This window comes from Pseudophryne corroboree, chromosome 5 (assembly GCF_028390025.1).
Source record: "Pseudophryne corroboree isolate aPseCor3 chromosome 5, aPseCor3.hap2, whole genome shotgun sequence".
NCBI classification, from domain to species: Eukaryota; Metazoa; Chordata; class Amphibia; order Anura; family Myobatrachidae; genus Pseudophryne; species Pseudophryne corroboree.
In genome coordinates, this window is record NC_086448.1 from 318,393,804 (window position 1) to 318,465,892 (window position 72,089).

Here is a 72,089-nt window from a genome sequence, read left to right on the forward strand (position 1 = left end):
TGACAAGGAGGATTCTGATGGTGAGGTGGTTTGTTTAAGTTAGGCACCCGGGGAGACACCTGTTGTCCATGGGAGGAATATGGCCATTGACATGACTGGTCAAAATACAAAAAAAATCAGCTCTTCGGTGTGGAATTATTTCAACACAAATGCGGACAACAGGTATCAAGCAGTGTGTTGTCTTTGTCAAGCTGTAATAAGTAGGGGTAAGGACGTTAACCACCTCGGAACATCTTCCCTTATACGTCACCTGCAGCGCATTCATCATAGGTCAGTAACAAGTTCAAAAACTTTGGATGACAGCGGAAGCAGTCCACTGACCACTAAATCCCTTCCTCTTGTAACCAAGCTCCTGCAAACCACACCACCAACTCCCTCAGTGTCAATTTCCTCCTTACCCAGGAAAGCCAATAGTCCTGCAGGCCATGTCACTGGCAAGTCTGACGAGTCCTCTCCTGCCTGGGATTCCTCCGATGCATCCTTGAGTGTAACGCCTACTGCTGCTGGCGCTGCTGTTGTAGCTGCTGGGAGTCGATCGTCATCCCAGAGGGGAAGTCAGAAGACCACTTGTACTACTTCCAGTAAGCAATTGACTGTCCAACAGTCCTTTGCGAGGAAGATGAAATATCACAGCAGTCATCCTGCTGCAAAGCAGATAACTCAGGCCTTGGCAGCCTGGGCGGTGAGAAATGTGGTTCCGGTATCCACCGTTAATTCAGACGCAACCAGAGACTTGATTGAGGTACTGTGTCCCCGGTACCAAATACCATCTAGGTTCCATTTCTCTAGGCAGGCGATACCGAAAATGTACACAGACAGACTGACAGTAGACGACATGTCAGTAATCGTTGGCTGGTCCTTCAGTCCGTACCAGATGTCAGCACTCGCTCCAGACTGCCTTGCATCACTGCCAGCGGGTGGGCTCGGAATTCTTAGCCTTTTCCTCGCAGCCCCAGTTGCGGGAGAATGTGAAGGAGGAGCTGTTGGCGGGTCACGTTCCGTTTGACTTGACAAGTGTCTCACCAGCAGGTCTTTGAACATGTAAAGACTTGTGTCTGCCGGAAAGAGAGATACAACGTAGGCTTTAAACCTAGGATCGGGCACGGTGGCCAAAATGTAGTGCTCTGATTTCAACAGATTGACTACCCGTGAATCCAGGTTAAGCGAATTAAGGGCTCCATTCACAAGTCCCACATGCCTAGCGGAATCGCTCCGTTTTAGCTCCTCCTTCAATCTCTCCAGCTGCTTCTGCAAAAGCCTGATGAGGGGAATGACCTGACTCAGGCTGGCAGTGTCTGAACTGACTTCACGTGTGGCAAGTTCAAAGGGTTGCAGAACCTTGCACAACGTTGAAATCATTCTCCACTGCACTTGAGTCAGGTGCATTCCCACTCCTTTGCCTATATCGTAGGCAGATGTACAGACTTGAATGGCCTTTTGCTGCTCCTCCATCCTCTGACGCATATAGAGGGTTGAATTCCACCTCGTTACCACCTCTTGCTTCAGCTGATGGCGGGGCAGGTTCAGGAGTGTTTGCTGGTGCTCCAGTCTTCGGCACGCGGTGGCTGAATGCCGAAAGTGGCCCGCAATTCTTCGGGCCACCGACAGCATCTCTTGCACGCCCCTGTCGTTTTTTAAATAATTCTGCACCACCAAATTCAATATATGTGCAAAACATGGGACGTGCTGGAATTTGCCAAGATGCAGGGTCAGACTGGCCCACAGGGGTACCAGGGAAACCACCGGTAGGCCCCCCTGCCTGAGTGCCCACTCCTTCCTCTAGGGATCAGGTTCCAGACTGTGCACTTGTATTATACATGGTAGATATGTTGCATTACACTGCACTAGACTATTGTGTATTTCAAGCCTCTGTGGAGGCTGGCCACACCCCCTTTGTAGGCTGACCACACCCCTAAGTATGGGTCCCTATCACTGCATCCCCCCGGTGGGCCCTTCATGCCCCAGTCCGACACTGCCCAGATGTAATGCACGCACAATATTGCTGGCGTTGTCCGATGTCACAAATCCCCAGGAGAGTCCAATTGGGGTAAGCCATTCTGCGATGATGTTCCTCAGTTTCCGTAAGAGGTTGTCAGCTGTGTGCCTCTTATGGAAAGCGGTGATACAAAGCGTAGCCTGCCTAGGAACGAGTTGGCGTTTGCGAGATGCTTCTACTGGTGCCGTCGCTGCTGTTCTTGCTGCGGGAGGCAATACATCTACCCAGTCGGCTGTCACAGTCATATAGTCCTGAGTCTGCCCTGCTCCACTTGTCCTCATGTCCGTGGTTAAGTGGACATTGGGTACAACTGCATTTTTTAGGACACTGGTGACTCTTTTTCTGAGGTCTGTGTACATTTTCGGTATTGCCTGCCTAGAGAAATGGAACCTAGATGGTATTTGGTACCGGGGACACAGTATCTCAATCAAGTCTGTAGTTGCCTGTGAATTAACGGTGGATACCGGAAACACGTTTCTCTCAGCCAGGCTGCCAAGGCCTGAGTTATCCGCTTTGCAGCAGGATGACTGCTGTGATATTTCATCTTCCTCGCAAAGGACTGTTGGACAGTCAATTGCTTACTGGAAGTAGCACAAGTGGTCTTCCGACTTCCCCTCTCGGATGACGATCGACTCCCAGCAGCAACAACAGCAGCGCCAGCAGCAGTAGGCGTTACACTCAAGGATGCATCGGAGGAATCCCAGGCAGGAGAGGACTCATCAGACTTGCCAGTGACATGGTCTGCAGGACTATTGGCGTTCCTGTCTAAGGAGGAAATTGACACTGCGGGAGTTAGTGGTGTGGTTTGCAGGAGCTTGGGTACAAGAGGAAGGGGTTTAGTTGTCAGTGGACTGCTTCCGCTGTCACCCAAAGTTTTTGAACTTGTCAATGACTTCTGATGAATGCGCTCCAGGTGACGTATAAGGGAGGATGTTCCTAGGTGGTTAACATCCTTACCCCTACTTATTACAGCTTGACAAAGGCAACACACAGCTTGACACCTGTTGTCCACATTTCTGTTAAAATAATTCCACACCGAAGAGGTGATTTTTTTTGTAATTTGACCAGGCATGTCAATGGCCATATTCATCCCATGGACAACAGGTGTCTCCCCGGGTGCCAGACTTAAACAAACCACCTCACCATCAGAATCCTCCTTGTCAATTTCCTCCTCAGTGCCAGCAACACCCATATCCTCATCCTGGTGTACTTCAACAGTGACATCTTCAATTTGACTATCAGGAACTGGACTGTGGGTGCTCCTTCCAGCACTTGCAGGGGGCGTGCAAATGGTGGAAGGCGCCACCTCTTCCCGTCCAGTGTTGGGAAGGTCAGGCATCGCAACCGACACAATTGGACTCTCCTTGGGGAAATGTGATTTAGAAGAACGCACAGTTCTTTGCTGTGCTTTTGCCATCTTAACTCTTTTCAGTTTTCTAGCGGGAGGATGAGTGCTTCCATCCTCATGTGAAGCTGAACCACTAGCCATGAACATAGGTCAGGGCCTCAGCCGTTCCTTGCCACTCCGTGTCGTAAATGGCATATTGGCAAGTTTACGCTTCTCCTCAGACACTTTTAATTTAGATTTTTGGGTCATTTTACTGAACTTTAGTTTTTTTGATTTTACATGCTCTCTACTATGACATTGGGCATCGGCCTTGGCAGACGACGTTGATGGCATTTCATCGTCTCGGCCATGACTAGTGGCAGCAGCTTCAGCACTAGGTGGAAGTGGATCTTGATATTTCCCTGTTTTACCCTCCACATTTTTGTTCTCCATTTTTTAATGTGTGGAATTATATGCCAGTAATGGCCTACTGTACTGTACTATATATGTATACTGTTGGTCACCAAAATGCTGCACTGTAATACTATATATACTGCTCACAAAAATGCAGCACAGATATGGAATGGATACTTGCAGTGACACAGAGCTGCAAGATACAGCAATGGCCTACTGTACTGTACTACTATAATTATATACTGGTGGTCCCCAGTCCCCACAATTGCAGCACACTGAGCACATATATTTGCAGCACACTGAGCACAGATATGGAGCGGTTTCAGGCAGAGAATGTTGATATTTTCAGCACAGTGAGCACAGATATTTGCAGCACACTAAGCACAGATATTTGCAGCACACTGAGCACAGATTACGGAGCTTTTCAGGGAGAGAACGCAGCCACGTCCTCTCCGATCACTCTCCAATGCACGAGTGAAAATGGCAGCGACGCGCGGCTCTTTATATAGAATACGAATCTCGCGAGAATCCGGCAGCGGGATGATGACGTTCGGGCGCGTTCGGGTTAACCGAGCAAGGCGGGAAGATCCGAGGCTGCCTCGGAACCATGTTAAATAGGTGAAGTTTGGGGGGGTTCGGATCTCGAGGAACCGAACCCGCTCATCTCTAATATATATATATATACTGTATATATACATATATTACAAACAATAGATCGTGAAGAAAAATGTGCAATGTTTAGGTGATGTTTTGACAGAGAAAAGAGGTATCTCTAAGCATACTTACACATAAACTCATCCACTCTAAAGACAACTGTGTTTAGACTGCAACCAGCAGGTTAACTTATAATCATTCAGGAAAGCAAGTTATCAATGCAAAGAATGTGCATCTCTGCTTTACTGCACAAAGCTTCGATTAAGGGAGATAGACATACACATGAAAGCACAAAGCTGGTAAATCATGCACGAAAGATGAATTGAAAGGGACACTGAGTGGACATACTCTTTGCATCCGTAAGATTTATGTGATAGTAACTCAACCATATATACAGAAGCTTATTCAATAGGAGCAAATATTTTTTTATTTTTGCATACATTTCATAGGACTAATATAAGTAAATCTTGCCGACTCTCTACTCCCCAGGGGCTCAGCTAAAAGTATTGTTTAAGAATCTAATATATGGTTTATTTACTCAATTTCTGCTGAGCACTACAGTTCCTTCAGGCTAGCTTCACCATCCCATTACTCTATTAATGCTCCATTACTGAAATTAGTGCTTCAATCACAAGGGGGAAGGGGACGGTGCTTAAAGGAGAAGGTCTTGCTTAATCCTGTAAGAGATGAAACTATTAAGCAATTTGCTGTTTTTTTCCTTCTGACAATTTTCTAACCATGTTCCTTTACACAAAACGCTGCCGCATAATAAATATAGGTCACACTGTGGGGTTACTAAACACTTATCTGCATTAAACGACACAGTTTCTCTGAAATAACAAATGTCCAACAAGGGTGCTAAAAATGAATGAGGTTTATGTTACTGTATGCATAAAACATGTTAAGTGTATTATTTACTTATGTATAGGTGGGCTTCTTTGTTTCTAATGGAGATGTGACTCTAAGGGAGTGGAATGCGATTTCTGAAAGTAAGGTGTCTATTTACTAAGCCTTGGATGTAGATAAAGTCATTGGACAATTCCAGGTCCGGCTGCTTGATGAGAGGTAGCTGATCTGTACAGCTCCGCTACCATACCGCCCAGCACAGCTATTTATCGGCTCGTAGAGCCTCCAGCACACTCTCCGTGCACCTCACCGTTTGGTGGACCCTTTCCTTGCATGGAAAAATACCTGTCTGTGATGCCGGACACAAAAAGCCACTCCTAGAAAGAGAAAGAACGGCGCCCAGAGCCGGCCCTAGGTATAGGCAAACTAGGCAATTGCCTAGGGCATCTGGTATGCCTAGGGGCATCAGCAGGTTCTGCTGATTAAAATGATATGCGGCATGCCTATATTCTGTGTGTAGCATTTCGTACGCAGATACAGCCACAGGCGCACACAGTATATAGGCATGCCACATATCATTTTAATCAGCAGAAGCTGCTTGTGTATCCTAGCCACATAGCAATGCAAATAAGATGCATTTTCATAAAAAATAGGCACCCGACGTTAGCAGAGCTGCCAGTTGACTCACTCTGGGAACTACATGTGTCATTATGTGTATAAGGGCATTAATAATGTGTAACATATGTGTAAGGGGCACTATGTGTGTCATTATGTGTATAAGGGCACTAATAATGTGCGGCATATGTGTAAGGCAAAATGTGTACACTGTTCTTATTTAAATTACAAGGGTTAGGAAAACAAAAAAAGGACTGCTATGGGTGGGGGGTGATGGTGCTGGGAAAGGGGTGCAGGCTCAGAGGCGGAACTAGCGGTGGTGCTAGGGGGCACCAGCCAAAATCTTGCCTAGGGCATCATATTGGTTAGGGCCGGCTCTGACGGCGCCGCACAGAATTAAAGATGGTGCGGGACGCCGGCTCCAGCTCCTCTCTGCCTGACACCGCTACTCTCCCATGTCAGGGAAATGCCTCCCAGTCTGTGGTCGCAGATCTCTCTGAGGGTGAGTCTTTATCTGACTCCCCCAGTCTTTCCGACACTCACAGACAGCACCTGGACTCCCCAGTCACATCCAGAGACATGGTCAGCACTGTTAGGGCGGCCATCAGCTTCCTGCTAAAAACCCAGACTGCAGATATCAATAAACAAATCTCTCACCTGTCTAAGCGGATGCTTGACATTAAACACAGGCTGGGGGACACGTTTTCAGATGTGGCTGATTTAAAATCCTCTGCCTTCAAGACTGAGAAAGATATCTTATTCTTTATGCTACAAAATAAAATCCAAGACTTAGAGAATTGATCACGCAGATGTAATCTCAGGATCATAGGGCTCCCGGACTCAGTTAAAGGGCAAGATTTATTTGACTTTATTAGTATCACTTTGCCTCAGTTGCTCAACATACAGGATAGATGCTCTGACTTAGTCATAGAAGGAGCTCACAGGCTGGGTCCTCAGCGGCCACAAGAGGGTACTAGACCCAGAGCAGTGATTTTCAAATCCCTAAACTACCTACATAAAGAGCTTTTCTGGACAGCCTCACGCAGGAATAGAAATATTGTCTGGAATGGTTTCAAATGACTGCTATTTAAATACTATTCCGCCGAGCTTACGAAGGCTAGAAAAGATTTCGCACCCCTCTGTTCTCGGTTATTCCAAGAAGGCCACAAGTTCGCTCTGCTATATCCCGCTAGGCTACGCTTATACAATGGTACTTCATACAAAGATTTCCTGTCTGTCCGTGATGCGGAGGCCTACATTCAGGAGCGTGATGGCGACGGAGGTCGCTCCCGCGAGTTGTCTGACTGTGATTGATTACAATACCCTTCTGATTATGTACTCCGTGGGGTGACTGTTCCTATATCGTTATACCATCCTGATGGAACTATGATTGATATAGGTATTTTCTGGTGGTGGATAATGTCCCGGTGATTCTCTGCCTGGACTGCAGTTTGTAATTTCTCCTTATTTAACTTGGTGCTACGAGTTATGGTTTATGTTATTTTGCTATATTACGCTGGGCGTTGCTAGGCTAGGTGCCTGGTACTAGTATCATTAGCATATTTATATGCGTTCTCTACGTTTGTTTGGAAGTTTCTATTTTCGATTTGTTTCTCTGGTTTTACCTTTTCCCCCTCCTGTGCCCCCCCCCCCCTCATCCTGCAGCACCACCTTTATTAACTGTTTGATGTACTCTCTTTTTTTCCATTTCCATTGTTTGAGATTTTCCACCAAAATTATTCCACGGCCGGATGATAACCCTTCTGATGAACCCCTCCCTAAGTTGTTATGTCCTTAAAAATCAGTAGTTGGAACGTGGGTGGCATTAATTCACCCCGAAAGAGGAAAAAAATTCTGCTTTATTTGAACAAACTTCATATAGACGTTCTCTGTATACAGGAAACCCACTTAGTGCCTTCTGAAGTTTTAAAACTCAATCAATTGAAAATGAAAGTTTTGGCTTCGGCCTCTTACAATTCAAAAAAGCGTGCAGTTGCCATTTTGGCCAGGGCCTCTCTCCCTATATCAGCCTCTGATGTTATTGCCGATCCCCAGGGACGGTATGTGTTCTGAACTCTCACTATTGGTACATATACGTTTAAATGTATGAATGTTTATGCCCCAAATACGTATTCCAAAGAGTTTTATACTCACATACCGACATTACTTATGCCTAATATCAATATTTCCACAATTCTTTGTGGAGATCTGAATTTAGTTTAGCTCCCGAAATTAGATAGACAGTCACTTTCCTCTGCAAACACTAAGCTCCCTAAGTTCGGTGTTCCGGCACTGGCAAAACATTTACAATTACTCGACGTATTATGCATCCAGTAGATTTGAATTATCTGTTGCAACTGGATATATGTCACGTATAGATTATGTCTTGATTTCTACTTTTCTTCTCCCTAAAGTTTCTTGCTCTCTGTTGAGCCTATTGTACTTTCGGACAATGCGGTCACCTGGGTCTCTCTAAGTTTGACTCAGGAGAAAGGTAATTATATCAGTTAGTGGTGTCCCTCTTCGCTAGCTACCTCCACTACACTGATTAATGCTGTACAAAGAGCTTGGAATGATTTTGCGATATTTAATGCCGACACAGGAATTTCTGACATAATACCACTCTGGCAAGCCTCTAAGGCTACAATTAGGCGTGAGATTATTTCCATATCATCTACCCATAAAAAAAGAACTGTCAGAAAAGTTTCTCTCTGCTCAGGCTTTACTTACACAGGCTTTTCAAGTTTATAAGACTACCCCCACTCCTCCCCATAGATTAGCATATACTGAAGCGAGAACTATTTTTGAAGGGCTCATAGCAAAAATGGTAGCTTCATACTCTTTCCAAAGAAATTCAACCTTTCATAAATACGGTAACAAATCCAGTAAACTTCTTTCAAACTTGCTTAGGGGTCAAAGTCCCCCCAGTACAATATGTCCTCTGAAGCAGTGATGGCACCCTCTCTAACTCAAATGCTTCCATAGCAAATACCCTGAAAAGTTTCTATGAAACTTTGTATTCCGCACCATCTTAACCATCTACCCCCTCGGTGTATAGTGACTTTAGGAATAATTTATTACTTCCCCAACTATCAGAAGCTGATGGTATCTCATTGACGTCTGATATCTCTCCTCAAGAGGTTTCCTCAGTGATTTCGTCCCTTAAACAGGGCAAGGCCCCGGGCCCAACGGATTCACCTCTGAATATTATAATCTCTTAGCCCCCAAAAATTGTACCTATCCTTACCTCAGTTTATAACTTGATACTATCCTCGGGAACAATGCCTCCCCATTTTAATACTACTTCTATTCGGGTTTTACCAAAACCTGGCAGGGACCTGTCTGATCCCGAATCCTACAGATCAATTTCTTTATTGAATTTGGACTATAAATTTTTAACGAAAATATTAGCGGAAAGGTTGAAGTTGATACTCCCGTGATTCACTGGGATCAGATGGGTTTCATCAAGGGTAGGAACCCAGTCAACAACATTAGACGAGTACTGTCCGCAGTCAGTGATTCCCAGGGCGCCATGTCGAACACTCCGAGAGCGATACTCTCACTTGATGCTGAAAAAGCCTTCAACATGGTGCACTGGGTTCGCCTTTTCCACACCTTGAGAATATTTGCTTTTCCAGATAAATTCATCTTCTTTATTAAAACTTTATACACGAACCTTTCCTCCCACATACTCTGTAATGACCTTTTATCTGCTCCGTTCCCTCTTCAGAAAGGAACGAGACAAGGATGCCCATTATCCCCACTTTTATTTGTCATAGCCCTTGAACCCCTGGCCACTTCCCTACGTCAATCGCCTTTATATCAGGGAATTGTTATACGTGATATTGATCTCCACGTATTGTTATTTGCGGATGATATGTTGGTATTTTTATCAAAATCCTAATGCCCTAAACAAACGATATCATAGTAATTTCACACCAGCAATTACAATCTCTGGGAGATTGGCATAACCTCCCTCTTTCTATGCTGGGCAGAGTCGAAGTGGTGAAATCAATTCTTCTCCCGATACTTACCTATATTATCCAAATGCTGCCAGTATGATTGTCCAAAACTGATATTAGGTGTATTTCACGTTTGTGTTCCCAATTTATTTGGAGAAAGAAAAACTCCAAATTGCTCAACATGAATTGCGGTTACCAAAATCACATGGTGGGCTGGGTCTTCCAGACCTTGCAAGTTACTCCCACACACTTATCTTCCGGTACGCAATGGACTAGCTGTTCGCATCTAACACTTATACAGACTATACCCTTGACTGCGCATTATTCACTCCATTTTCCCCATGTGCTCTACTACATACCCCCAAAACACATATCCCTAAAGAGATTCTTAATAGTTTAATTTTTAGACACACATATGAAGCATGGTGGACAGTTACAGCTAAATTGGGTCATAACCCTCGCTAGTCTTCATGGATGTCTATTTGGGGTAATCCTATGTTTACTCCCGGTATGGAGAATCCTGCCTTCGGGAGACTTAGACATAAAGGTCTTAAAGCCATTGCACAGGTTTTTGACCCTGGAGGCACTATTATTCCATTCGCTCTCCTTCAACAAATTTCTAATCTTTCAATTAATTGTTATTTTGCTTACTTACAATTACAACATTATATCTCTACTTTACTGCCACAACTGACTCCCAGCCCTTGCCCAGACCATTTATTATCAATATATAAGAAATTCCAATCTCACCGATCTAAAACCAGAGTTACTAAAACCCACTATTGTCCCAGCATGGAAATCCACCACAGAAGCTTGGAAAAAAGATATTCCTTTATTAACACAGGATCTCACACTATTTAAACATTTTCTTAGAGTTTTGTATACAGTACATTGCTCTACTTTACAGAAAATACATGTAAAAGTAGTGTATAGGGCTTATATCTCTCAGGTCCAAAGAAGTCATTTCGATGATGCAGAGTCTGGGAGATGTCCGAAATGTGGCCATTATGCAGCTACTCTTCTACATAATTTGTGGACCTGCGGACGCATAAAAAGATATTGCTACAAAATTATTGGTTTTATAAACACCTCTTTCTCCTTACAAGTATCTTTAGACACTGCTGCATTACTATTTGCAAATTTTGACTCTTGGAAGATCCTTGACACTAAGAGATATCTAATCCCATTTCTTACTGTGTTAGTTACGATTGCTAAGAAAGTTATATTAAACCTATGGTTATCTAAAAACTCACCGTCACTGCGAAAACTCGATTCATTACTCATGATTTATATGATGTTTTTCTGGATTATCAACGAGACACTATTACATTCTTTAAAAAAATGGGGTACATTTATAGATATCAAGCCATTAGCTCAACAGAATCAAATATGTGAAATTTTTTAATCTTGCTTGGAACGGTAATCATATACTGTATTTCTCACTTATTTACTGGCTGATTCTCTTAGATGGAAATGCTGAGGGTATAGAATTTGTTTATTATCTTTCTACATGTCTATGATGGTGCAAGTTCCCTCCCTTCCCTCCCCCCTCCTACCTCTTGTTGCTTTTCTCTATCTTATTTCTATAAAAAGATGAAAAATTTGGTCAATATGGTTGTATATGCGTGATGTTTTGTCTGGAGACAGTCATGTGTCTTTGTGATTTTTATATTATTTTATATGTCATTGTGTCACTGTCTATTCTGAATGTTGGTAACTGTATTCGCATGGACGGTTAATGCTGTTTTCTACTGTTTTAGCAATATTGTTTACCTTTTTACATGTACACCTTGTGACCACTAATAAAGATACTTATTGTAACCCTCTGGTTAAATAATAATAAAATAAGTATAAAAGTGTAATAAATGTATATGTATATAATATATATAGGTAAGACCCCTATGTACACATGAATGGGGAAAATAGATGTATATATGATATGTATATATGGGACTGTAGTGTGCTCGTGGCAAAGACTGGGAACCGGCTTGTGGAGAGAGACTCGCGGGGGAGAACATGCTAGAATCCCCTCGCGGAGATGAGGAAAACACCGCGAGCTGGAAGGAAGGAGGAAGCCGACAGCCGTTGGAAGAGTCTAACGGCCGACCTATTTGGCACTACGGAGGAGAGCCCGGACTGATTGGCAGCACCGGAGGAGGTCGGGACACGGAAGGACCCTAGCCGCGACTATGGGAGAGGAAGCGGAGCGGGGATTACAGGGGCTGTGAACGGCGCCAGCTTGTGGATATAGCTACCCTAAAATACCCTTACCTGATTACCCGGTCATCGGTACGGAGCCTGTGTGACCGCGGTAACATAGCAAATTGCGACAGAGGTGAGAGGGGCCGACGGCAGAAAGTGATAGAGTTCCGGGACAGCAGCATAGAGACAGACCCGGAGAAGCTGTATAACAACAGAGGAGGAGTCGGGGGAGTGACTACGCACTAGATGAGGTGGGATTGCTACTTACACCCATCAATCACATTTCACTCCAATAGCCTTCCCTCCCATGAAATTATACCAATCGTCTCTATCTGGATGGATCACAGGCTCCCTCTAGTGGTAACTCAGTATAAAATAAAAGTTTAAAATATAGAAATAGCTGTAAGATGTATAACAGATGTTGACATATTCTATATGGTTAAAAAATTAAAAGAAACTGAGTGCAGAGTTGAGTCGGGACTGAGTTAGATAATAGGGAGCCAACTAACCCTATGGAACAAGTACTATATCCTTAATTCATAAATAACAAAGGAGGACAAAGAGAGAGGATAGCTTTAAAATTCTGAGTTATCACTTACAAGAAGAACGACAGACTACTCTACTTCCGATTTGAGACCCACTATAACCCGGGAGTATTACCTGGGTATGCACCAACATTTAATCTATCATTTAAGCTAGCCCGAATTAGAGAGAATAGCTGAAGACTGTGACCTTTATATTCATCGCAGGTACCCTAAATCTATATGTGGATTATCAACGTAGTGGAATTAAGGGACTGTATTACTACAGCTTGAAAAATACTCACAGAGGATGGGGCTATAAGTAATAAAAGGGGAATAGACGACTACTACAGAGATTTAAGGAAAAGTCTGTGATTTAAATTAATTTCACCACGATAGTCACATTCGTTCAAGGTAAGGGCCCCAACGAGCTCCTCATTGACTTCAGAGTACCCGGGTCACTCTTAGGTTTTAATTATCTATAATCTAAGATGTAATGTATATGCATTATTTAGTTGGCTGAACATAAATCCAATGTTATTCTATATAATATTCATAGTCATTGTGAATGTAACAAATGATATTGATTAAAGTTGTAATATTAAATTTTACATACTTACCACACATCCTGCTCCTGGTAATTGATGAATGGAGACTTGACAACTAGAAGAGAAAACAGGTAAAATAAGATAAATTGTATATAATTGATACCATACTTCATATAGGTATTCGTTGGGCTTACCCAAGCAGGCCTATATACATTGTGATAAAGCTTGGGTGGAGGCACAACTATTGTAATCCATTAATAATAATACTCCAAACTAGGGTTACATTAATGGAGGCACTGCTGAGATCCCAGTAAACCTCAGTAGGAATAACTACATTAATCAACGTCAATGGAGGGGCTAACTGGAGAAGACTTATGCAAATGGTGTCAGCGGAAGGGAGTAAATCCCAGAAAGTGTATTGGAATAGGAGGAGATTTATCAGATGTTTCGGATGAAACAGTGTTAAGAAAAGTGGGTACCCTGTATGGTGTTATAAGGCCCAATATAATAGACAAGTGGGATGACGAAGTAGGAAAGAAGATTGCTGTCCTGGTTGAAACGGAAAAAGAATTAGACGTGAATTTGATCCCATTAATGATAATGGCCGATGAAGAAACTGGACGAAGATGGTCTATTATTGGTCCCAGTATCCAGGAAGAAGATAACACTAGTGCACCCATCTCGGCGATGATCCCGCCGGAGGGTGTAGATGGAGGAGAAGCTAGTGGCAATGGACATATTACTACTAATGTGAATGGCGGACAGTTCGAGACCATGGTGGATCGGGTGGTTTCCCAACTTGAGAGATGGCATTACGAAGGGAGTTATCGAAGACTAAGGATATTCTCTGGTATCGTACCTGTGCCTACAGGGGAAGAACCTTATGAATCTTGGAAGGAGGCCGCTGTCCAACAAGCAGAGGAATGGCAGTGTCCAGATAAAATAAAGCGACAACGAGTAGTGGAAAGTCTACGTGGCCCTGCTATGGGGATAATACAAGCTGCTAGGAGAAGTAATCTGAATGCCACCTTGGAGACCTACCTCGAAGCTTTGGATTATGCGTACGGCACTTTGGAAGACGTAGGGGACCTTCTATCAAGACTGCATCACACGTTCCAAGAACCTGGCGAGAAACTGAGTGCCTATGTCATACGAATAGATAAGTTATTGTATAAGATTGTGGAAAAAAAAGGAATCACCCGAGAAGTGGATAAAAGTCGCATGAGACAGGTGCTACGAGGCGCGTTGACAAATGATCCTGTAGCACAGAAGTTGAGGTGTTCCGAGAAAAAGGAACCACCTCCTGGATTCAATGAGATACTAAAAGAAATAAAACAAGAAGAAGTGCTAATTGAGATGAGGGAGAAGACGGTAAAGAAGGTTAAGGTGGTACAAACCGTGACTGAGACTTCCCAGTTAGAGGAAAGGATATTAAAATTAATGGAAGAACAGAACAAGAGGATCGAGCAATTTATTGCTACTCAAAACAACAACAATCCACCTCAGAATATTCCCTCTAGTGAGTCAACTCGGGGCGGGGGAAGAAGGGGCAGTTATAATAGCAGGGGTTGTTTTAAGTGGGGAAGGATTGGCCATCGAGCTTTCGAGTGTAACCTAAATCGGAACTCGACCCGTATGTATAGTACTCCATCTCATAACACCGACAGCGAAGACCAAGAACGGGGAAACGGACAAGGGAGGCCCGTGAACCCCCCACTGGTCTCCTAGAGGTTGGTCGCTGCGCGATGGGGAACACATGGTGGAATGGAGTCCTGCCTGAGGGGTTGATGGGACCGGCTCCGATAATGGCTGCTAAAATAAACGGACACCATTGTAAAGTACTGGTCGATAGCGGTTCCCAAGTGTCAATCATATTCGAAGACTGGTACAAGAAACACCTCGCTGATGTACCCTTACAGCCGTTATCTGGATTGGTGATATGGGGTTTGAGCGTAGAGAAATATCCGTATTTAGGATATATAGTGGCCAGTCTAGATATTTATCGAGAGGGAGAGGAAGAGAAGCTGCAAATACCCCTAATCGCGCTGGTTTGTCCAGAAGTCCCAGAGAGTAGGGGTGAGCCCCATATGATTATAGGGACCAACACCAGGATTTACTCTCTTCTTATGGAATGGTTGGAGAAAGAGGAGAAAAGAACCAAAGTGCTGTCTTATTTATGTGAAGGTATAAATGGAATTGATCTGAAGGAGGAGGGTAGCCCGTTTGAGGTCTGTTTCTTGGGAAGTGAGCTCGAGCATGCAGAAAGGTCACGATTAATTTCAGAATTGGAGTCCCGAGGGCCGGTTTTCTCCACAGGAGAGTGGGATTTAGGAAGAGCCAAAGGGATGGAACATTGTATCCGACTCACGGATACTACCCCATTTCGAGAACGTTCTCGGAGAATAGCCCCGGCGGACTTTGAGGACGTAAGGAAACATCTGAAAGGTTTATTGGAAAACCAAGTAATAATGGAATCAAAGAGTCCATACGCCTCACCGATTGTGATAGCACGAAAGAAAAATGGAAATATCCGAATGTGCGTCAATTACCGAACCCTGAACCACCGGACAGTGACCGACCAGTATACGGTGCCCAGAATAGACGAGGCCTTAGATTGCCTACAAGGGAGTGTGTTGTATTCGGTGTTAGATTTGAGAAATGGGTATTATCAAATACCAATGCGGCCTGAAGACAGGGAGAAGACGGCCTTCATTTGTCCGCTAGGATTCTTCGAGTTCCTACAAATGCCCCAAGGAGTAAAAGGAGCACCAGCCACTTTCCAACGTGCTATGGAAAGGATAATCGGGGATATGAATTACCGGGAAGTGATAGTCTATTTAGATGACATTATAGTATTCGGGGCTACTCTCGAAGAACATAATCAACAACTTTTCAAAGTTCTAGATAGATTGATGGAAGGAGGCCTGAAATTGTCAGTAGATAAGTGTCACTTATGTCAGTCAAGGGTTAAATACCTAGGGCATATCGTTAGTGAATATGGAGTATCAACGGACCCAGAAAAAGTACGAGCTGTGATGAACTGGCCTCGACCCACCAAACTGAAGGAGTTACGATCTTTCCTGGGATTCTGCGGATACTACCGTCGATTTGTATCGAATTACTCTGCCCAGGCAAAACCCTTGACTGATCTGACCAAGGGATACCCCAATGCAGGAAAAAGAAAACCCTCGAAACTCACCATGAATGGGAAATATCACCAGCCTAATGAACTTTTTGGTGAGCGATGGACTAATGAGTGTGAAGCGGCATTTGTAATGCTGAAGAAGAGTCTGACACATCCACCCGTTCTAGTGTATGCTGACCCCAGTCTTCCATACGTCCTTCATATAGATGCGTCTACTAGTGGATTAGGGGGAGTGCTATACCAACAACATTCTGAAGGATTACGGCCGGTATCATTTGCTAGTAGAGGTATATCCGAAAGTGAGAAGAGATATCCCGCACACAAATTAGAGTTCCTAGCCTTAAAGTGGTGTGTAGTGGATAAATTCTACGACTATTTGTATGGAGTAAAATTTGAGATACACACTGACAATAACCCCTTAACTTACGTACAGACCACAGCAAAATTGGATGCAACTGGGCACCGGTGGTTAGCGGCGTTGGCACTCTATGATTTCTCTTTGAAATACCGGCCTGGAGTAAGTAATGTGGATGCTGACTCGCTCTCAAGAATACCTGGACAATTGGTGGGAGAAACTGAAAATGAGGAGTGGATCGAAATACCCGCCGGAGAGGTACACGGAGTGTGCCATATTATGCAAATAACTAGTATGGTAGTAAGTGAAGCCATAAGCAACCAGGGAGCAACCGCCGAGGCCTTACCATTATCCTATTGCTGGATTAGTCAAATGGAATTGGAAGATCTACCAAGGGTAAAGAGACATCAGCTTAGACAAGAACAACTACAGGATCCGTGTATAAGATGGGTGATGCCAGGAACTTTAATCAAGAAAGCTGGTAAGATGACAGAGGAGTGGGCATTAGAAATCCAGCTTTTAAAGAGACAAACAAAAAATGTAATTATGAAGCAAGGTATACTCTACCGATGCACTTGGCTACCAGATGGTAGAAAAAGGTACCAACTCGTATTACCCAGAAAATACCGTATTAGGAGTATGAAAACTTTACACGATCAACATGGCCACTTGGGATTCGAGAAGACTTTAAAGTTAATAACCGATAGGTTTTATTGGCCAAATCTATCCAAAGAGGTAGATCAGTACTGTAGGAGTTGTGGAAAGTGCATAGTAAGGAAAGCATTACCGAATCGAGTGGCCCCTTTAGTAAACATCAAAAGCAGCGGTCCCTTGGATTTAGTATGTATGGACTTTCTAACTCTAGAAATGGATCAAGGAAAAAAATGTAACATTCTAGTAGTAACAGACCATTTCACAAGATACTCCCAAGCTTACATAACACCAAATCAGAAAGCTTCCACCGTAGCAAACACCCTTTGGAGTAAATTCTTTATTCATTATGGACTTCCCCATAGACTACACTCGGATCAAGGCAGAGATTTCGAAAGTAACCTGATCAAGGAACTTTGTGTGATGTGTGGAATAAAAAAATCTAGAACTATGCCATATCACCCCCAAGGTGACCCACAACCGGAACGCTTCAACAGAACACTACTCAATATGCTGGGAACACTGAGTCCCCTGAACAAACATCATTGGAGATGTTATATTGACCAGTTGATACATGCTTATAATTGCACACAGAATGAAACTACTGGGTACTCTCCTTATTACCTGATGTTTGGGAGGGAGGCGAAGCTCCCGATAGATGTAAGTCTAGGGGTCTCGTCAGGTGAAAGTTCTTATAAATCTCATGTGAAATATGTCGAAAAATTGAGAGAAGAATTAGCTATAGCTTACCAATTAGCCGAGAAGGCAGCCCGCCAGAGTGGGGAAAAGAACAAAGTCTATTATGATAGGAAGGTGAGAGACCAGGTTTTGTCTCCTGGAGACAGAGTATTGCTGAGACAATTGGGAATGCCAAAAAAATTCAAAATTGCCAACAGATGGAAGGAAGAGCCCTATATAGTAATAGAAAAATTTGAAGATCTACCTGTGTATCGGATACAGTTAGAAAATGGGAAAGGAGCTATATTAACTCATCATAGGCAGAATCTGCTTCACATAGGTAAAGAAGTCCGACTGGAAAATGAAGAAGAAGTGAAGGAAGATACAGACACGTCCTGATTAAAAGAAAGATGGACAAAAGACCAAGGGAGAGGGGAGAGTTGGATGATAATGAAAATAGTGAGGAAGCAGTGGAAGGTCAGGGTTGTTACTACAAGGAACCAGAAGAAACAATTGAAGAGGAGAGTGAACCCGAGAATACCAGTGATGATCAGAACACTGGCTATTTATCCCATATGGGTCCAGAAATTAATTTTCATGATTCTTCAGGAGAAGACTGGAAGTTATTAGAGGAAGAAAGATATGATATACCGGGAGAATTGGAGGATTATCTGTCTTGTAGCAATGATAGAGGGGAGATGGACCATATAGATAGGCCCAAAAGACATAGACAACCCCCTCTCATGATTACTTATGACCAGTTGGGAACTCCAGAGATTATCCCCAGAGTAATCACTCATTATAATATTGAGTCTTATTGGCCTTATTTCTGATAATATATCAGAAAATATATGTTGGTGATCCCATAGTTTAATTTAAATGGAATCACCAGGGGGAGAGTGTAACCCTCTGGTTAAATAATAATAAAATAAGTATAAAAGTGTAATAAATGTATATGTATATAATATATATAGGTAAGACCCCTATGTACACATGAATGGGGAAAATAGATGTATATATGATATGTACACTGCTCAAAAAAATAAAGAGAACACTAAAATAACACATCCTAGATCTGAATGAATGAAATATTCTTATTAAATACTTTGTTCTTTACATAGTTGAATGTGCTGACAACAAAATCACACAAAAATTACCAATGGAAATCAAATTTATTAACCCATGGAGGTCTGGATTTGAAGTCACCCTCAAAATTAAAGTGGAAAAACACACTACAGGCTGATCCAACTTTGATGTAATGTCCTTAAAACAAGTCAAAATGAGGCTCAGTAGTGTGTGTGGCCTCCACATGCCTGTATGACCTCCCTACAACGCCTGGGCATGCTCCTGATGAGGTGGCGGACGGTCTCCTGAGGGATCTCCTCCCAGACCTGGACTAAAGCATCCGCCAACTCCTGGACAGTCTGTGGTGCAACGTGGCATTAGTGGATGGAGCGAGACATGATGTCCCAGATGTGCTCAATTGGATTCAGGTCTGGGGAACGGGCGAGCCAGTCCATAGCATTAATGCCTTCATCTTGCAGGAACTGCTGACACACTCCAGCCACATGAGGTCTAGCATTGTCTTGCATTAGGAGGAACCCAAGGCCAACCGCACCAGCATATGGTCTCACAAGGGGTCTGAGGATCTCATCTTGGTACCTAATGGCAGTCAGGCTACCTCTGGCGAGCACATGGAGGGCTGTGCGGCCCCCCAAAGAAATGCCACCCCACACCATTACTGACCCACTGCCAAACCGGTCATGCTGGAGGATGTTGCAGGCAGCAGAACGTTCTCCTTGGCGTCTCCAGACTCTGTCACGTCTGTCACATGTGCTCAGTGAGAACCTGCTTTCATCTGTGAAGAGCACAGGCCGCCAGTGGCGAATTTGCCAATCTTGGTGTTCTCTGGCAAATGCCAAACGTCCTGCACGGTGTTGGGCTGTAAGCACAACCCCCACCTGTGGACTTCGGGCCCTCATACCACCCTCATGGAGTCTGTTTCTGATCGTTTGAGTAGACACATGCACATTTGTGGCTTGCTGGAGGTCATTTTACAGGGCTCTGGCAGTGCTCCTCCTGTTCCTCCTTGCACAAAGGCGGAGGTAGCGGTCCTGCTGCTGGGTGGGTTGCCCTCCTACAGCCTCCTCCACGTCTCCTGATGTACTGGCCTGTCTCCTGGTAGCGCCTCCATGCTCTGGACACTACGCTGACAGACACAGCAAACCTTCTTGCCACAGCTCGCATTGATGTGCCATCCTGGATGAGCTGCACTACCTGAGCCACTTATGTGGGTTGTAGGGAAGTCATACAGGCACGTGGAGGCCACACACACTACTGAGCCTCATTTTTACTTGTTTTAAGGACATTACATCAAAGTTGGATCAGCCTGCAGTGTGTTTTTCCACTTTAATTTTGTGGGTGACTCCAAATCCAGACCTCCATGGGTTAATAAATTTGACTTCCATTGATAATTTTTGTGTGATTTTGTTGTCAGCACATTCAACTATGTAAAGAACAAAGTATTTAATAAGAATATTTAATTCATTCAGATCTAGGATGTGTTATTTTAGTGTTCCCTTTATTTTTTTGAGCAGTGTATATATGGGACTGTAGTGTGCTCGTGGCAAAGACTGGGAACCGGCTTGTGGAGAGAGACTCGCGGGGGAGAACATGCTAGAATCCCCTTGCGGAGATGAGGAAAACACTGCGAGCTGGAAGGAAGGAGGAAGCCGACAGCCGTTGGAAGAGTCTAACGGCCGACCTATTTGGCACTACGGAGGAGAGCCTGGACTGATTGGCAGCACCGGAGGAGGTCGGGACACGGAAGGACCCTAGCCGCGACTACGGGAGAGGAAGCGGAGCGGGGATTACAGGGGCTGTGAACGGCACCAGCTTGTGGATATAGCTACCCTAAAATACCCTTACCTGATTACCCGGTCATCGGTACGGAGCCTGTGTGACCGCGGTAACATAGCGAATTGCGACAGAGGTGAGAGGGGCCGACGGCAGAAAGTGATAGAGTTCCGGGACAGCAGCATAGAGACAGACCCGGAGAAGCTGTATAACAACAGAGGAGGAGTCGGGGGAGTGACTACGCACTAGATGAGGTGGGATTGCTACTTACACCCATCAATCACATTTCACTCCAATAGCCTTCCCTCCCATGAAATTATACCAATCGTCTCTATCTGGATGGATCACAGGCTCCCTCTAGTGGTAACTCAGTATAAAATAAAAGTTTAAAATATAGAAACAGCTGTAAGATGTATAACAGATGTTGACATATTCTATATGGTTAAAAAATTAAAAGAAACTGAGTGCAGAGTTTAGTCGGGACTGAATTAGATAATAGGGAGCCAACTAACCCTATGGAACAAGTACTATATTCTTAATTCATAAATAACAAAGGAGGACAAAGAGAGAGGATAGCTTTAAAATTCTGAGTTATCACTTACAAGAAGAACGACAGACTACTCTACTTCCGATTTGAGACCCACTATAACCCGGGAGTATTACCTGGGTATGCACCAACATTTAATCTATCATTTAAGCTAGCCCGAATTAGAGAGAATAGCTGAAGACTGTGACCTTTATATTCATCGCAGCTACCCTAAATCTATATGTGGATTATCAACGTAGTGGAATTAAGGGACTGTATTACTACAGCTTGAAAAATACTCACAGAGGATGGGGCTATAAGTAAGAAAAGGGGAATAGACGACTACTACAGAGATTTAAGGAAAAGTCTGTGATTTAAATTCATTTCACCACGATAGTCACATTCGTTCAAGGTAAGGGCCCCAACGAGCTCCTCATTGACTTCAGAGTACCCGGGTCACTCTTAGGTTTTAATTATCTATAATCTAAGATGTAATGTATATGCATTATTTAGTTGGCTGAACATAAATCCAATATTATTCTATATAATATTCATAGTCATTGTGAATGCAACAAATGATATTGATTAAAGTTGTAATATTAAATTTTACATACTTACCACACATCCTGCTCCTGGTAATTGATGAATGGAGACTTGACAACTAGAAGAGAAAACAGGTAAAATAAGATAAATTGTATATAATTGATACCATACTTCATATAGGTATTCGTTGGGCTTACCCAAGCAGGCCTATATACATTGTGATAAAGCTTGGGTGGAGGCACAACTATAGTAATCCATTAATAATAATACTCCAAACTAGGGTTACATTAATGCCGTAGTGCCAAATAGGTCGGCCGTTAGACTCTTCCAACGGCTGTCGGCTTCCTCCTTCCTTCCAGCTCGCGGTGTTTTCCTCATCTCCGCGAGGGGATTCTAGCATGTTCTCCCCCGCGAGTCTCTCTCCACAAGCCGGTTCCCAGTCTTTGCCACGAGCACACTACAGTCCTATATATACATATCATATATACATCTATTTTCCCCATTCATGTGTACATAGGGGTCTTACCTATATATATTATATACATATACATTTATTACACTTTTATACTTATTTTATTATTATTTAACCAGAGGGTTACACTATAAAAAAAAAAAAGTCGTTGGAGTACCACCCAATCGGCTCCTAACTGTCATTTTTCAAACACAGCCTGTTGCATGGCAGTGAGGAGCCGATTGGCTGGTACTCCAGCGACTTTATCTCCATCCAAGGCTTAGTAAATAAACCCCTATGTTTCCCTCTAGGTACAGGATGGGTGGGCATTTCTCCCTGAACCTTTTCCCTTGTCAGTTCTGAGTCCCATTGAGCTGGATAGATGGAGCACCCAGATAAATTGTCAGTGTGGGAGAGTGTTCGGTGAAATGGTATCAGATTAGATTGCTATGGCAGCTGGTTACCAGTGTACTGTTTTAAATGCACACTTCCAGTTGATGACTGTTTGATTCATTCCAGGGACTTTTCCAGACAGGGGTAATGCTCAAACTTTGGTAAATGCAATGATGCATGGTAAACGGTGGAGGAATCACGTTGAGAGGACTTACTAAGCGGAGAAATTCCATTATGTATTGTGTTCTTCTTTAACAATTTTGCTGTTGAGGATGAGACTGTTACATCATGCTGTAAAGTTATGTAGATTGAGGATCATGATGTTGCTCTAAGTTATGGCCAGCACAATTCATATGATTCACTGAAAAAAAGAAAAAGTATGAAAAACATTGGCATCAAATAATATACCTACAGTTTACAGCATCAAAGGTATTTTGGAATGCCACCACTATGAGTAGTTCTAATTGTAACAACACACAGTTAATCCTCCTGGCAGTTGCTTGATGCTAGAATCTGATATTAAAATATAGTCACACCAGTTCCTGTTCTTTCCAAGACTTTTTGAGGCAGGTATCGTAGTTCTTTCAGGAAATGTAATTTTCATAGGAAAATAATGTAAGAAGTTAATTCAGGAAGGATCCCGTCGTTAAAAATTGACACCCCTCTTCATTAGCATCCCCTACTACCTACTGTTTCATTCTGTATAGAGTAGAAATCCCAGCAATCACTACACATGGAGTAAAGTTCAGGACCGAAACTAGGATTTTCACTCGGGGCAAGGCCGTAATTTGGCACACCCATTCCCCCCCCCCCAAAAAAAAATATATATATATAAATAAATAAATGAAATAAATAATTTAAAAAAGAAGTCAGACTAAAATGATCAGATTATCAAAAATTTTGAAAAAAAGGGGATGCTATTGGACAATATTCCCCTATGTGCCCCAAATGCCTTAAGTGGCACATGCCCCCCGCCCCAGCAGTGTGTTCTACTACATGCCACCCTGTGTGTCCCCATACATTGCACTATATCATAACACTTCAGCACTGCACTACATTCCCCTATCCTCTGCACTACATCACTATACTACATCCCCAACACGCTGAACTACGGTGGTCATTCCGAGTTGTTCGCTCGGTAAATTTCTTCGCATCGCAGCGATTTTCTGCTTATTGCGCATGCGCAATGTTCGCACTGCGACTGCGCCAAGTAAATTTGCTATGCAGTTAGGAATTTTACTCACGGCATTACAAGGTTTTTTCTTCGTTCTGGTGATCGTAATGTGATTGACAGGAAGTGGGTGTTTCTGGGCGGAAACTGGCCGTTTTATGGGAGTGTGTGAAAAAACGCTACCGTTTCTGGGAAAAACGCGGGAGTGGCTGGAGAAACGGAGGAGTGTCTGGGCGAACGCTGGGTATGTCTGTGACGTCAAACCAGGAACAACAAGCACTGAACTGATCGCAGTGGCAGAGTAAGTCTCGAGCTACTCAGAAACTGCACAGAGAAGTCTTTTCGCAATATTGCGAATCTTTCGTACGCAATTTTGATAAGCTAAGATTCACTCCCAGTAGGCGGCGGCTTAGCGTGTGCAAAGCTGCTAAAAGCAGCTTGCGAGCGAACAACTCGGAATGAGGGCCTACATCACTACACTACATGCCCCTATACACTGCACTATGTACCCTGGACAGGATGTACTCAGATAAAAATGTGGTAAAACCCCCATTTTGGGGGATTTTACCATATTTTCAAATGTACTAAGACCCGGCCACCCACTTATCTCCGCGGAGGGTATCGCCATATTTTTTATGGCGAAACCCTATAGAAGCCTATGGGCTGCTTTCCGCAACCCGCCTCACTCACCACTAACGCCAACCCCCATTTCACCTGCTCCAGGATCCCCCGCCTCCTCCACCCCTGCATTACAGCCTTGTCTCCTTCCGGCTGCAGGGAGGAGGAGCTCAGGGACTCCCAGCACACGTCACCTCCCGATGCTGGGAGGTGACAGAGGCTTCCGCAAATCCTCTCCTCGGGACCATCAGTGATCGCAGGGCATCCCTGGCATCGTATTGCGATACTAATCGCATATGTTAGTACATATGCGATTAGCATAGTTGCGATGACTGGCGATGACCTGTGATCACTGATAGTACATCCCGCCCCCTATATGCTACACTACATCACTACACTACATCCCCTTATATGCTACACCGCCCCTATATACTGCAACACATTACTACACTACATACCCTATATGGTACACTACATCACTACACTACATCCCCTAACATGCTACACCACATCAGTGCACTATGGGGGTCATTCCGAGTTGATTGTAGCTGTGCTAAATTTAGCACAGCTACGATCATGAACTCAGACATGCGGTGGGGGCACCCAGCACAGGGCTAGTCCGCCCCACATGTCAGTGCCCCCCCCCCCCCCCTGCAGAAGTGCAAAGGCATCGCACAGCGGCGATGCCTTTGCACTTCAAGAGTTGCTCCCGGCCAGCACAGCTTTAGCGTGCTGGCCGGGAGCTACTCTTCGCTCCCCGGCCCGCAGTGGCTGCGTGTGACGTCACGCAGCTGCTGCGGGACATTCCCCGCACGGTCCGGCCATGCCTGTGTTGGCCGGACCTCGCCCACGAAATAACGGCCAAACGCCGCCGTTTCGCCCCCTCCCACCCATCGACCGCCTCTGCCTGTCAATCAGGCAGCGGCAATCGTAGCACAGCGATGGGCGGCCAGTGCGTCGGCGCATGCGCAGTTCTGACCCGATCGCTATGCTGCGAAAAACTGCAGCGTGCGATCGGGACAGAATGACCCCCTACATGCCCCTTTATACTGCAATACTTCAATACACTACATACCCTATATAGTACACTACATCACTACACTACATCCCCCTATAAGCTACACCAAATACCCATCTGGGAGGCAAAGCAGAGGTTGATGCTGCTAACTGGGAGCACAGTGCGGATAATAAAGTCTGTCTTTAAACTCACCACAAAGCTGCTGTAGTGATACTCAGTGAGAGTTGGAGGCTGTCAAGTGGATAGTTAGCAAAGTGAACCTTTGATTTTTGTAACATCGGTGACTGCACATGTTAACAAGCAAAAGCCCGTGTACTTTCAATAGTGTGTAACCAGCTGCTTGTTATCGGTTGGTGCTGGGCAGGCAGTCGGGATCATAGCCTACTGAAAAACACAGCACCAACAGCTCGCTTCTATAGCTTTCACAGTGCACCGCACGCTAGTCACAGCGCTGCATGGCAAAGAAGAAAGTTTAAGACAGTAGCCAGCATAGGAGAGATCCCAGGTGCTGGAGCTTACCCGCACAGCGTCGGAGCCAGCTGCGGGCAGACAGGAGGGTCAGAGACACTGCCCCGGGAGCCGTCTGCTGTCTCACTGGATCAGCACAGCACTGATAGTAAAAAACAAAAATCCTGCTTCTCCGTAACTCCTTGCACCCGAGGCGCGTGCACCCTTAGCCCCCACCACCTAGTTGCGGCCCTGAGAATGTGGTTATACACTAGTGCAGTGGTTCTCAAACTCGGTCCTCAGGACCCCATGCGATTCACGTTTTCCATGTCATCCAGCAGCTGCACTTTGTATCACCAACTGTCACATTTTAAAAATCTACAGATGACCTGCAAAACATGAACCATGTGGGGTCCTGAGGACCGAGTATGAGAACCTGTGTACTAGTGTCTCCGAGTCGCATACGTTGCCCTTGAACTGCCCGGCAGCTTTCCGAGCAGCAGGATCGTATATGATACATTGTGTGCAGTCCTTTTGCATACGATGTATCATATACGATCCCTTTCAAGGCTGCCGAAGCCTGCTGCCTCTTTGCGTTGCGTTGAAATCGGGTAAAATCGCATTAATGTATGGGCACCTTAAGAGGTTAACAATGGGAATGCTCCCCATATCCCATCCAACCCTCCCAAGCTCATGGTACATGTCAATAAGATACCTGCTCATGGAGGGAACATGACAGCGTGGTAATTTGGGCATGATTAAAGGGAGGGGGACAGGTCAGGAAATTGTTGGTTTTCGTAAGGGATACTGGGTGTCATATCCTTCCAAGTGAACCTGTGGGGTAAGAAGAACACAAGCTAAGGGGTTGATGATCTGACTGACGAATAATTGCTGAACTGATTTTTAATATGAAAACAGGGATGCCTATTTATCAATGAGTTTTAGCTATTTAAAGCTTATTGTATATGATAAACGGTGCTTCAGCCAATGAGCTCCTGTCATATGTTTCAATAATGACAGTTGGTAGCTGATTGGCTGGAAAAACATTTATCATACACAACGCATTTCAAATAGCTAAAACTCATTGATAAATGGGCCTCATGGTATATTATAATGTTCATTTTTACATATAATAAATGTCTTGTCTTGAGCGTGTGATCCATGAATCTTCATTTACCAGGGTTTTCCTTAGTGAGCTTTAGCTCTAACATTGTGGTACCACTGTACCTCACACTAAATAATGTCACATACTGTATATCAAATATATATTAATAACTAGCTGAATACCCTACGGAATTTAAAGAATACTGACAATCTTTGTCAGGCCGCACCTCTGGGCTTCCCCGGATTGATGCTGTGGAAATACTGGTGCTGAGGAGAAAAATCCGCCACCTTCTCTGCTCCATCCCACCTCTGATGCTGCCCTGCTCAGTGCTGTAAATGCTGGGACGACAGGCCAAGCTCTGCCCGCTGTTAAATATGTAAGGTTTGCAGGCTGAGTCTATTTCAAAGGGCCATAGGTCTCCTTGCTTAGCTTCTCACTCTCCTTAGGGCTCCTCCTTTCAGATAAAAAGGTAAAGATTTTTGCACAACACTTAAGGTCACTGGGAGAGCTGTTGGTACCCTTTACACCGCGGCTTCACCCACGTGGAAATCTTAACGCAATAAGACTATTTTCATTGTGCCCATATTCAAGTTTAAGTTCACTACCCATTTTCATCCCCCATGCTGATGGCGGCTGAACTTGGACTGAAATGGCATCAGAAGTGTCACTATTCATCTCAGTGACCCCGAAAACTATGGCATTTTACATGTCACCCCCTTCCCACTCCCACCCCTAGGGGTGTTAGGGGTGTTTTACCCACACAGTATTTTTTTCCAGATTGTAAGTCATATGTGTACAAAGTTTGGTGTCAATTGCTCCAGGCATTCCAGAGTTATGCTGGAACATAACTCACATACATGCACACATACATCCATTTTTATGATCATTCCATGAAAATGGTCTTTTTATGTAACGCTTGTTACCAGTTTTCATGACAAGCTTTGTATCAAAATTAAAGCATATCATGTGCCACACAAACAACATTTACTCTTCACAAAATATTCAAAGCACATGCTTAAAAAAATATATTTCACATGAAATATACTTCAAAATGTAACATTTGTAACCATGGAATTACCCATTATATAGATAAGTGGGAATTATGGCCCTCATTCCGAGTTGTTCGCTCGCAAGGCGAATGTAGCAGAGTTACACACGCTAAGCCGCCGCCTACTGGGAGTGAATCTTAGCTTCTTAAAATTGCGACCGACGTACGCGCAATATTGCGATTACAAACGAGTTAGCAGTTTCAGAGTAGCTCCAGACTTACTCTGCCTGTGCGATCATTTCAGTGCTTGTCGTTCCTGGTTGACGTCACAAACACACCCAGCGTTCGCCCAGGCACTCCCACCGTTTCCCCGGCCACTCCTGCGTTTTTTCCGGAAACGGTAGCGTTTTCAGCCACACGCCCCTGAAACGCCGTGTATCCGCCCAGTAACACCCATTTCCTGTCAATCACATTACGATCGCCGGAGCGAAGAAAAAGCCGTGAGTAAAAATACTTTCTTCATAGTAAAGTTACTTGGCGCAGTCGCAGTGCGAACATTGCGCATGCGTACTAAGCGGATTTTCACTGCGATGCGATGAAAAATACCGAGCGAACAACTCGGAATGAGGGCCCATGTTTCTCATACTGAAGTAGTAAATCCTAATAAAGCATATGGAGGCCATATCCGGACATTTGGCTAAAAGCCATAATATAATTCCTAAGTGACTCAGTAAATATGGACATATTCTGTAAGAACACAGACCAGAGCAGGGGTACCACCACACTGAACTTAACACAAGCACATCTATATTTTTTAGGGCCTGGAAATCAAAGTGGTGAAGTAACTGAGCTGATCTGTAGCTCACACAGGCACCTTCAAGCTCCACTGAACAAAGCTGTACCTCTTCTGGAGAGAAGCAGCAAACTTTTGGCATCTCTAGTAAGCTTGCCTTCATTTTTCCACCACCTGCTTGGAGCCCCCCTTCACTTGACACCTTCTCCCAAGGTAAACTGTCCTCTCCTTTTCTACTATGTTGCCCCAGGGCAACAAATCTGTGGTGGCACGCACCAATAAAAATTGAGGCCACCCACCCAACCTATTTGTCAGCCCTAGGGACCTCCCTTCCTCTCTCATGTGTGGTTCCAGGTGGGTGGGGGGTGACAGGCACAGAGGGCCACACTATCTCACCTTCTCTGGAGCTTGTGCACTTCCAGCCTCTCTGCAGCAGCGCCAGCACGACCCTCAATGCTGATGATGGGACTTCTGCATTCCTCAGCCTGTAGTGATAGACACCTGAACTCTCCGCCCCCGCCTTAGCCATTAACTTTTCACTGCCTAACGTGTGGCTGCCTGAACTCGGCGGCGTGGCATCTGCTCAGCAGCAGTGTGGGGGCCCCCAATGTGTGGGGGGCCCTGGACGACTGCCCCATCCGCCCTGTTTATAATCCGGCCCTGCCTGTTAACACACAAAAACACAGATTATGTACATAATTAAATATTGCATAACCTTTCAAACAATCACCCCAACCCCCCCCCCCTCCCCCCACACACACACAAAAAAATTAAATCCAAAAACCCTAATTACAAGTAAAATGTCTAGTATGATTTCGCATTCTACTAAATAATGAAAGATTTGACTTCCAGTCTTATACATATACTCCATTGTTGTTCTATACAATTGCTACAATTGCATTCGAAATTATTATCCCATATGTGTTACATAGACAAATGCGTATAACAATAACAATAAACGACCATAATGTTTGCACAGAGATGATTACGCTATGTTGTGTTACTCAGTGGCGTGCGGTGAGGTCAGTGGCTAGTGAGGCACTGCAGCCATAATGTCCGCCAAATCCTGCCGATAACCCCTACCACCGCCGAGCCAATGCCTGCTACTGCCTCTGAGCCGGTACCCGCTGCCACCGCCAATGGCTTACAAACTCGCCCACCATCAACTGACCCAGCCCTCCGCCACTAATTTCTATCTCAGTCCGATGCCGCCAATGCCCGCTGCCTGCTCATCATACTTGTGATATAGTGTACATTTTTATAGAAAAAAAAATAAAATTAGTGTTTGGGACTGGGAAGGGAGTGGGAGGAGGACATGAATGCAATTTTGTTGTCCAGGGCTTCCATTAACTTAATGGAGAAGGGTCTGAATGGGTTAAAAAAAATGCGTGGGGTCCCCCCTCCTTATTATAACCAGCCTCGGGCTCTTTGAGCCAGTCCTGGTTGTGTAAATACTGGGAAAAAAATTGGACAGGGGTTCCCCGTATTTAGACAACCAGCACCGGGCTCTTAGTCCGGTCCTGGTTCCAAAAATATGGGGGACAAAAGATGTAGGGGTCCCCCGTATTTTTAAAACCAGCACCGGGCTCCACTAGCCAGAGAGATAATGCCACAGCCGGGGGGCACTTTTATATTGGTCCCTGCGGCCGTGGCATTACCCCCCCAACTAGTCACCTCTGGCCGGGGTACCCTGGAGGAGTGGGGACCCCTTAAATCAAGGGGTCCCCCCCTCCAGGCACCCATGGGCCAGGGGTGAAGCCCGAGGCTGTCCCCAGCACCCCTGGGCGGTGGGAGCCGGGCTGATAGCCATGTGTGTAAAAAAAGAGTATTGTTTTTTGTTGTGGAACTACAAGGCCCAGCAAGCCTCTCCCGCTTGCTGGTACTTGGAGAACCTCAATTACCAGCAGGCGGGGAAATAATGGGCTCGCTGGTACCTGTAGTTCTACAACAACAAAAATACCCAAATAAAAACACAAACACACACCGTGACAGTAAAATTTTATTAAAACACACTTACACACTCACACATACTTACCTACATCCCACGCCGGTCACGTCCACTTGTCCAGTAGAATCCAATAAGGTACCTGTAAAAATGAGAGAGATTACTTACCTACATCCCACGCCGATCACGTCCACTTGTCCAGTAGAATCCAAAGGGGTACCTGTAAAAATGAACATTATACTTACATATGATCCACAGGAGGGGGAAAGAGAGAGAGAGCGAGAGAGAGAGAGAGAGAGAGAGAGAGAGAAAAAAAAAGACACGGAACTAACCTGCTGCTGCTGGAGCCGGCGGAGGAGGACAGCCGCACAAGCCACTGCTGCTGCCTGTCAGATGATCGGGAGCCGGGAGGACGGGGGGAGAGCTGCACACTCCGCAGGACTGCCGCCGCCGCTGGTAAGGTGAGCGGGAGCCGGAGGACGGGAAGGGGGGGGGGGGGGGAGCCGCAGACACACTGCCCACCACTACTCCCGGCTATCATTAACGCCGGGACCCGCCGCCTCCAGCGCCGCATGTGGGTGATTGGACAAGCGGATCCAGCCCTGGATCCGCTGTCCAATCACAGGTGCCTCGCTGACATGGGGGTGGTGTCCCTGTCAGCGAGGCACTTGGAACAGTGCCGCTTTCCCTAAGTTTTTTCATGGGCTTTTACAGACCAGTGCTAGTCTCCGCCCCCCGCACTGTCCCGTTTACATTATCCCCTGGAGGCACCTGCTGTCAGTGCCTCCCAAACTGCTTTAAAGCAGTAAAATGATTAGGATTCAATAAAGAAGATACTTATGACACAGAATATGTGTCATAAGTATCTTCTTTTTATTATTTTAATAATTAATCACAGGGGAGGCACTGCCTCCCCTGCCTCCCCTGACTGCACGTCCCTGGTGCTACTAAACCTTGCACTGAGCTATAATTTTTGAATAACAGTCTCAATAAAAGTAAACATATGAAATATTACATAATAAACTACCTTTTGTAGTGTCATATAAGGGTACTGTTATGCCCTCAGTTGGCAACCCCCTCCAGTGCAAATGATGTCACAAAACAGGAGACCGGGAACAGGAAGCTGGGTGCTGGGCTACTTGACCTTTTGAAACAAGATGTTTTTATTACATCAACTTTTATAGAAACATTTGCAGACCTACTTATTGTTAATCAAATATTTGTTATTTAATACTGCTACATTTTTGGAGTAAAGAAAAGGTTTTACATTAATCAATACTTTGTTATTATCTTGCATACCCTGGACGTTATTTATGATAGTTGTGTAATGCAAACATATTGGTCTTGATATCTACAAGCAGTCTCAAATGATCTCAGATTGAGAATTAATTATTTTTGGAAATGCAAATTTGTCTCACACTCAACTATTGTGGGGGATACCTCTTCCATGTGTTAACTGTAAAGTGTAAAGTGTACTATCGGGGTGATTTAGACCTGATCACTGGGCTTCTAACTTTGCTGTCCTGCGTTCAGATAGTCGCTGCCTCCAGGGAGAGTGTAAATTTGCCGTGCAAGTGTGCGATCCTATGTGTACGCCGAGCTTCAAAAATCCACTGTGTGCAGTCTCTGCGCAGCCCAGGACTTACTCCTACAGTGCGATCACAACATGCTGATCGAGGCCGCAGCTGACGTCAGACACCCTCCCTGTAAACGCTTGGGCACACCTGTGTTTTCCCTGACACTCCCAATAAACAGTCAGTTACCACCCAAAAACGGCTTTCTCCTGTCAATCACCTTGCAAACGCCCATGTGATCGGATTTTTCACACCACCCCGTTGCAGATCAGTGATATCCTATGTTGCTGTCCGACACGCATGCGCATTGCGGTGCATACGCATGCGCAGTTACTGCTTGATCGCCCGCTGTGCGAAAATGCACAGCAGCGATCAGGTCTGAATCGCCCCCTATTTCTGCATATTGTATTGCTCTGTGGGGGTCATTCTGACCTTATTGCACGCAGCTGTTTTTCGTAGCGCAGCGATCAGGTCACAGGTGCACCGTACAGGTACAAAGCGGATCATTGCAGTGCGATGAATTTAACAAAGAATCCATTCGCACAGCCGATCGCAAGGAGATTGACAGGTAGAGGGCGATTGTGGGTGGCAACTGACCGTTTTCAGGGAGTGTTTGGAAAAACGTAGGCGTGTCCAAGCGTTTGCAGGGTGGGTGTCTGACGTCAAATCGGGGACAGGACTGGCTGAAGTGATCGCAAGGGCTGAGTAAGTTCTGAGCTGCACAAACTATTTTTGTACCGCTCGGCTGCACATGCGATCGCACACTTGCACAGCAAATATACACTCCCCAGTGGGCGGCGACTATGCGTTCGCACGGCTGCAAAAAGTAGCTAGCAAGCGATCAATTCAGAATGGCCCCCTGTATCTACGACCACCCATGCTCTCCCAGAATGCTCCATTTGCATTGTATTTGCATTGTATTCTAAAAATAAAATGTTTCTTAAATGCAATATTTTACATATAATGGCCCTGTGCTATGGAAAATAACTTGCATACTATGCCACCAGATACATTATATCTCATTTGATGTAACAGAATATTGACTAAGGGTCTAATTCAGTTTCAGTTGCAAAACTACAAATCGGGTGATTATTGGCAGACTGCGCATGCACTGCAAACGCATTGTGCGTGCACGAAGGCTAATTTGCTATCGCAATTTAGTGAAATGCAATCACATTTTGATTGTCAGGTAGTGACCGTTTGTGAGTGTTTACATGGCATTTGTGGGGTGTGGTTGGAAAAACGTAGGTGGATCATGGCCATTTCCAGGGCGTGTATCTGACATCAGTTGCAATGGATTGCGACAAAAAACATGGCGTGACTGCATTCTCATTATTTTGAGTATCCCAGGGTCAACCGCAATTGTCGATGGTGCTCGATTTCTGCGTATGCATCGCAATTCTGCGATTGCATACGCAATTTTGTGATTGCATTGGTAGGCGTCTTTAACCTGGGCGGCTCTTCACATGCGATTTTTAGCAGAAGCAGGATTGAGAAAATTGCAATTTCTGTCTCAATAGCGATCCAAGCTGCATTAGGCCCTAAGTATGCATAATTAATACCAGAAGATACAAACTAACACATCTGCATTACACAATGACTCATTACATGTGAGAATTTACAACCTCAAGATACAGATTGTACTAACTACGCAATGTTTACAACAGAAATTACTATTAATATGTTAGTGTTACATGTTACATTGCCCTCATTAGCATAATCACCCAATAAATATACACGTCAAGAATTATTTTGTCACATTGTCATACTTATAATTGGTTCTGTTATGTCGGCTCCATTTGTACATGTCAGATTTAACTAAAAAGTAATTCATCAACAGTTGTGACCTTTGCAGATATCATGACAATTGGAACATTTTGACTTTTCAAAGACAAATTGCACAAATATACAGTACTGCATGTTAGATAAGTGAATGGTGAGTAAAGCAGCCAGTGGGTGGTAATTTGGTACCACATCCCTGCGATCCAGTTAAATTGGCCAAAGTGCTTAGCAATTGGATTTCTGTATGTAAGGGCATACATATATATATATATACATATATATATATATATATATATCTACAGATACCAGGACTCCTTAAATCACTCATTAGCAGCTGTCTGTATGGTGCCTTCATTCTAAAGCTAGGTGCACACTACTATATAATACATTGTGCAATAGTGGTGCACATCCAATGGGATGATTCAATGCCCGGGGCATTGTAGTTAAATGCAGCATGTTACGATACATTGTGTTGTCGTACAGCGGATCTTAGTGTGTACGACAGCGTATGCGATGTATTGTTACATTATTATTATACTTTATATTGCGTCAAGGGATCCGCAGCACCCAATTCCAGAGTACATAAATGAATAATCAAAACAGGAAAACAATGATTTAGACTTGAAGACAATATAGGATACATACAGGCTAAGTGAACACAGCTACATCTACAGACAACACTGACCTAAGTATCACATGGCAGAAAACCACGGGACTTTGTACCGTTGAAGATGGTTGAAGTAAGATAAGGATAAGCACATGAGGGAAGGGGGCCCTACTCATGAGAGCTTGCATTCTAAAGGGGAGGGGCAGACAGACAGGAGTGACACAGATGGAGTAGACAGTGAGCATGGAACAGAGGGTTAGGATGAGATAAGGCTGGGTTTAGTGAAGAAGTGTGTTTTGAGAGCCCGTTTGAAGTTTTCTAGAGAGGTAGTGAGTCTGAGGGGGAGAGGTAGAGAATTCCATAGAAAGTGGGTGAGGGCTTTGTAAGTAAGTGTGAGAAACTTGAATTGGATTCTGAAAGGGAAGCCAGTGAAGGGATTGTAGGAGAGGGGAGGTGGACATAGTGCGTTTGATAAAGATGAGCCGGGCTGCAGCATTAAGGACAGATTGGAGTGGAGAGAGGCATTTGTCAGGTATGACAGTCAGGAGAAGATTGTAGTAGTCCAGTCTGGAAATGACCAGTGAGTAGATAAGGGTCTTAGTAGCATCCTGGGTGAGAAAGGGTCTGATCCTGGGAATATTTTTTAGATGAAATTGGCAGGTTTGTGAGAGGTGCTGAATGTGTAGGTTGGAGAGGGAGAAGTCAAGGATTACCTCAAGACAGCACACTTCGGGGCTAGAGGGGATAGTTGTGCTATCAATAGATAATGAAATAGTGGGAGGTGAGGTTGTGCGGGACTTCCAAAAAGAGAAAGCAGAGAGACAGTTGGAGATACGAGTGAGGATAGCGGGGGAGTGGTCGGGGAAGAAAGGTATATTATGTTGGAGGTCAAAAACACTAATGAGTTAACCTTAAGAGGATGTACGGAGAGAGAAAAGTAGAGGACCAAGAAAAGAGCCTTAGGGGACACTTGCAGTTAGTAGAAGTATGTGCGTGTGTGTGTGTGGGGGGGGGAAGCGGGAGTCATGAGAGGAGACAGAGAAGGAACAGTCAGTGAGGTAGGAGGACAGCCAGGAGAATGCAGTATCACGCAGACCAAAAAAGTGAAGGATTTGCCAAAGGAGGGTGTGGTCCACAGTGTCAAAAGCAGCAGAGAGGTCTCTTAGAATTGGAAGCATGGAGGTCATTGCAGACTTTTGTGAGGGTGGTTTCAATGGAGTGGATAGGACGGAAGCCAGACTGGAATGGGTCAAGCAGTGATTAGGAGGAAAGAAAGGCAGTAAGGTGGTTGTAGACAATACGCTCAAGGAGTTTGGAGGCAACAGGGAGGAGAGAGATAGAGGTAGTTGGAGAGGGTGTTTGGATCAAGGGTAGGTTTTTTAAGAATAGGGGAGATGAGTGCATGCTTGAAGACAGAAAGGGCAAAGCCTGATGAGAGGGAGAGATGGAGAAGGTGGACAAGATGGGAACAGGCAGAAGGAGAGAGGTAGCGGAGGAAACGGGAGGGATTAGGGTCAAGTGGGGAGGTGGTGGGAGGGAGGAACAGATGAGGGCCATGACTTCCTTACCAGATACATGGGCAAAAGATGTCAGAGTTGGTGAGAGGGATGGGGAGGGGTGGTAATGATTAGGAGGTGGCTGGTTGCTGATGGTCTGGTGGGATGTGATGTCCTGACATATGGGGTGGAATTCAAATAATATATCACGCCCAATCTCCTGTCTAAAATTATCCCCGTTATCATGCATATCGCGCCCATAGTAATCAGGTTTAGCCGTGTAAAGGGTTGGGTGCTTCGCTACTCCAAGGGCAGCAAGCTGAAATAATGATACCATGCCCCCGAGGGCAGAAACAGAATGGGTGTAGAAAGGGGTGAAAATAATTGAATCCCGCCCATGGAGTCAATTTTGGATGTGAAGTAAGTGGCAGTACTCATGTACTGCTCAGCAGTACATGAGCAATTTTGCAAATATCTGGTGAATTTGGTGTGCTAGGGTTGAGGTATTAATCTGCAAGGGTGAATAGTGGTCGATGAAGCAACAGAAGAGCAGAAGTAAGGGATGCATTATATAGCAAAGTGGCTTGTTCAGGGCATGAGGGAGAGAATAGGAGAGAGAAGGGAGTCGAACAAGGAGGATAGGGATTTGGTGTCAATAGCCTCAATGTTACGCTTAGTGATGGTAATCTTTTGAGATAGAGATGGAGAAGCATTAAGAGATAAGTTAAAAGAGAGCAGGTGGTGGTCAGAGAGGGGGAAAGCGAAGTTGGAGAAATCAGAAATATCACAACGGTAGGTGAAGACCAGATCAAGTGAGATTCCATTCACATGAGAGGTTGATGAGGTCCACTTGGAGAGACCAAGCGAAGATGTGTGGTTAAGCAGTTTGGAAGCAGGGGATTTTGTGAGGATATCGATAAGGATGTTGAAACACCTAGGATAATGGAGGGAATATCAGAAGAGAAGAAGTGAGGAAGCCATGAAGCAAACTTGTTGAGGAATTTAAAGCATAACTGCTTCGCTGGGTTATACCATTGGAAACAATGGCAGGCTGGGCTGGGGGGATGTTCTCTGCATTATATGGATGTCACTGATGCTCTCTGTATTATATGGTGGTCGACATAATGTTCTCTGCATTATATGGTGGTCATTGATACTCTCTCTATAGTATGGTGGTCAATGTGATACTCTGTGGTGGGCAAGGTAATGTAGTACAGGCAGTGAAACTTATTACTTAAAAGTGAAGACTGCCTAGAACACAGAATAACTTCACCAAGTACTGCCACCTTAATGTAATTGGATTTGCCCTAATCCTACAAACATTTAAGTCGATGTCTGTATTCAAACAAGCAATGGGTGACTATTATCTTCTTGGGGAGGGGAGGCTGAGCTGTGTCTTTGGTGACAGATAGCCTAGCTTCATACCTGGCACTAGGCACACCCACTCCGGTAGAGTGCTGTGGAGTGAGGTTTCTCTAGAAGTTATGGGAGCTTCTTTAAAAATTTGCTATAGGCCCTGCAAAGTTCTAGTTATGCCCCTGGCCAGGGAGGATCCTTTGTCTGGCTCCCATCCATCAGACATACAGAGCCATGTCAAGGGCCGTATTTCACTATGAAGGGGTCACTTGCTTGTGTTTGTCCCCCAGGCTGAAAGTTGCCAGCAAGCCCCTGGTCAGAAAGGTGTGAACCCAACTGTAGTACTCCAAACTGACCTGAACAAATAAACAAAAAAAACTGCACCAGTAAATTATGCTACAGCATGTTTTTATAAATGAGTGGTGTGTAGGGTGGCCAATCCCGAGATCAGGATTGGCGGGATCCCGGGATTTGGTCCTAAAATTGGCCAGGATTCAATACTGGGATTGGAGCTCCAATCCTGGGGATTTGGGGATTAGATAGCCACTTTTTCACTGCATGGCAGCGCAGAGCTTCCTCAGGAGGCTCAGACGCTGCCCAGCTCCCTCCTCCTGGCTCCCCCTGCCCCCAGCTGTGCACACTGTGAAGCGTGCCGTAAAGTCAGAGGTCACACTGCGCAGCCTGATGCCTGCGCTGCCCAGATCGCCCTTCACCGCCCACAGCAAGTGAACCTGTCCGCACTTCCAGAGGATTGTGTGTAGTTCTGTGGGCTGAGCGGGTCTGGGAAGGGGTTGGGGGCACTGAAGATTTTAATTTAAAAATCTTCAACCCAATACTGGGATTGATAATTTTTCAATCCCGATACCTGGGATTGAAAAAAAGCCCTAGGATTGGCCCCCCTAGTGATGTGTGTATAAATCTGCACCTATTTTAGCTATGGCCTTGACTATTGTCAGAACTTGTGACTATGGACCTGATTCTGAGTTGGGAATAAAGCAAGAAAGCGCAAGTAAGTATGCACTTGGGCAAGCCATGTTGCCTTGATGGTGTGTCAGATTTAAAATGTGCAGTGAGATGTAAATTTGAGGGAGGCATGTCCAAACTGAAATATAAACTGTAGTGTAAAAATACAGCTGTCCGGCATCTGTGGGCTACATGCAAAAGCAGCCAGTATTTCTCTGACATGCAAAAAAAATTAAAAGTAATAATAATAATAATAATTTGTACCCCTTGCATTGCAACATTGTTTTACAGTTACTTGCTCTTTCTTATGGGCCCTACACACATGCCGATATCACTGCACGATATGAACGATCTCGTTCATTAATGAACGAGATAACGTTCATATCGTGCAGTGTGGAGGCACCAGCGATGAACGATGCGCGGCCCCGCGCTCGTTCATCGCTGGTGCTATGTCGGCTGTGCATGCAGGCCAATATGGACGAGATCGTCCATATTTCCCTGCAAATCTACGGAGCCGGATGACGGGGGGAGTGAAGAAACTTCACTCCCCCCGTCACTGCCCCCCCCCCCCCGCGCCGCCGGGTCGCCCGTTGCCCGTATCGGCGGTCGGGCAGCTCGGCTGCACAGCACATCGCCGAGTGTGTAGGGCCTATTACTTTATTACCAACTCTAAATCAGGCCCATTGACAGCAGCCTATGGTATTGCGTGTTAATGTTTTACCAGTTTGAACTTGATTGAAATAACAGGTTTAAAAAAAAATGTAATCATGTTAAAAAATGAACTTATATCCTTGTATCCCTGTAATTGTTATAAAAATAATATAGATATACTAAGGGGGATATCTAATTAGCCCAATTTTTTTTTCTTTCACATTTTATCACCATCAATTTTTTTTTTTAGCACCAGTATCCAATTACATTGTGAGACGATGGCCCTAGTCAATGTACTGGGCTACCTGCAGGACAACAAATATATATTCTTATCTGTTGGCAATATACATTTTGAGGATAGAAGGGTGGGGTGGGCAGATAAGACGGTGGGCGTCCCCAGTTGGAGGAAGTGAAAAATATTACTCGGAGTCTCCCTCTTTGCAGTGCAAAGGCCATGCAGCCTATTCCTACAGTGCATGTCTCCACCTTTTTCTTGGTGGTTCCGCCTCCTCACAAAGCACCCCAGTTGCACCTGTATAGATGAGGAAAGTTAATCAGTATAATCTGGTAAAATATGAGGCGGTAGGAGTCAATGCAGTAACAGAGTTAAGATGAAGGGGTTATGCTTTAACTGGAGTTAATTCAGATGGATTGCTCTTTTGATTAGAGTGAGAGAGGTTAATAAATATAAATGAAATTAACTGATGATGTGGGTGCTAATTATTTATGCCAATGATTAAGGTAATAATTATAAAGGGATTTATTTTGCTGAATAGTAATTTTACAGCACAGCAGTTCACGATTTTTGATGCTGAGTCAATTAATGAGGGTATGAGTGTAAATGTATGAGTCAATATTGGCTTTATAAATTTTAACCATGAATACATACCGTAATCAAGTAAAGGTCACAGCACAACGTTGTTATAATGTAGTATAAGCTATTAGCAGTATATTGATAAACAATAGGTATATAACAGTGCATAACATATATACTGTGTGTATATACTGTATATATATATATATATATATATATATATATACACACATATTTATTTATATATATCTTCGATAGGTTGGCACTCTCTATTCTTTTGTAAACCAACTGCCTGGGGTGCAACTCCAATGCATTCAGTCAGAAATCCATGAACATAAATTTTCCAGAAAGGAACTCACCAGGGTCTTTATAGCATAACCAAATGGTATTTATTTACTCACAAAGTGGAAGCCGTTATGGCGGTCAATGTTTTGGCCAGTAATCGTAATCTTCCTCAGGACACAATCCCACAGAAGAGGCAGGTTTACCTACCCAAATGCCTAGACCCTCCTAAAATACCCCTCGAAATTAGTGTTATGGTGGCTGGAAGTGAAGCCCAATACGCTGAAAACATCAAACTATTCTCCCAAAACTCATCTACCTATTCTGTAGACCATAAGCAATTAAACAGCTACTTATTGGCTGTGTCATTGGCTCACAAAAGCAGCTCCCACAGTGCGTTCGCGGGTCCTGGACTTCCGGTCTGCATTCCACCATGACCGGAAGCCAGGGCGCGTGCGTTCCATCCCCTAGGCAAGTGTGTATCAGCGGGTGTAGACGCGAATCCCAAACTTCCGGTCTGCGTTCCACAGCGATGGGAGTTCTATTTAAGATGGGATGTTGCCCATTCAACCTATCAGATTCTACTTCTGTTATCTAGCACCTTCTAGAAGATAATACCTGGAATCTGTTTGGTTGCTATGGGCAACATCCCATCTTAAATATAACTCCCATATTAGTAAATTTATCCCAGATTGAAGTACTTGGACACTGGACACATCTACCCATATCTGTTCCACTTACAAAAGCCAAGCTGTATCGCACATCACAACCTTTTATCCTCCTTGAGATTATGGGTGGTTTCTCCCCAGAAATGTATACATCCATACATTGATGCTGTACTTTATTAGTGGTAGGGGACAGTATTGATCCATTTACAGATGTGTCCTCTTCTGTTATGGCTGCAATGTGTTTGCATCACAGCACACAGGTCACGGCATAGCAGAGCAGGTGCATATGCATGCTCCCGCTATTCATACACTATAATGGGAGATAGTGGTCATGTGCATTTATTTTAGTGATGAGCGTATTCGGTTTTACTCCGTTTTACTCGGTTCTCAAAACGGCATCTTATTGGCTCACGGATGTCACGTGTTTTGGATAGCCAATAAGATGCCGTTTTGAGAACCGAGTAAAACCGAGTAAAACCGAATCCGCTCATCACTAATTTATTTCAATGGGATATTTCAGTGGGATACACCTGTTGTAGTGGGATACACAAAGTTGTAGTGGGATACACCTGTCTGATTATAACTGATTAACAACATATTAAATCCATCTATTTACCTATTCTCAAAGCCACTGTGTTATGACTTAAGCCTAATAACAATCTGTGCATGTCAGTCTTAACAGAAGCAATTGGAACAGTCAAAATGTTCTCTTCACATCCTATTAAAAACACCATATGCACTATAGTGACTATCAGTGCGGGACAAGGGTCACATGAATTTTTAACATTACCCCACTAAAGTTACTATGGTACTGCATGGTGGTTTCAAAACCGAATTCTGTATTGCATGGTGGTCTAAAACCTGCACTATATGGTGGTCTACAAAATTAACTGTATTGTGTGGCTGTCTCAAAAAATGCACTTTACATTGTATAGTGGTCTCACAATTTAGCTATGTATTGTATGGTATTCACAAAAACGCTGTTTTGTTTGGTGTCTAAAAAATGATCTGTATTGTATGGCGGTCTCAAAAATTCTCTCTGTGTTTTGTCACAAATATGCATGGAGGTCTTATGAGGAAACATTTCATTATTTATGAGGCATATAAAAGGAGGAGGTAACATTCAGCGATCTAGGGGCACGGATATAAAATGATACCCCCAACCTAAAAACGTTCTGATGCCCCTAAGTACATTTATTGCTTTTATAAATAGTGGTGCCTAAATATTTTATCTTATAGCAATTATATTCATTATAAAAACATTGCTTTGCAAGTGTTGGGGTTCAAATTATGGAAATGCCAGGGAGTACCCAGGTGGAAAAAGATTGAGAACCACTGATCTACTGTATACAAAAACAACATTGATTCACCTACTCTATACTTCTATTGGGACGCCATCTCTCCTTTCCAACTCTTCCTGTGCAATCTGCAGTTCCCATGCCATGTAGCCATCTTGATCTGTAATCCTATGTGCCTATGGGAAAAGCTACAGTAGGTGCACTTACTCAAATCAAGTTGCTGTTAAACTGCTGGCTGACAATTTGAGCTTTGCTTTAGAAGATTCACAGAATATGTTGCATAGGGGAGTTATTTTCTCCTAGCTGTGAGATGAAGATGATGGAGCTTCAGGCAGACTAGATGGGCCAAGAGGTTCTTATCTGCCGTCAAATTCTGTGTTTCGAACTATAAATCCGACTTATATATTAAAAGGGGTGTGGATCATAGGGTCGACCACACTTAGGTCGACAGTCATTAGGTCAACCACTATTGGTCGACAGTGACTAGGTCGACAAAGTCACTAGGTTGACATGGAAAAAGGTTGACATAAGGTTTAAAAAAAAAATGTGTCATTTTCTGCGTAAAGTGCCCGGGAACCCCAATAAGTGCACCGTGTCCCCTCGCATGGCTTGCTTCGATCACCATTCTTCGGGCATTCCCAATCGTAGTCTATGTGGATCGTAAAGTATGAAAAAGTAAAAAAAATTAAAAAATTTAAAAAAACGTCATGTCAACCTTTTTCCATGTCGACCAACAATGGTCGACCTAATTACTGTCAACCTAATTGTGGTCAACCTAAAGACCGGATACCATTAAAAGGAGGAAGTTCAGTAAATAGCAGCAGAAAGCACTGGTGCTTTGCTTTTCCCTCAGTGTATTGCTCTAATGCACAGGTTCTCAAACTCGGTCCTCAGGACCCCACACAGTGCATGTTTTGTAGGTCTCCTCACAGAATTACAAGTGAAATCATTTGCTCCACCTGTGGACCTTTTAAAATGTGTCAGTGAATAATGAATACATCTGTGCACCTGCTGGGTTACCTGCAAAACATGCACTGTGTGGGGTCCTGAGGACCGAGTTTGAGAACCACTGCTCTAATGAAACAGTCCCTGAGAGCCATCAATTTGCCAAACACATGCTATTAATTACCTAGAAAACATGGTGTTTTTGCAATGGGAACAGACCAACAGTTATTTGATGCAAATTATTGCTCCTGGCCGTCAGTTCTGGTTGTGCAATAAAATAGAACTTCAAAAAGATGAGAGAGGTATTTCAATAAAATCCCCCTATGAATTCATCCAAACACTGAACATCTCAGAGGTTTACAAGACTGAGAGCTAAGTGTTCAGATGTGATTGAAACAGTTATTCTCCTCGGCAGAACAACCAATCCAGTGACTGTTTTTATGTTCTGTGCTCTGTAATAATAGCTAAGCAGTAAGCACTTCAGTAGAGCGCCTGATATTTTTGGGGTCACTTGTTAACTTTATTGCAAAATAACCTTTTTATTTTGTGCTCTCTGTAACCAGAGGTTCAAAAGTAACAAAAGTTACTGTATTATAGCAAAACAATGACAATTATCTGGTACTTGTAAAATCTTGTAATTTATATACATTATCTGTCATTATTTATTTGAATGTCTACTTAATGACAGTGTGTTTTGAAGGCTGTCGTTCTGCTTGCTAACCTAGCTATGTGATAATGGAGAATTTGCTAGTGTGTCATGGTTTTATGGCCTCTGACTGTTAGAAGTTAGGATATGTTTGTTGCTCAAGAAAATCGAAAGAGGCATAAGGAGGTATCCAATTAGGTGAGATCCGTTTTCAGCGGATCGAAAAAGACGGATATTGGAATTTTTGACCAATGGTCATTATCGCTCTATCAAATTAGGGTCCCCGATCACATGTGCTATCACGGCTCCGGCAGGCCACTGAGGCACCCGAAGCATAATCAGCTATAAGTGCTGGCATTGTGGGGAGGAGTGCGTCGCATCAAGGCCAATTGGATGGCCCCAGGCGATACAATTACCCACGGTCATTGACCATGGGTAATTGGATTCCTCCCACCGATAGACTGCCTAACATCTTGCGAGTTGAAAAACATAAATAAGCAGCAGTAGAAATTAATACGTACAATATATTTAAATAATAACAATTTGATTTCCTGGAAGATTAAGGAAATATGTTCCTCAAAATTTGCTGAGCTTCTTTCTTTGATATGATTTCTATAATTCTCAGTATCTATTCTTAGTTTGTATACCATATATTTATGTGCAGCGGGATGTAGTTAATATCCTGGCACTCAGAATTTCGACAGTAGGTTTAGGATTAGGCACTAGGAAGATGGTTAGGGTTAGGCTGCGGGAGGGGACGGTTACTGCTAGGCTGCTTGAGGGGTGGGTTAAGGTTAAAATGCGGGAGGGGTGGGTTAGACTGTCCGAGGGGTGGGATAGGATTAGGGTTAAAATACTCACCGGGATTCATTGGTATTTGAACATCGGTATGCCGCTGTTGGCATTCTGCCCGTCGGAATCCTGTGCGCCAGGATATCGATACCAACCCTGTACATAATGTCATTATATTATTATTATTATTATTATGTCCAGTGGTCATAGCATTTTGCCTACATGTCACAGTCAGTCTTAGCCGCAGCAAACATTCGGTAGCACTTAATGGCTTTCAGGGATCACAGAGGAGGCACCAGCATTCTTACAGATTGCTGAATATTGTGAGAAGGAGTAACGCTGGACAGCCAAGGTGCAAATTATCCCCATGGGCAGGAGAAAAGGAAGCAGCTAGTCACCGAGTGTTGACTTTGCTGCTGCTATTAGTTAGAAGATGCTGGATACTGCTGGTCATGATATGATGATGTTACCAGCTAAAGGGTGCCACTGATCACATTGGTTTTGTTATTAGCCAGATCGGTACTGCATAAAAAGATACTGCATTACATATTGGCCAAATACAGTATGTTTGTGATAAAAGGGGGATAGTTTACTAGCTGCTTAGCTAAACGTGTCCTTGCTATAGAGTGTGATAGAATGAAATTATGACCATGTGCACTGGTTAGGTTAGGATGGATAGGTGTAGAGTCTTATGTCTGTATGCAGTGCTTTGAACTTAACACATTAATATTCCATGTTCCAAGAGTAAATTATATCTAAAATTTTTGTTCAGATGTTGCCAAGTGTGCCATGTACTTACTGGAGTTTTCTCCAATAGGAGTGTGTAGATGACGATTCAGGTTTGCTGAAATTAGTTTTTTTTTTTTTGCACAGCCCTTGACCTCAAACTGTATGACTTAAGCAACTGTTAAAATGTAATGTCTAAGTAACCCAGCAAACCGTCATCAAATTATCACTTTCAAAACAGGGCAAGGAAGTCTTTCAGTACAGCAGCAGCCAAGATTATTAATGTCTCCATCTAACAATGTGTCTGAGCACAGCTTAGGGAACGCTCCACTTTGGCACTTTCATGTTATTTGAAAGAAGGAGGAAGGGGGGGAGCAAGACAGAGGAGAAAGTGAGAGAGAGTAATGCTCCTATATTTTCACAGTTCAAACCAGAACCTACTGCTGTAATGTGAGAGTCCTGAATCAGGCGCCAACAGGATAAGGCTGTAGACAGTGGGGCCAAAAACACTGATATTTGCCAGCACCTGCAGATAGGAGGCAAATAATTGGAACATGTAGGAAAGAAAAAAAAAAAAGTTGTCAGATGTTAGTATTTTGTAACTGTCTCTGGCAAAGGTTCCCGCAAGGAATTTAATCAGCAGAGTTGTTTAAACTCAGCTTTGAAGACAACCCAGAGCTGCTAGTAATGAACTTCATATCTGCAACTCCTGTTTACTGACGACATTCAATTTGTTAATTCTGCAGCTGGTGTTAGTGGTTAGATACAGAGGTGACAATTGTTTTCATTTATTTATTTCATTTATATTGTCGATATTACATCTTCGTAAGTCATTCCTGTAGGATCGACTTGTTAATCATGAGCTGTGGGAGAATATACAGAAATGCATTCTTAAATAGATACTGCCCTCTAATTGTAACACACGACTTAAGGGGAGAAAAGTAAACATAACTTACATATACAGTAACACTTTGTTATTATTTGATTTTACAGGATATTTTATAGAACGTTATATAGTAATAGTAAGGGAGCAGTAAAGCATGTTTAAAGTAGAGATGTGCGGGTTCGGATTTACTCGGCTCCTAACGCCAGGATTAACGTGAGTTCGGATTTATCTGGATTTTTCTTATTGGCTATACAAAACATGTGACAGTTTGATAGCCAATAAGATGCTGTTTTGAGATCCGGGTAAAAATCCAAGTAAATCCAGGTAAATCCGAACCTGCACATCTCTAGTTTAAACTGGAATTATCACAGATGCACGAATGCTACTGCTATAGGAATAACAAATAGGGGATAGTCTCATCTCCTCTGTCTCTTTACAGTAACAGTTGGGTTATTTCAGACTAAGGGGCAGATTTATTAAGTTCGGTGAAGTGATAAATTGGAAGGTGATAAAGGACCAGCCAGTCAGCTCCTAACTGTCATTTTTCAAACCCAGCCTGTAACTTGGAAGTTAGGATCTGATTGGCTGGTCCTTTATCACCTTCCACTTTATCACTTCACCGAGCTTAATAATGCTGCATTCACACCGCAAATGCCGGGTCCTACCCGGTAAGACAAACGTGTACTTACCGGGTGGGATCCGGCATTTGCGCTCCGTTGCAGGCTTCCCGACCCGGCAATATACCGGGTCGGTTGCCATGACAACGGAGGCCGCAGCAGCAGCAGGGGCGGGGGTGGAGGCGGCGTCGGGAGATGAGCTCATCTCCAGCGCCGCCTCTCCCTATCTTGTGAATGGGAACCGTGTCGCATCGACATGGCTCCCATTCACACCGCACCTGACCCGGTAATCAACCCGGGTAAAACCCTTCTTTTTTACCGGGTTGATTTACCGGGTCAGGCGACCCGCTAAATCGCCCAGTGAGCTTTCACATCGCACACTGACCCGGTTCGACACGGCAATATGCCGTGTCGGTACCGGGTTATTTGTGCGATGTGAAAGGGGTATAAATCTACCCCTCAGGGCTATATTTAAGAAGCAACAGCTTTTGTAAGCCGCCTCTTCTCAGCGGATTGAAGCTGAAAATGTAAAACACCACTCACTTTCAGGGGGAGACGTATCAATCCAATCAGCTTCTGTCATTTATCTAGCACAGTCTTTGACATGACAGTTAGGAGCTGATTGGTTGCTTTGGGCAACTTTTCCACTTTATCTCTCTCAGCATAAAGCACACCAGACTTTACACTGAATGTGAGTGGTGCTTTACATTTTCAGCTCCAACCCGCTGAAAAGCAGTGGCTTACAAAAGCAGCCGCTTCATACCTAGCCCAATGTCTCAACTGGGAGATGTACTAAGCCTTAAAAAGTGATAAAGTGGAGAGTGATAAAGTGCCTGCCAATCAGCTCCTAACTGCCATGTCACAGGCAGTGTTTGCAAAATGACAGATAGGAGCTGATTGGCTGATACTTTATCACTCTCCACTTTATCACTTTGTAAGGCTTAGTACATGCGGCCCTAATAGAGATGTCGCTAATGATCAGGCCATGATTGATTCTATAGTGTCTAAAAGGATTGGGTAATAGTTTCCTACTGGTTACTACTTACTATTGACCCCAGCTCAGTTGGGACTGTGGCCATCTACTGTAGGTGGTCATCCCATCGGACTGGATTATAAATATCCACAGTACACAAGATTTTTACATATGTCGAAAATAAAAATGATATTAGTAATGAAACATGGTGGTTGCATTAATTAAATTCAGTATATACAGTAGCTGTACACATCATGTAATAATGGCATTCTGTAATTGAGAATAGTACTCAACTTATTATACCTAAGCACAGTGATAGAGACTGACATATGGTATACAATTAACTGTCTAATTTTCTATACTTTTGAGTTTGACTAGGCAAATGTGGCCCACCAGCAATGTATCAATGAGTCTTTAACCTTGTTATTTTATCTACTCGTTCTTTATTTGCGGTGAAATAACTTGCATGCACCTCTTTCTGCTTTCTCACTCTACATTTAGATTTTGTTGAAACCAGCTGGATAATATAATGGTCTGTATATGCGCCATTTCCTGTATCCTTTTACAGTACACCAGCAGAAGCAGCAAGCAAGATCATTTTTGTCAATGGGGGTCATTCCGAGTTGTTCGCTCGTTGCCGATTTTCGCTATACTGCGATCAGTCGCTTACTGTGCATGCTCAAGGTTCGCAGAGCGCATGCGCTTAGTTATTTTACACAAAAGTTAGGTATTTTTCTCACGGCATAACTAAGCTTTTTCATCGTTCTGCTGATCGGTGAGTGATTGACAGGAAGTGGGTGTTTCTGGGCGGAAACTGACCGGTTTCTGGGAGTGTGCGGAAAAACGCAGGCGTTTCAGGGAAAGACGCGGGAGTGGCTGGAGAAACGGGGGAGTGTCTGGCTGAACGCTGGGTGTGTTTGTGACGTCAAACCAGGAACGAAACTGACTGAACTGATCGCAATGTAGGAGTAAGTCTCGAGCTGCTCAGAAACTGCTAAGAATTTTCTATTCGCAATTCTGCTATTCTTTCGTTTGCAATTCTGCTATGCTAAGATACACTCCCAGAGGGCGGCGGCTTAGCGTGTGCAATGCTGCTAAAAGCAGCTAGCGAGCGAACAACTCGGAATGAGGCCCCATGTTAGGACTTTATTTTAAGAGGGTCCTGGTTTCATTTTAAAAAATACAAACTTTCTTTACATTAATATTAAAATCTACAGATGTGCAGAAAGGTTGATTTATTTTATAAATGTAAATGGCGAACCAGGACAGATAGCTATTGAACATTTTTTGGACAGCATCTAGCCTACTAAGAGGTGATTGAAGCCTATGTTCAACCTGTGCTTTGATCTGATTGGGCTGCCGTAGAATACGGGATCCTGGTAGTACTTGATGCGGTGGTGCCATTCGCTAACACAGTATTGGTCCTACAGTAATTTGTAACCTTTGGAAGCCCTAAAGGGCCAATTTTATGATTGTGACTGGTGTTTCCATGTAACCCATGATCACCTATCTGACCATCCTACAGATGGTGTGTAGTTACAGCACCCGTAACCAGTTTACCATTAAAAATTACTTGGAGACAATATACAAACTGCATTTTTAGTGTAAATTGATATTCTTTGAATGAATATTTTTGTGGACATATTTACATTTTTATTTTGTATTGCATGTATCATAACATATTTACAGCACAATATAAATACATAAATGAGTGATACTTTCAGTAAGCAAATGGATCCAAGTCCAAATGGCTTCGGGGGGTGATTCAGAGTTGATCGTAGCTGTGCTAAATTTAGCACAGCTATGATCAGGCACACTGACATGCGGGGGGGGGACCCAGCACAGGGCTAGCCCACCCCGCATGTCAGTCCCTGCCCCTTCGCAGAAGTACAAAAGCACTGCACAGCAGCGACGCTTTTGCACTTCAGGAGTAGCTCTCGGCCAGCGCAGCTCCTGCGCGCTGGCTGGGAGCTACCCATCGCTGCCCGGGTTGCAGCGACTGCGTGTGACGTCACGCAGCCGCCGCTGCCCGCCCCCAGCATGGTCCGGCCACGCCTGCGTTGGCCGGACAGCACCCCTTAAACGGCAGCTTAACGCCGCCGTCCCACCCCCTCAATCAGGCAGAGGCGATCGTTAACTAAAGACAGCCGTCGGCTGTCTGGCATGCACCGGTGCACTGCGTCGCCGGCGCAGTTCAGGCTTGATCGCTGCTGTGCAGACACGCACAGCACTGATCAGGTCGGAATTAGCCCCTCTGTTTTAAAACTTTTCACTTACGAATGCACCAAATTGTCATAATTCAAGATGCATTTCTTGAGCAATTTTGTACAATTGATTTGATACAATCAGGGCTGTAACTACGTGTGTGCGAAGTGACACAGCGCACCTTAGCTAAGAGCACATTGTGTGCTGTGACCCCGATTGGGCGCTCTATTTGTGTTGCAGCGCTAGTGAGTTCCTTGTCCACCACTGCGCTGTACGGGACTTTCACGTAGGAGGTGGGTGGTAGGAAGCAGGGGCTGTGTCGGTGATCTGCTGGCGGCAGTGAGTACATGCGGGGGTTGGGGTGGGACTCACCACCCCTCCCCATTCTATTCCTGGCACAGAGCACTAAAATGTCTAGTTAATGCTCTGGATACAATTTTTTTTTTTTTTTTAATGTTTTGTGGATTACAGTTGCCAAATTTGTCATCATTTTCAGAGGAAAAATGGCATGTTTTGTTCAAGGTGAATATTATAAAAATGCATTAGGCTTTACTACCCAATGAGTGTAACATTAATTGTATGTATGTTTAAGTGCAGTATAGCAAGAATGATTTTTACTCTTTAGATCAATTCCAAGATACAATCCTCTCTTCTATGTTTTATCATTTGATACAGATATCTACAGGAAGTGTATGTTTTGCTACATCGCCATTTAACTAATCAGTCTGTAAGATGTGATGTATATTCAGAGCAACAAGTGAACTATCTTTAGCATTTATGAAGTTTAGGCTATCTCTGTCTTTATGCATGAAATATCCTCATGGCCTCTCAAGGGCACAACACATGCTCTCAGATTAGTAGATGTCGGCCTCTAATTTGAGATGATTGATGGTTTCACATTACGGTTTATGCACCCAAAACAGTGTAAGATCAGGATCATCAATCATGACTAATAATCACTACTGTACAGCTGCTTGCCTACTGTACATATTTACTAAAGGTTTTCATTAAAAAAAAAAAAAACTTCAAAAAACTATGGGCCTATTTCAGAGTTGATCGCAGCAGCAAATTTGTTAGCAGTCGGGCAAAACCATGTGCACTGCAGGGAAGGGGGGGCAGATATAACATGTGCAGAGAGAGTTAGATTTGGGTGGGGTGTGTTCAGACTGAAATCTAAATTGCAGTGTAAAAATAAAGCAGCCAGTATTTACCCTGCACAGAAACAATATGACCCACCCAAATCTATCTCTCTCTGCAAATGTTATATCTGCCACACCTGCAGTGCACATGGGGCCTAATTCAGACCTGATCGTAGATGTGTTAAATTTAGCACAGCTACGATCAGTCACACAGACATGCTGGGGGACGCCCAGCACAGGGCTAGTCTGCCCACGCATGTCAGGCCCTGCCCCGTCACACAAGTACAAAAGCATCGCACAGCGGCAATGCTTTTGTACCTTAGGAGTAGCTCCCCACCAAGCGCAGCTCCTGCGCGCTGGCAGGAGCTACTCGTCACTGTGAGGGTCGCAGTGGCTGCATGTGGCCCATCCCCGTGCACGGCCCTGCGTTGCCCGGACCGCACCCCTAAAATGTCAGCCAAACGCCGCTGGCCCGCCCCCTCCAGCCCAGTGACCACTTTGACTGTCAATCAGGCAGAGGTGATTTCAGGGCTGAGATGGCCATCGCCTGTCTGGCATGCTCCGGCGCACTGCAGCACCGGCGCATGTGCAGTTCAGGCCTGATCAGCAGCGATCAGGTCTGAATTAGTCCCATGGTTTTGCCCAACTGCTAACAAATGATCTGCTGCGATCAACTCTGAATTACCCCCTTATATTTGAAAAAGAGCAAACAACGGCTATGACATTTCATTGTCTGATTTCTTTTGTCCAGGTTTCCAAAATCTACAAAAGCTTCATTTTCCCATCAATTTTTGTTTGGTAAGTTATGTGAACCTATGGGGGCATATTCAATTAGCCGTAGAGCATGTGGGGATGGCCTTGAGCTTAACGCTCGGAGCTATTGATTTTTAAGCCCATTTCATTGCCATAGGCTGCAGGTTAAGTGCACAGAGCTATGGGTTAATTCGCTTGTGGCAGCCATGGTAAGGGCAAAAAGCCCTACTTAATACAAAATTCTGTTCGCACCTCAGGAGGGTGCAAGCAGAAACCCGCAGTAATTACAGACTGACAGTTTACCCAGGGCTGCAAATGAATAGCTCAAGGCAACGCAGCAAGCCTGCGATAAGCCCAGAGGCTGAATGAATATGCCTCTACAGCAGGGACTGGTGCTGTCAGGGGAGGTAGTGCCTCCCCTGTCATTAATGATTAAAATAATACAAAGAAGATACTTATGGCACATATTCGGTGTCATATGTATCCTCTTTATATTGTTCCAATCCTTAATCCTCTGTAAATGAGGCTGGGAGGCACCAATCATGGTGCCTCCCATTGTCAATGGGGAAAAGTATGGGAGCGGAGGGCGGGAATAGGCGGGGCCTAGCCATGGGCAGTAAAAGCCCATTGAAAATATATGAGAAAGCGGCACCATTAGAGGTGCCGCTTTCATACAGGGATGTGCTTTCAACCCATGAAAGCACGTCCCCGTCAGTGAGGCCACAGTGATTGGCCAGCGAATCCGTCACTGGATCCGCTGTCATCACTGTGTGGGCGTCGGTGGCAGCGGAGGTGCGGGCAGTGGGATGCGGCGGTGGTGCAGGCGGCATAATGCGGCGGTGGCACGGCTAGCGGGATGCGGCGGTGGTGCAGGCGGTGGGAGTATACCTGTATTCTGCAGAGTTTGGCAGCGGAGCGGTTCCAGTTTCAAAAATGGCGCCTCAACGTCATTTTTTAAAATCAAGATGGCCGCCGCAAGCCAATCACAGCTCACCGCGTCATTTCCCCCGCCCCCTCCGGCTGACTTATATAAGTCAGCGCGAGGCAGCGGCGTCAGTCCGACGGCGGAGGAGGAGCAGTGAAAAGCTCCTGAAGATAGAAGATGCCGAAGTCCTGGATGGGCGGCGGCTATGCAAAAGAGCTTTACAGCCGCCGCCCCCCAGGTGAAGACGCCGGAGGAAGACGTCGGAAGCCCTGGGGTGGCGTCACCCCCCCCCCCCCCAGGTGAAGACGCTGGAAGCCCTGGGGAGATGGCACCCCCCCGGGTGAAGATGCCGGAAGCCCTGGGAAGGCGGCGGCCATGCAAAAGAGCTTAAAGTCCGCCAACCCCAGGTGAAGACCCTGTCTAATAACAAAAAAAAATTGGAGACAGTGTGGTGTTTTATTTTAATATTTTCTTTACAGGTGGACTACAGGTGCCAGCGGGCCCATTATGTCTGGGCATGCTGGCACTTGTGGTTCTCCAAGTGCCAGCCTGCTGGGGCAGGCTTTCTGGGTCCTGTAGGCCATCTGTAAAGAACAATATTAACATACAATGAACCCCACACCCACCACCACCAGGGGTGCGGGGCATAACACTGGGCTATCAGCCCAGTGCTGGTTGTTGCTCGGGAGGGGGGACCCCATTTTTATTTTTTGGGGTCCCCACTTTCCGAGGAATTCCAGCCCTGGGCTGACTGGCTTGGGGGTTGATTAATGTTATGGCAGGGGGACCCCACACTGAGAGTCTCCCCTGCTATGGCATTATCCCCCCTGGCTGGTTCTGCCTGGTGCTGGTTTTAGTGATGTGTGGGGGACTACACTTTTTTTCTTTTTCTTTTTTTCCCGCTATGAGGGGGGGGGGGGGGGGGGTGTTTGGTGTTAGCTGCCACTACGGCAATTTGTATAGCATTGCTTGCATGATATTGCTCTGTGCATGCTCAGAAAAGCAGTTGCTTGCACATGCGCCTATGCAGAGTTACATGGTTCTAGTTCTTACGCTCACATGATCCAGGACAGTACTAACATAGACTGAGTACAGTTTTGCAAACGGATGAAGATCAGGACACAGACTGATATACACATAAGAAAACTATACTGCTCAAAAAAATAAAGGGAACACTAAAATAACACATCCTAGATCTGAATGAATGAAATATACTTATTAAATATTTTGTTTTTTACATAGTTGAATGTGCTGACAACAAAATCACACAAAACTTATCAATGGAAATCAAATTTATTAACCCATGGAGGTCTGGATTTGGAGTCACGCTCAAAATTAAAGTGGAAAAACACACTACGGGCTGATCCAACTTTGATGTAATGTCCTTAAGACAAGTCAAAATGAGGCTCAGTAGTGTGTGTGGCCTCCATGTGCCTATATGACCTCCCTACAATGCCTGGGCATGCTCCTGATGAGGTGGTGGATGGTCTCTTGAGGGATCTCCTCCCAGACCTGGACTAAAGCATCCGCCAACTCCTGGACAGTCTGTGGTGCAACATGGCGTTGGTGGATGGAGCGAGTCATGATGTCCCAGATGTGCTCAATTGGATTCAGGTCTGGGGAACGGGCGGGCCAGTCCATAGCATCAATGCCTTTGTCTTGCAGGAACTGCTGACACACTCCAGCCACATGAGGTCTAGCATTGTCTTACATTAGGAGGAACCCAGGGCCAACCGCACCAGCATATGGTCTCACAAGGGGTCTGAGGATCTCATCTCGGTAGAGAAATGCCACCCCACACCATTACTGACCCACTGCCAAACCGGTCATGCTGGAGGATGTTGCAGGCAGCAGAACGTTTTCCTTGGCATCTCCAGACTGTGTCACGTCTGTCACATGTGCTCAGTGAGAACCTGCTTTCATCTGTGAAGAGCACAGGACGCCAGTGGCGAATTTGCCAATCTTGGTGTTCTCTTGCAAATGCCAAACGTCCTGCACGGTGTTGGGCTGTAAGCACAACCCACACCTGTGGACGTCGGGCCCTCATACCACCCTCATGGAGTCTGTTTCTGATCGTTTGAGTAGACACATGCACATTTGTGGCTTGCTGGAGGTCATTTTGCAGGGCTCTGGCAGTGCTCCTCCTGTTCCTCCTTGCACAAAGGTGGAGGTAGCGGTCCTACTGCTGAGTTGTTGCCCTCCTACGGCCTCCTCCATGTCTTCTGATGTACTGGCCTGTCTCCTGGTAGCGCCTCCATGCTCTGGACACTACGCTGACAGACACAGCAAACCTTCTTGCCACAGCACGCATTGATGTGCCATCCTGGATCAGCTGCACTACCTGAGCCACTTGTGTGGGTTGTAGATTCCGTCTCATGCTACCACTAGAGTAAAAGCACCGCCAGCTTTCAAAGGTGACCAAACATCAGCCAGAAAGCATAGGAGCTGAGAAGTGGTCTGTGGTCACCACCTGCTGAACAACTCCTTTATTGGGGGTGTCTTGCTAATTGCCTATAATTTCCACCTGTTGTTTATTCCATTTGCACAACAGGATGTGAAATTGATTGTCAATCAGTGTTGCTTCCTAAGTGGACAGTTTGATTTCACAGAAGTGTGATTGACTTAGATTTACATTGTGTTGTTTAAGTGTTCCCTTTATTTTTTTGAGCAGTGTATATTGAAATCCTGACATTCAAATTCATCCTTTTTGCATAACATGTGGTAATGCGGGAAAATTAAAAAGATTTGGGAGAAAGTTATGCACTTTATTAATGAAGTTTACAAGTTGCATCTTGTAAGTGACCATTTGCCAATGCTATGTGCAAATTTTTCCAATTGGGATTTACTGGGTAGGTGTATGCAGTGCCGTAACTAGACATTTTAGTGCTGTGTGCAAGAAACAGCATCGGCGCCCCCCCCCTCTATATACAAATAAGGGCCAGTGCGCGCAAAAATATAGGGGCGTGGCTACATGGGGAAGAGGCGTGGCTACAGAGCTCCCTCTTACAGATTGCGGCAGGCAGAGCTCACTTTTATACATTACGGCAGGTAGAGTCCCCCCCCCTTTTTTTTTACCATTACAACAGCAGAGCCCCCTTTTTACACATTACAGCAGCAGAGTCACCCTTTTTACACATTACAGCAGCAGAGTCCCCTTTTTACACATTAAGAAGGCAGGGTCACCCTTTTTTTTTTACACATTATGGCAGGCAGATTCCCCCTTTTTGACACATTATGGCAGGCAGATTCTCCCTTTTTTTTACACATTATGGCAAGCAGTCCCCCTTTTTTACACATTATGGCAAGCAGTCCCCCCTTTTTTACACATTATGGCGGGCAGTCCCCCCTTTTTTTATACATTAGGCAGGCTGTCCTTTTATGGGGGGGAGGGGGAGAGAGAGAGAGAGAGTGTGAAAGTGTGTTATACTCACCCTCGTCTGTGACCCAGCATCCACAGTACACTGTCAATGGCAGAGGAGGCATTGACCTGGGAGCTGGCAGTTATGACAGCACTCCTGAGTCCCCTGCAGAGGCGACAGTGGCAGGATGCAGGCGCCGGCGGGACTCAGAGACCTAAGATCGCGGCTCCAGTGGCCAGCAGGAGAGAGGTGGATGCACAGGACAGGGTTGCTACATTTCCCCCAATGTATCCTGCTCCTGCCCCCTCATCACCCCTTCACCTGTCCTGACATGGTAACAGAGTCCTCTACCCTGCGTGAGGGCAATCAGGTGAAACTCCTCTCATCCCTGCCTGACATATGCTACCGTACGTGCTGCTGTCCTGCTCACCTCAGCCGGGCGTCCCCTGGCCTCAGCCTGTCCTCCGGGTGCCGCTCTCAGGTGGTCAGCAGTCTGGCTCGGTGTGATGGGCGGAGGTTGTGAGTCCGCCTCTGGATGGGTGAAATGATGTCGGCGGCAATTGGAAGAGGAGACGCTGCCGCCAGCGATTGGATGAAGAGACAGGGCAATGGAACCGTATTGGCTGAGACGCACAGGGTGGTGAGACAGTGCATCCTGCGGGACCCGCTCATTTTCACTGCCTGTAGCACCACGCGGAAAAATGCTCTATAGCGCTGACATTGCTGACAGTTGCTGCGGCTATGTGCGGGGTGGGGGTGCTGCCGATGGTGCGCCTTCAGTGCATGTGCGCTGTGGGTAAGGCACCATCGGCACACACCTAGTTACGGCCCTGGGTGTATGTAACTCATCCCTTTTCTCATCTTCACGGTGACAGTAGCTAAGAAATAGCTAATACATTATTTTATGAAATTGGACAATTTCTACTCCTTTTCTATCAGTTATAGGTCAATAAGACAATAGTAAAAAGGTCAACAGTGTCTTCTAGGTCGACCATAAAAGGTCGACATGTGAAAAAAAGGTTGAATCAATGAAAAGGTTGACACGGAAATGGTCAACACATGAAAAGGTCAACATGAGTTTTCTATGGGTTTTTTTTGTGTCAAGTTGTTGGTTTTGGCACATAATGTAAAACCCCAATTACTCTCTCATCTCATGGGCGGGTTAATGTTTCCAATCGTAGTCCATGTGGATGGTAAAGTATGAAAAAGTTGAAAAATAAAAAACTGAGTCGACTATATGTCGTGTCGGCCAATGTCACAACAACCTTTTGAACATGTCGAACTTTTGACCGTATGGTCAAATATGCATGTCATCCATACTGTGTCAACTTATTGACTGTCAACCTTTTGACTGTCGTCCTATCATCCAGATACCTTTTTTTATTGGCAGGCAAAACTGCTTTATTACAGCAACTGTATTTAGATAGAAGCATGCAACAAAATATTTAAAAAGGTGTCATTTGTTTTCATAAAAAGTGAGGGGTGTACAGTGACTTGACTCAAATTAAAATATTCTAGTTGTTTGAAACTACTGTACATCGTTCTTACTTTTGCAATCTAGTATCATGTTTCTTGCTGCTCTGAGACTTAGGGAGGAGGTGAAGGAGGTGGGGAGGGGTGTAAGTGCTGAAACACACTACCCGGCTTTTGCCGGCCGGGAAAAAGCCGGACGGCTTTTTCCCGTGCCGGCATTGTAGTTAACAGTGTGAGGGCTAGGGTCCCTTCACACTGCACGGCCCCGGCCCGGCTGCCGGGTTGCAGCCGGGTCTCACCACTGGAAGGTCCGGCGGCCGGGCGGCCGCCGGGCCGTCTTTGCAGCCAGTGAACCGTGTGTGTGAAGGGGAGCTTTCACACACAACGGTTTTTTCTGAAGCCGTGTCTGATGCTGCGCATGCGCACAGCATCACACACGGCTCAAAGCCGTCCTGTGTGCGAGACTCTGCCGGTTTCTCCCGGATGGCAAAAAGCCGGACAAACTTTGTCCGGCTTTTTGCCATCCGGGAGAAACCGGCCAGTGTGTTACAGCCCTTACACTTTGATATTAGTTTGATGTATTTTTGTATTGTACATTTTCCTTCTGTGCCCTTTGTTTACTTTTATTTTTTGTAGATGCACTTGTCTTGATCATCTGGCTGCCTTGGCAGTCCTTGACATCTGGTTGTCATGATATAGGGCAGTACGGATGGTGTGATGGTTAGCATTACTGCCTCACAGCATGAGGTCATGGGTTTAGCATTATTGCCTCACAGCATGAGATCATGGGTTAAGCATTACTGCCTCACAGCATGAGGTCATGGGTTTAGCATTACTGCCTCACAGCATGAGGTCATTGATTTAGCATTACTGCCTCACAGCATGAGGTCATGGGTTTAGCATTACTGCCTCACAGCATGAGGTCATGGGTTTAGTATTACTGCTTCACAGCATGAGGTCATGGGTTTAGCATTACTGCCTCACAGCATGAGGTCATGGGTTTAGCATTACTGCCTCACAGCATGAGGTCATGGGTTTAGCATTACTGCCTCACAGCATGAGGTCATGGGTTTAGCATTACTGCTTCACAGCATGAGGTCATGGGTTTAGCATTACTGCTTCACAGCATGAGGTCATGGGTTTAGCATTACTGCTTCACAGCATGAGGTCATGGGTTTAGCATTACTGCCTCACAGCATGAGGTCATGTGTTTGATTCCCACCATGGCCTAAGTGTGTGGAGTTTGTATATTCTCCCCGTACTTGCGTGGGTTTCCTCCAGGTGCTGCGGTTTTCTCCCACAATGCAAAAATATACTAGAAGGTTAATTGGCTCTCGACAAAATTAACCCTAGTGTGAATGTGTGTTTGTGTAAATGTGATAGGGAATATAGATTGTAAACTCCACTGGGGCAGGGACTGATGTGAATGGCCAAATATTCTCTGTAAAGCGCTGCAGAATATGTGTGCGCTATATAAATAATTGATAATAAATAATAAAATGATTGATCTTTGATGTTTTATATTTTTGCCCTGATTGTTATTGTTTATTGTCACTAACTCTTTTCTATGATTATGCATTATTGTGACTACATGGAGTTGCCATTCTTGTTCAGGTGGCCTTTGCATTTCTATTTGTTTATTTGTACTAACTGTTTAAAAAAAATTAAACTGTATTATTTGCGGACGGTAAAGGCCAAGTGCAAATCCCAGAAGATGACCACGATGCTTGCCAGCAATAGCGAACTGCTTCTGATTGGCTGGTTGATGGTGCTTTCATCATTGCTAATGCATTAAATATTATATGCGTATTTTAGCAATTTTATTTCTTTGTGTACCAGAGAGAGCAAATTGAATATGATGTATTAGAGAGGGCTGTATAGATGCATACTGTCATAGGTAATGCGTGTTTTGTAAGCAAAACACGGGGTTACAAACATGGGCAGAGATGTATATGATCTGTGCTGGTGTACCCAAGAAGTGTATGATGCTGTTGCTGGCCAGCACACATCTTGCAATAGCAGTTTTTAAGATCTACAAATTTGTGTTTGTTTCAGTCTCTGCATCATCCTCTTAGGGGCCTATTCATCACTGGTGGACGGGGTGGGGACAGCTGCTTCGAAAAGCAGGTGTCCCTGTGACGAGTATCACTGGTACTATACTTACCGGTGCTCATCCAGCCGCCTGCACATGCGTGACCTCAGGACATGCTGGTGCACAGCCAAAGATGGCGCTGTGTGGCGGTGGAGGAGGGATCTGTGCTGCGGATCCTTCCATACAACACTGGGACTCCTTCCTATATGAATGAGCGGGGCTCTGAGAACCAGCACCCTCTGAAGATGGCATTGGTTATTGCATTCAAATTCAGAAAACTTTGAGTTTTCAGACTTTGCTGATTTTCACGGCCCCAAATAATGAATTTAACATGCAGAAACTAGCATTTACACATGCGTAATAGGCCCATTAGTGATAATGAATAGGCCCTTTAATGCTGTTATTTTGTGACACATAAAAATAATTGTCAGGTTATGCATTTGGGTTGGGTACATTGGGGGTAATTCCGAGTTGATCGCAGCAGGAATTTTGTTAGCAGTTGGGCAAAACCATGTGCACTGCAGGTGGGGCAGATGTAACATGTGCAGAGAGAGTTAGATTTGGGTGTGGTGTGTTCAATCTGCAATCTAAATTGCAGTTTAAAAATAAAGCAGCCAGTATTTACCCTGCACAGAAACAAAATAACTCACCCAAATCTAACTCTCTCTACACATGATATATCTGCCCCCCCTGCAGTGCACATGGGCCCTCATTCCGAGTTGATCGCAGCAGTTCATCGCATCGCAAACGGCGAAACTCCGCAAACTGCGCATGCGCGAATGCAGAACTGCGCGTGCGCAAAGGGAGCGATACGACGCTTGTGCAAACTTACTAACTGAAAATCTGCTCGTACTACACCACCGAAAACAGGGAGTGACGGAGGCGTGACAGAGGCTCCGCTTTGCTATCTAACGAAATTGGCGTGAAAGTGGGCTGCTAGTGTGGGAGTATGCAACCAGCAGTAGGCGTGTTTTTAGCAGAAATGGTAAAATGCACACAACAAATGTTCGCTATCTTGTCGCAGCCGAGGAGTAAGTCTGCAGCTACTCTGCACTTGCGAAGTACTGTTACAAGTGTGTTTGCCCTAATTAGCAATTAATTTGCAAAAGAATTCACCTGTTGACCAATTACTTGGCAAACACTGCTCTGACAAAATGCTACAAACAGCAATTGTCTGGCCACATAACATTTTTATTGTTAGCACCTATAAATCTGAGACGGAACCAAATAATGCATTTTTTATTTTAATTTCAAAATAAACTTTGATGTTTAATGCATGTTGTAATTATTTCTTTAATACTAGCAAATGTAATCAAGTGTGAATAAACCAACTTCTAAACGACATCAGCTAAATCTTCTCGACATAGACATATTCCTTTGTACATACCAAATAACATGGACAACATAATGCAGCCTACACTTAATGTTACTTGATACAATTTTTTAGACATTTGGTGGGAATATGTGTCCATATCGAATATTATGCCATGTTGCCCCTAGTAACCCAAGGTCCTATTTTTAAAAATTTTATATATATATGCCCAGTTAAGTGTTTGCAAGGCATACATGTTTTAAATTGTAATATGCAATGTTTGTATGAATATTCTGATTGTTCCCTTGTTCCACAAATGTCTATATGCCATGTTAAAGTTTACAGGGCTCAGTTTTCCATAGTGCATAACCTTTAATAAAACACACAAACAATTTTGTATTCAATCTTTTTTTACTTAAAAAATATAATAAATCAGAAACACAACATGGCTACAGATGAGCATCACATACAAAGATGGACATAGCAACAAGCAGATGGCAGTGCAAAAATTCACATAGCAGAACCCAGTACTATGGTAACACCATCTTCTGACAAAATATGATGTTTAAAATTTAATAAGTATATGTTGTGAAGCCCCAGCCAGACAAAACTTTTAGGGGAACTGAGGTCCATTCTGGAACCAACACACAAACACAAACATACACAGCACACTATGAAGAGGAAGATGGCTCAGGTGTAGACGAAAATAACTCACAGGCTACAATTTAAATAAACACAAATATACCCTTTCACTTTGAGGGAGCTGTACATTCTGGCCACACAAGCCAAAAAAAAAAACACATCGAGGCAACATGTAAAACATGGGTGCTGCCTATCTGGAGAGACATCACTTTCTCTTCTTTTTACACGCCTGATGTAGTTCTTCACGGCTCGGTCTGTGAAGCAACCTTCGAGGGCCCTGCCCAGTGGGATGTTCTTCCTGGGCAGAGGGAGGGGAGGGAGCAGATGTGGCTGGCTCTCTGCCACTGTGGGCAAGGGAGACAGCGATGTCCTGGAGCCCTTGCAGAATGGAATTGGCAATTTGTTGGAAGGAGGAGGCGAGTTGCTCTTGGCCCTGCCTGATCTCTGCCAGACCTTGGCAGAGTTGAGCTCCACCTTGCTCCACCCTGGTTCTGTGCTCAGTGAGCCGGACAGGTATCTGGCTTACCTCCCGGATCATCCTGTCTTGAAAAGCATTCAGGCTCTCACCATACCTTGCAATTTCAGACAGGATGTCCGGGATAGCAAAGGGCTGGGTGGGGGGGCCAGTTGGAATCTGGATGGATGGAATTTGTGGTCCCACAGTGCCAGAGACACTAGGTCCCCCAACCTCAGCCTCAGCCACATAACCCTCCTCTGACTCTACCTGCTCACCCACCTGTGCTGTGATATGTTCAAATCAAAAATAAGAATGAGTGGAAAAAGAGTAGAAAAAAACATCATGAGACTTTTTGAACCACTAAATTAGTTGTTTAGGAATATGTGTGTAAACTTACCTGGCAAGTCATGTGCATACAGTATTTCAGGCAGGTCCGTGTCCATATGAGACACCCCAACCCCCTCCTCGTAACTCACACACTCCATCGCCATCTCCTCAAGATCTGTGTACTCCACAGTAGCAGCTGGACCTCCCCCTGTTGCCCTCGAGGCATTCCACTCCGCAGACCTCTTGCTCTTCAGGCGTGATTTGAAGTCGACCCAACTACATATGTGATGAAAAATAGGGGCAAGGTACAGAAAAGTTATGAATACCTGCTTTCATTGATAGTCCATGTAGCCCTGTGTATATAAATATATATGGACTGAGAGAAATGGCCTTTTACCCTGGAAAAAGGGAGGTCTTAGAGTAGTGATTGTTGTAATGTGTTAATAGCTAATATAATAATCGTTCTTGGTTATAAGAATATCACAATATATAGCCTGTTATATTAGTATTAGAGGTGTAGAGTGGCTCGTGGTATTCTCATCATGTGGTGCGGGAGAGCGTGGACAACATAGAAGCTTCGAGTGGGCGCACGAGAGACCAATGGGGGCGGTTAGCCTGCTCGTGCGGACTAAGGAGGGAGAGCTACGCAGACGGAGAAGAGGTAGGAGAGAGAGGGATCACTCGTACACCCTCGTACCGGAGCGGCAGCTACGAGAGACTTCACCGCCGGTACTGTGATCGATCCCCTGGCTGAGAGATCGGAGAGGAGGCAAGGAAGGGCTGGAGAGGAAGCGGCATCCTGGATGGGGACACCCCCGGCAAAGGAGAGAGATCGTACCTGATCTTGATTTGCGGCGCTGAGAGCCGAATGGGTGAGTGACTGACGGCAGTTCTCCTGGTGTCCGCATCGCATCTCCCTCCTCCCCCTGTTACTTGATATAGTCCCCCCGGAGGAAACCAGTCTGATAGAGGAGAATATTGGGGGTAAAGAGAGCTGCCGAGAACGGACACACTATTTCATAGTGGCTAGCCGGATTCAGGGTCATCAGCTTGCCTGTATGGTGGACCGGATCGTGATTGCCCCTTAAGAAAGGTGAAAAGGGGAGCAGTGACGCACTTTAGGGCAACCCACATGGAGATCCCTCCTATATGGTAATTCAGCACAGTACTGAGGGGAGGGATTACTAATGACAGCGTATCCCTATCTCCATGCAATATAGAGAGCCAGTTGAGAATACTTAGGCAGCTGGAGGATATTATCAAGCCGCTTAGTTAACCGCAAAGAGAATGCAGTACCCTTTATGGTAATACAATACCAGGATATATCTAGATATACAGTACATTATTCCCCCGGAGGGAGAGACAGGTACGAGAATTTAGCATAGCACTGTTATTTAGGTCAACCCTCCTCAGTGGCAAACGCAGGATTTTCATGGGGGGGTTTCCAGAACTGGGTGGAGCCAATCACGGGGGCGGGGACTGAGGTGACCCAGTACATGCTGGGTCCGTAAAACTAGTGTGTCTGTGTATATATATATATATATATATATACATATATATATATGTACACATATATACCGTATATACACCTATATATATATATATATATAAATATATATATATAATATACACATAGCATATTAAACATGCATATATATATCCATTTCAAGCTTCTCACACTCGCTTACAAAGCCCTCACCCACTCCTCTCCCATCTACATCTCTGACCTTATCTCCCTTTACACTCCCACCCGTCCTCTTCGCTCTGCTAATGCACGCCGATTCTCCTGCCTACTGATTACTTCCTCCCACTCCTACCTCCAAGATTTTTCACGTGCTGCTCCAATTCTCTGGAATTCCTTACCGCTCCCCCTCAGACTCTCCACCTCTCTACAAAACTTCAAACAGGCTCTCAAGACCCACTTCTTCACCAAACCCAGCCAAATCTCATCCTAACCCTCTGTTCTACGCTCTCTATGTACCCCATCTGTGTCACCTCTGTCTATCTATCCCTCCCCTTTAGAATGTAAGCTCTCACGAGCAGGGCCCTCTTCCCTCATGTGCTTATCCTTTGTCTTACTTTAATAATCTTCAACTGCATCAACTCCAGCAGTCTTCTGCCACCTGATACTTATTCCAGTGTCATCTGCTGATGTAACTATGTTTATTTACCCTGTACTTGTCCTATACTGTCATCAACTGTAAGTTGCTGTTTTCCTGTTTGATTATTTATGTACTCTGTAATTGGGCGCTGCGGAACCCTTGTGGCGCTATATAAAGGATAATATATATATATATATATATATATATATATATATATACATATACATACAGTACAAGTATATATACGCATGTATATATATCATGTGTGTGTGTGTTTATATGTATGTATAAACATGTGTATATATGTATGCACAAATTGCACATGGATATATATGTACTATAATTAAAATAAAGTAAACTTTTATGAAGCACTTACAAGTGCCACCAGGAAGAGAGCAGGCTGCAGAGGACGCCAGACAGCCATTAACAATACTCATGCAGCATAAAAAAAAAAAAATAAAAAAAACATTTTTTTTTTTGGTGGAGGGGGGTTTCTGGGTACTCGGAAACCCCCCCTGGGTGCGCCACTGTTCCTCTTTATATTAACTCCAGAGTTGGGGGAGCGTTACTGGAGCAAGATAGACTGACATTCAGTGAACATAGGAAGGATATCTCTGACTGAAAGTATTTCAGGGAAAAAAGGAGAACTAATTTATTTAAGAGCCCCATCTTAATATAACACAAAGAAAAAAGGTGTAAAGATGGCGCTTCAATACAAAGGTGCAGCAACCAAACAGACAGGACAGTCACCTCAGTCCTTTACAGTTTCTAGAAATATTCTTGGGGTTGCTGTGGTGCGCTCCCTGGGTCAGATCACGACAATTCACAATAAGCTCCAATGGCAGGATATATGTTCATCCAAACTTGACCAGCAAAAGTCCGACAGACGTGGGAAAATTCAGACAGACGTGGGAAAATTCATATATCTTCCTTCTGAACACTCCACCAATTCACCATCACAGGTAATCCCCAAAAAAGTTATAAATCCGCATATAGTGAAGTACAATTTTATTCTAATCGGTGTGCAAATTTAGCATAAAGTATTCAGTGCGAATGAAATATTCAGTGCAAATAAAAATTCATGGGGTATGGCTTCCCATATATTACATAAAATAGCAGCAAAAGATAGATAATTTCAGTACATCTAGGGTTAATTCAAGGGATAATGCTTCCCACAATAAATAGTATACCACAAAGGTTATATGTAGCAGCAATCAATGAAACAAAATATATAAAAAATCCACCACTGATTAGGCGGACCTGCGTACCAGATTTCGTGGGGTGTCAACTAGCCCACCCAAATTCGCATGGAAGGTTGCCTCCCGGGATTAACAGCAACAATCAAGACATGCAGATTCAAGGCTGATTTTGCTCATCTCTGGTCATGGAAGGTCCCTCCAATCAATCACCAATGCGTTTCAGCTCTGTATATAAGCCTTCTTCAAGGTGTGTGGTGTGTCTGTAGTAGTAGGTATTTATATACCATATACTGTGCTTTGATTGGATGACGTTCCATGATTAAATAAAACGCTTCTATTTATGTTTAAAATACTCTCTGTGATAATCACTGCATAATTTTGGGTTAATTATATTCATTTGTGATGGTCTGCCGCTAATTTTTGTTTTTAAAAGTGATTAAATTACGTATTGGAATCGCGTGCGTTCCACAGCGTGGAACGCACCACACTTCCGGTTCCTGTGCACCTCGATCACGTGATTTCTGTAAACGTTAGGAGGAAACACTGGATGACATTACGTGCGTTCCACACCGTGGAACGCATTATACTACTGGTTCCTATATGCCGCGAACACGTGTTCCTTGCGGCCGGATGTTATGCCTTCAGACTCTACGTTAGTTGTGTCCCCTTAATTTCCGATGTGTGAAGCGCAACTGCTAGTGTGCGCTTCATCACACAAACAAAAACGTGAGGTGCAGGTCTCTTTGCAAATCAATGACTTCCGGTGTGTGGAACGCTAAATGCGTTTCACTACTAAATTCCCGGATGCCATATGGAACTATAGTGTTGGAATTTCCTAATATAAAAGAAAAATTATATATAAAAGAAAAATTATATATAAAGAGGAGAAAGATTGAAGAAAATATTTAAGGCACAAATTAATGAATTAACAGATGACCACATACACCCATATTTTAATAATTTTAGAGGAACCATTTGAGCTCGAAGTCGAGATTTAACCCCCTAGGGCTCAGGGTTCCCATCTCATAAATCAGTTTCATCTCTGTCTGTGCTAATAATTCGTCCCCATTGTTCTTTCTCCAGTGTTTCTGGACTATTTTAATCCCTTTTACACTAACTATACCTTCACACTTACTGTTATGTTTTTCTTTAAAATGATTAGAGACAGAGTGCGTGGTGAGTCCCTTTCCTATATTTCTAACATGTTCTGACCATCGAGTTTTTAACGGTCGAGATGTTCGGCCGATGTATTGAAGACCACACCTACACTCTATCAAATAAATACAATTTTTTGTATTACATGTAATAAAGTCTTTGATCTCATATTTTCTTCCAGTTACAGTGGATACATAATTTTCAATCTTAGATGCTTGCATGGTGTGTGTTTGACACATTTTGCACATACCGCATCTATGAAAACCCGTTGTTTTAACTCTATTGGACTTCTTTGGAGGAATAGCACTTTTAATAAGTCTTTGTTTGAGATTTTTTGCTTTCCGGTATATGAATCTTGGTTCTGACGTAATGACTGTTTTCAGAATCGGATCTCGTGCCAGGAGGTGCCAATGTCTCCTCACAATTTTTTCCATACCCTTATATTGACTGTTGAACGATGTGATGAAGGGTAGTGTAATTTTTTCTGAAGGGTCAGTCATCTTTTCTTTAGGTCTGAGGATATTTTCTCTCTCCATATCTGTCACCTTTTCTATACATATGTTCATTAGCTCTTTTGAGTAACCCTTAGCCAGAAATTTTTCTTTTAATAAATTGGCCTGTTCTTTAAAAACTCCTACCTCGGTACAGTTGCTTCTCATTCTTTGGAATTGTCCTTTTGGAATATTTCTGATCCAAACCGGGTGATGATTACTCTCTGTAGGTATGTAAGAGTTACTATCGTTTTTTTTGAAAAAAGATTTAGTGTGAATTTGTTCCTGCTTTACATAAATAGTCGAATCTAAAAAATTGATCTCGGTTTTGCTGATATTAAAAATTAAATTTATGTTAAAATCATTAATATTTAAAATTCTGCAGAAATCTTCTAATTTATCTCTCTCACCCTCCCATATAAAGATAATATCGTCTATATATCTATACCAACATTTGAGGTTAGACAGGAAGGGGTTGTTTTCCCAAATATTCATATCTTCCCATAGGCTCATAAAAAGGTTTGCGTATGCCGGCGCGAAGCGAGTCCCCATAGCGGTACCTCTAACCTGCTGATAAAATTTCCCACTGTACCAGAAAAAATTATTTTTCAAGATAAAATCAATCCCCTCTAATAGGAAAGGGACTAAATCCTTATAGGTTTCATTTTTCTCTAAATGATATGTGACTGCCTGTATTCCCTTATCATGTTTTATGACCGTATATAGGCTGCTAACATCAGCGGTACATAAAATCAGGTTCTCATTCCAGGTTACTCCATTTATTTTATTTAAAATGTCTATTGAATCCTTAATGTATGATTTTATTTTTAAAACTTCGGGCTAAAGATGATAATCGATAAAATGAGATAAATTGGAAGTGATGGAATTGGTTCCTACAACAATAGGTCTTCCTGGGGGATTTTCTAAGTTTTTGTGTATTTTAGGTAAAATATATAAAACGGGGAGGGTTGGATCATTAACCTTAATATACTGTTCTTCCTTTTCCGTTAGGACATTTCTCTCCTTGTATTTGGATAATAGATTAATGAGGTTCTTCTCTATCTTTTCGCTCGGATTGCCCCTTAGTGGGGTATAAGTCTCTTTATCATCAAGTTGTCTCTTAACTTCATTGTCGTATTTGTCCACATCCATCACTACTTTCCCGCCCCCTTTGTCTGCAGGTTTAATGATAATTTGCGTGTTCTCATTTAAACTATTTATGGCATTCCTTTGAGACTTGGTTAGGTTGGTATTATGTTTGGATTTAAAATTTGCTTCATCTAAGTCGGCAGTGACTGCCTTGTTAAAACTTTCAATAAAACATCCTCGGTTAAAAGTGGGGTTAAAAGTGGATTTGGGTGTAAAGGGATCTCTTGCCGATGTAGTCTCTCCTTTCTGGGTGAGGAAATATTTCTTTAAGGATACTTTCCGCACAAATTTTTGGATATCGAGGTATGTTTCGAACTTATTGAGTTTATTATCAGGTGCGAACTTGAGCCCTTTTTCCAGAACATTTTTTTCTTCTTTAGATAATTGGTATTTGCTGAGGTTAAAGATCATAATTTTCTCTGGATTTTCTATAATCTCTTTCTTCTCCTTCATCAGGCCTTTCCCTCTGTCTCTAATCATTTTAAAGAAAAACATAACAGTAAGTGTGAAGGTATAGTTAGTGTAAAAGGGATTAAAATAGTCCAGAAACACTGGAGAAAGAACAATGGGGACGAATTATTAGCACAGACAGAGATGAAACTGATTTATGAGATGGGAACCCTGAGCCCTAGGGGGTTAAATCTCGACTTCAAGCTCAAATGGTTCCTCTGAAATTATGAAAATATGGGTGTATGTGGTCATCTGTTAATTCATTAATTTGTGCCTTAAATATTTTCTTCAATCTTTCTCCCCTTTATATATAATTTTTATTTTATATATAATTTTTATTTTATATTAGGAAATTCCAACACTATAGTTCCATATGGCATCCGGGAATTTAGTAGTGAAACGCATTTAGCGTTCCACACACCGGAAGTCATTGATTTGCAAAGAGACCTGTACCTCACGTTTTTGTTTGTGTGATGAAGCGCACACTAGCAGTTGCGCTTCACACACCGGAAATTAAGGGGACACAACGAACGTAGAGTCTGAAGGCATAACATCCGGCCGCAAGGAACACGTGTTCGCGGCATATAGGAACCAGTAGTATAATGCGTTCCACGGTGTGGAACGCACGTAATGTCATCCAGTGTTTCCTCCTAACGTTTACAGAAATCACGTGATCGAGGTGCACAGGAACCGGAAGTGTGGTGCGTTCCACGCTGTGGAACGCACGCGATTCCAATACGTAATTTAATCACTTTTAAAAACAAAAATTAGCGGCAGACCATCACAAATGAATATAATTAACCCAAAATTATGCAGTGATTATCACAGAGAGTATTTTAAACATAAATAGAAGCATTTTATTTAATCATGGAACGTCATCCAATCAAAGCACAGTATATGGTATATAAATACCTACTACTACAGACACACCACACACCTTGAAGAAGGCTTATATACAGAGCTGAAACGCGTTGGTGATTGATTGGAGGGACCTTCCATGACCAGAGGGGAGCAAAATCAGCCTTGAATCTGCATGTCTTGATTGTTGCTGTTAATCCCGGGAGGCAACCTTCCATGCGAATTTGGGTGGGCTAGTTGACACCCCACGAAATCTGGTACGCAGGTCCGCCTAATCAGTGGTGGATTTTTTATATATTTTGTTTCATTGATTGCTGCTACATATATCCTTTGTGGTATACTATTTATTGTGGGAAGCATTATCCCTTGAATTAACCCTAGATGTACTGAAATTATCTATCTTTTGCTGCTATTTTATGTAATATATGGGAAGCCATACCCCATGAATTTTTATTTGCACTGAATATTTCATTCGCACTGAATACTTTATGCTAAATTTGCACACCGATTAGAATAAAATTGTACTTCACTATATGCGGATTTATAACTTCTTTTTTGGGGATTACCTGTGATGGTGAATTGGTGGAGTGTTCAGAAGGGAGATATATGAATTTTCCCACGTCTGTCTGAATTTTCCCACGTCTGTCGGACTTTTGCTGGTCAAGTTTGGATGAACATATATCCTGCCATTGGAGCTTATTGTGAATTGTCGTGATCTGACCCATCTTAATATAAACCTTCGTCAGTATTTTGCAGCGGTGATTCTGAACTTCTCGGATAATTTAACTCTACATCAAGGGCCCCAACAGTGCACCAACGTATACTTCATCCTACTAATTTGCCGCACCACTATGAGATACCACTCGAAGCGTTAGGGAAAGTAACTTAATTAAAACTTATGGTAAACTATGAATTGGTAATGGTTATAATTTTGAACCGGTTCTAAAATATTTTTTCGTATCTGCATGCAATTTATATTGTAAAGAAAACAATATATGAATTGAATTGTACTAATGTATCCCTATGTCCTTAATTGGTATCTATCATTTAATACTATGTAATGTTCCTAGGATCTCATGTAGTATCACAATCTTGCTATGGTATTGGAGGATTAATAAACTATTTACTTACCTGTTTATTGAAATCCAGCTGAGAATTCTCTGACAGATCTGAAAGACAGAAGGTCGGTATAAAATTTATAATTTGGTTAAGGGCAATTACTATTGCCTTTAGGGCTTTCCCAAGCAAGCCCAGGAATCTTACTGCTTGGGTGGAGGCACTCATACTTTATAATATAGTAACCTTTACACTTTCCGAAGGATAGAGGAAGGGAGGGTTACATCCACATGTTATGTATTTGGTTGCTATGGGCAACATCACATCTAGCTTAGTTTATAATAATACTTGGCTCAGAAAATGGTGTGTCAATATACACTTACCGTCTTCTAACTTCCTGTGATGTGCGGATTATTGAGCCGACTTCATTAACAGAATCAGTGATGTCCCTCCAGATTCGCTCTTTGGATGCAGCATCCATGTTTTTGGGACCTCAATGAATTTTTGCCATGGCCTGTGTGACCAAAACACGTAACTCCCTCTTAGTGAAGGTGGGCTGTCTTTTTTTTTTTTGGTATGTAGCCTGTGAGCTATCGTCCTGTCCCTCCTCACCATCTTCCTCTTCACTAGCTGCTTGTGTACTTTGTGTTTGAGATGGTATTCCGGAATCTCCCTCAGTTACCCCAGTATCTATGTCTGGCAGGGGATTCACTCCTAACTCCTGGGTATCCGAAGATGGAGTTTGTACCGTACTGGGTTCTGCTATTTGAAAATCAGAACTTGCAGTTTCCAGCATCTGCCTCCGCAGCGCAAGGCGCCTATGTGTCAAAGCAGACATCTGCTGCTGCACGCGGTCCATCTCTGCTGCCATCTGCTCACGAGTAGTCATGTTGCTGGTGGCATGTGTGTTTGGGCAGGTGTCTAGTGATTTATAGCTGCGTGTGGTTTCCAGTGCAGTAATTCGCATAGGTGTCAATTATGCTAATTCTTCCAGTAATTGTACAGCCTACTTAAAGGCCAGGATTGCAGCCTGTGTGAGTGGGTGTATGATGCCAAATGCAGTTTTGTCGAGTTTCATACAAGGTGGTCGTGTTTGCTCAA

General features: G+C 44.0%; 1 long non-coding RNA gene across 2 annotated transcripts; it reads right to left on the reverse strand.

Moving 5' to 3' along the window:
* Nucleotides 1-10,650: 10,650 nt before the first annotated feature.
* LOC134929016 (uncharacterized) lies at nucleotides 10,651-56,780 on the reverse strand. Of its 2 annotated transcripts, XR_010178207.1 has the most exons (8): nucleotides 56,656-56,780; nucleotides 31,796-31,912; nucleotides 29,220-29,487; nucleotides 26,653-26,771; nucleotides 22,899-23,044; nucleotides 21,915-21,957; nucleotides 13,158-13,200; nucleotides 10,651-10,852 (listed from the first exon to the last, which is right to left on the reverse strand). It is a non-coding gene; the product is annotated as an uncharacterized LOC134929016 (long non-coding RNA). The 2 variants fall into 2 exon arrangements; XR_010178208.1 differs by lacking the exon at nucleotides 26,653-26,771.
* Nucleotides 56,781-72,089: the final 15,309 nt, after the last annotated feature.